The following is a 72,089-nucleotide window of genomic DNA, read 5'->3' on the forward strand; positions in this document are numbered from 1 at the left end:
AATAGCTTCTTTTAACCGGATACAGCCATCCTCCAGAACACTTGAATCTTCTTTTTAAACTCCTTCTCACCTTAATTTATATCTCAATACTCACCGTTTACTGCCGCTATCGCGTCCCTTCTCGCAAACGCTGTTGTTTCGGTAGAAAGGTTTTTAAACTAAGGATGTAGAATATGGTGTATAATAGACAGAAAAGATACATTCATAGTTGAATGTTCAAAAGAACAAGAATAAGCAAATGAAGGTTCTTGAATAGGTAGTCTCATATCGAGAGATGATAGAATAGCGTTAAATAACTTGGAGAGGCGCAACTGTCATAACAGAAAGTAATACCATTAATACTGATGGAGAACAAGGCGCAAATCGAATCTGGGAGAAGATGACGATCCTTAAACGGAAGGTTCCAAAAGATCAGTTGATGCAGGGAAATCATGATCTGCCATTGCCATTGCCTGGATATCACGTCGCTAGTCAAGAATCCCGAATCGCAACACGAACCGTGCCGGAGACCTACTATACAGTCACACTCAACCTCACAATGACCTATCTTTCTATTTCCTATTCCTAATCCTAACCCTCTACCCAATCCCGACAATCTAGGCTTGTTTCAGTGACTTATAACCTGTAGCTCTGATACCAACCTGTGGCGCCCTCCAAACCCGGGTCAGAAGTTTGGGGTCCACAACACAAACACAATATATCAACCTGTATAAGAAATATTATTTATAATGACCCTGCTTCACAAAACCACGGATCGCAACAGGTTAAAGTATGAAAACAAGCCACAACCTTAATTATTACATCGTACCAAATCCCAACTAATTTAACTTACAATTGATAATAAAATCATTATTACAATCTTGCTATCTCACTACTGCCATAAGCTCCTGCTAGCTCGATCAATCATAATCTGGAATCCTAGCTCGAACATTGAACTGGGAAACCTTGCTATCAACCATATCCTTCTTAACTGTAGAATATATAAAAAGATTCGCAAGAGTGAGCTAACTAGCTCAGCAAGTCATATTATCAATAACTGAGGTTAGACAATAATAAATGAGATGATTCAAAGGAATCAAGTTTCTTGTTAAACAATCAATAGAATTGGATTATTCATTTTAAGTTTTTAAACCAAGGTTAGGCTGCTGATCAGTCACGCACTAACCCCGAGCAAAGCACGCATCACTGCTCTAACTACTGGATCCAAGGCACACATTGGCCTAACTTGACCATCGATATGATCTGACCACGAATCTGGTCCATACAAAGAAAACTATCCAATTCTAAAGCATTTCAATATGATAAACAATAGAGTTCAATAAAACCAGATCATAATCAATAACCATAAAACATTTGTAAAAGAGCATGGTAAAAGTTCATAGTTACCAAAAAGGGTATGTCAAAATACATAAAAGAAGTGGCCTCCAGCCGGTAGGATAATCGGGTATTAGATGAATAGTGTTTTTCCAAAGTTTTAGTGCTTTGATATCACAAGGTATGGTTAAGTATAAAAGTTTTTGTATATATAAACAATTTTGTTCCAGTGTTTGGTATATGATGGATATATATTTGTGGAGTAGTATCGTATTTGTATGGTTTAATATTTGGTAAATCCACAAGAAATGGTTCATAAAGAATAAGGCTTACGGCTCAAAGATCAAATGATGTGGCTCAGGTTCAAGGCTGGAGGATTCAAAGTATTTCCAATATAAAAGAGAGCTATTTTGAATATTAACAATAGGTCACAAGAGAATTTAGAAATATTTGCAATAAATCTCGAGAAAGGTTTAGAAGTACTTGCCTTATCATAATTGATTCCAACCTCACTTGTACGTGTCTACGACTCTATTCAACCATCATTCATCTGTTTCTCCTATGCCTTGCTTCTAATCTCTGCTCATTTGCTGTATTTTCTACATGTCAATTCTATTTTCTGATCACCTGCTTCTCTTTCTTACGCCTTGCTTACTCTGCTAGGCATCATAAGTATCTATCAATATTCCACTCATACGATTCTGTTCAACACATACTTCTATCTACCCTTCGTTTCACCCAAATCCGATTAACGGATTGAAAGTTATGCCATAAACAGTAATCATCGAATATATAAACCGACAGTCAATCAACAAGTCACACATAATAAATCACGTAATCAATGACATATCATTTATAAAGACATTTCGGGTCATAAATAGGCTTCCTAGTATTTAAAATGATTTTTAAAACATTTTTCGGAATTAAAACGGGTCGTTGGATCAATTTCGGAATAATAAACAGGGTTCGGTTGGCCAATTCTGGCTCCGAAACAATTTTAGAATAATTATCGAGCCTTGAAAATAATTTAGAATAATATTTTAAAGCTCGAAACTATTTTTCGAAATTTTTAAATCATTTTTAAATAATTAAATCTAATTAAATAATTAATTAAAAATCAATTAATAATTAATTAAATCAATTAATCAATTAATTTTCGAATTAATTGACTAATTAATCAATTAAAAATTAACTAAAATTAATTAACTAATTAATTCAGATTTATTTGTGAATTAAAAATAATTTTCGGAATTAAAATAATAATTTTTAGAATTTTCAGAAATTAAAAACGGATTTTTATAATAAAAATAAATAGGAAATATGATTTTTAAACATTTTTAAAACAGGAATCCAATTTTTGCAAAGTCTGGAAACTTCAGGGACTAAACTTCATCATCTACAAAACTACAGGGACTAAACTGCAATTTTGCAGTCCAGTCGCCGGAAAACACAGGGGTGGCCGGAGAACACGATTCCGGCCTCCTCACCTTGCCACAAGCTCCAGATCACATCTACGGATTACCAGGAACATAACCATGCAATCAAATCGATCTAACAATCCCTGAGTTGGCCGGAATTTGGCCGTGAAGTTTGCCAGTTTCCGGCGAACTTCGGAAATATTCAAAACACAACTCCCTTCTCTACAGACCTCGTTGATTCATGAAATTTATACGACTGGATTGCAAATTTTACAGGGAACACAACCCACTATAACACAACATCAATCTATCACAGAATAAGAAACCCCCAAATTTCAATTAAGAACATTCATACGGGTTATAAACCCTAATTTTGAAATTCGAAAATCAAACTCAAATTTGAACATGTTATTGAACTCCAAATCAGACGTATAACATATGAAAATCATCAGGAAAACAAGCTCTACAATATGCAATCATCAAATCATACAATCATTCGAACAAAAATTCATATTTTTAATAAAATAAATTCGAAAATAAATAAATTTTTAGAAAAATAACCTTGATTTCTGCAGTGAAACAAAGCTCAGAATCTGATAGAACACTTCAAATCCTTCGTTTTGGTTACTCAAGCTTTGAAAACAGAGATCGGTAACGCCTTCGTTTTGCTGTTTGATTCTTAGAACAGTTTTAGAAAATTAGGGCTTTTCTCTGAAAATTATATAATTAACTATCTGCAAATGATTTTTGATACGAAATAAAATACGGTAAAAGGCTATTTATAATTACGGAGAATTAGTATCCCGTTGGATCATTCCGGATATTTAACGGTACGTTTATTTATAAAAACTGATCCAAACGGTATCGGCTTTCGGGATAATTATCCAAATCAGTACAATTTGTACTGCGGTCTTGGTCTCAGCGCCTGGTTACACGTACTACGAGGTGATAATTGGGATAGTTTAATAAAAAGCTCCCGTTTATCGAAAATACGGGTTTTATTGATTTACCGAAACGAATATTGTATCGAAAATGTTGCGCCGGGACCCGCGCAGGACAAACCGTACGCCGGATCGAAAAAGTCGAAACATGGAAAATGCTCGGAATATTGCAATTAGGTTAGGAAGGAGTTCTCGAAAGAGTTTCGGGTTCCAAAAACGTAACAACGGTTGACGTCGGTTGGTTCGCGTTTTTATAAAAATAGATTTTAATTACCCCGAAAAAGATTTTAGAAATTTTATATGATTCTTATAAATCCATAAACCAACATAAAAATAATTAGGAAGATATGACAATTATCTATATTTTATTTTGGACATATAAAAATTAAAATACTCAATTAGTATTATTTTTGAATATCCAAGTACAGATAACACTTAACAATTAGCTCACAGAATAGATACTGAACACACATACTAATTATTTATTAGCAAAAATAATTATACGATATATCCCGGATATTACAGGAGTGATTGTTTCACCATGGATGTTTATGAAGGGGTCAGGCACAACAGGTTCAGGAATATAAGGTAGTGGTTTGGATTTTGATTGGGTTTCTTCAGTTTCATCTACCATCTTCCTTTTTGCATTGGCCTTCTTTCTGTACCCTTTCTGCCATTCCTTTCTTTCCTTACTTCTTTCTTCCACATCATCACTAAGCATGTCCCCCATACCTACATCTTCACCCTTGTCTTCAATTTCTTTCTTTTCTTCAGCTTGACTTGACTTTAGCTGTTTTTCAAGCTTTGCTTGTGCTCTTTTGTCAGCCTTTAGCTTTTTAGCTTCCTCCTTTAACCTTATGGCTTCTTCCCTCTTGGCTATTGAGAATTTGGGATGTCCTTGTATCACACAAATACTCTTTCCCTCTCTAAAGATAATAGCCATGTTCATCCTTTCAACCACATCCTTGGTCTCCTTGTGCTTCATGATATTATTACCCAAAACCTTGTCTTTATCAGGCTTTGGAAGAGGAAAGTCCACTTCTTTTAACTGAGCAAGGCTTAAAGGGTTCATTGTAGAGTCCTTATTGGATCTGTTGTTGGGCTTGAGAACCATAGGTTTCAAATACTTGGAAGAAGTCTCTCCAACCTTATTCCTCCTTACTGGCTTGAGCTCCATAATGATTTGCTCCACCTTTATGCTATGTTTCACATATTGTGATTTAGAAGTTGTAGAACCAAAGATTTGTTGCATCCTTTCATCAATTTTCTTTCTTTGCTCTTTGACTTTCATCTCAGCTGCTGCTATCTGGATTAGATCAATTCCATCAAGCTTTCCTTTGATTTGAAGAGTTGGAGAAGTGGTGATGGCAGGAACTAGCACTTTAGATATTTGAACTGTTGTTGATGACTCTCCTTCCCCTTCCCTTTTATTCTCCCCCTTTTTGTTATCATCAAGGATATGGGTCAAGCCTTGTGCTTTTGCCAGCTGCAATAGTAGATTTGTCTGAGATTGCTGATTTTGAAGAATGGTGACCACAGAGTCTTCAATGACTTGAACTCTTGTTTCCAACTTGGCCAGCCTCTTGTCAGCATCAGATTCTCTCCTCAATCTCAGCAACAAATCTTGCATTGTACCATAAGGCATAACTGAATCCAACTTCTCAGAATTGTAGGATTTCAGATCAGCAACATCCTTTTTGAGATCATCCACACTTAAATTCTGTCTGATATGCTGCAACTGCAAGAGATGCAGAGAGTCTAGATGAGCTTGAAGAATAACCTTTGTACCAGCATCTGTAGTCTCCTGAAGGGCCTTTTGAATAGCCATTACTTGCTTGACCAAAGCTACACCAAACTGTCCTAGTGTAGATTTCTTTGTCCATGCCCATTCAGGTAAATCTGGAACAGAACTTGGGCCTGTATCTCCCCCTAAGTTCATGCTCCCATCCAAAGAATTAGAGTCATCATCATTAGAATTTACTTCAAATTCTTCAGATGGCTCACCAGCTTAAGAAGGCATCCTATTAACAGCAGCTTTATCTCTTTGAAGAGATTATGAAGTGTGCACTATGTTCAAAGTCTGCTCTGCCTCCACATTGCCCTGAGCAGCCAACAGTTGATAGGCTGAAATAGGATGAGTAAAAGTGTCAGCATCCAATGAAATGTTATCAATTTCAGCTTTGTAATGTTGCTGAAATTGTCTTCCCTTTTCAGCATCATCCACAATCATTGACTCACTAGCAATGGCTGGATCCACCCTTATAGCTTCTGTACTTGCTTTTCTCTCATTTTCTCTATATTCTTGCATCAGGGGCTCCCCATGGCTCACACACACCCTCACACCCTCACCCTCACCTACTAAGGTGGCACTCCCCTCACTTACTTTTGCCATGCTGGAAGAAATAGCATGCATATTTTGACTCTCAACCTCTCCTTTTGCCTGGGAGCAACCCAGCCTCTCACTCAAATTATCACTCCCTTCCCTCAATCCTAGAAGTGATTGTACAGTAACCATGTCTTCTACACTTGGAATTGATTCAGTTATATGTGTAGAGACCATCAACGGATAGGGAGTATCCGTTGAAGTGGAAACTGATGATATCAACGGATAACTGCTGTTAAGCTTATCCGTCGAAGAACAACCACTTGTCAACGGATGAGAGATATCCGTTGAAGAAGGAAAAGATGTAGATTTTGAAAGTGACATAATTGTTGAATCTGTGTGAATTGATTTTAAGTGAGGTGACACAGATTCTTCAACTAAGTCTGAAAGAATTGGCTGATGATCCAACAAATCATCTAACAGATGATGATCACCAGGATTTGAGTGGGGCTCCTCCATGAGTTTTAAAGAGGGAGAATCAGGAATTGATGTGAATATCATATCCACATCCAGAGAGGGTGATGGAGAATTTGGTGATTGATGTGTGTCTATTATGAGAGAATGGGGCTGTGACTCCACATTTGCTGGAGCCACATCAAGCTGATTTTGAGAAGGCAAAGATACAGGTGAATGTATCTGTGCAGTGTGTGCCCCCTGTGCGGAAACTAGGGGTTTAGCCTTCTTTCTTCTTGAAAAGGCTTTGATAGATGAATGTGTGGCTTCAGTGTCCCTCCCTCTTTTGTTCTGTGTCCTTGGTTGGGGACTATTTTCAATAGCTGCATCCATTTGGGAGGATGCAACTAGGGATGTGTTTAACTCCTTTTGAACCACCACAGTCTTTTGAGAAACTGTGGCTTCGCTGGCTAGGGTACCACTCACCTCTCCCACCTTATCCTGGGGGGTTTCTTGATGTTCACCCCTCCCCTCACCACTCACACCCTGTTCACTCCCTTCAGGGTTTATGGTAGTTGTTACAACTGTTGTCTTTTGAGAGGCAACAGAGGTGGTTTTCTTTGACTTGTGTTTTGGAATTTTAGTTTTGGTGGCTTTGATAGGAATCTGTTGGGACAAAGACACAGATTCCATTGCTACACTAGAAGGCAAAGAAACAATGGGGGTGGAAGATGTAGGAGTTGCAGAAGTATTTACCTCACTTACCTGAGGTGCATTCATTATTGGTAAATATACCAATGGCACCTGGCTGTTGAGGTTAATTCTCAAAAGGTCTGCAAGAACCCTTTTCTCTTGTGCCCATCATTTGAGTTTATTGCTCTCATTAGTTATGACCAAACCTTCAGCAATATGGTTAGCCAATAATATAAAGAATCTAGCATAGTAGATGTTATGAGGTCTATTAGCTTTGTTACCTAACCTGGAACCTAATTCTAGCATGACATAGTTGCTAAAATTAAAGTACCTATCAGAAACTAGCATATAGAGCATATTGACAAGAGATGAAGTTATGGCATCAAAATTGCTAATCTTCCCAGAGAAAACCTTGATAAAGGCATCTCCAAGAAAACTCCATTCTTTCCTAAGGCCCTTTCTTCTAATGCTCCCTAAACTAGCAGAATCAAAAGAATAGCCTATGGAATCTAACATAGCAGATACATCATTATCAGTGTGTGGTGTCATGGCATTATTATTAGGTAACTTAAAGCATGACTGTATATCATCACAGTTAATACAGTAATCCTTACCTTTGAGAGAGAAAGCAATGGTCATATCTGTGGAGTTGAACTCTGCAGTTGTCCAAATCTCCTCAATTACCTCACAATAGATAGTTGGGGCTTCCAGTATTGCATAGCTTAGTTTGTAGTTCTTGATGAAGTCCATCATCTTGTGATAATCTGAATGGGCTTCATTCTTTTGCACCAAGGCTACGAAATTGTTCTTTTCATAAACAAAGCCATACTGTGACATAATCTTGACTACTGGTGCCATTGTTGTGAGTAGAGATTGCAGAGAAAAGATTGAGAGTTTTGGGAGAGAAAGAGAGTAAAAATTGCAAGAAAGCGTAAAGTGAAAATAAGAATTCAATGGGCTTTTATACTTTCTCGAATTAAAACGTAAATAAAATGATTAAATGATACTTTTAAATAAATTACAACCGTTTGAAAATAAAGAAAACTGTAGAAATTCTGAAAACTGCCTTTAATACATATACATACAACAGTGTATATATGTATCAACGGTTAAGTAAACAAATCAACGGCTGTGACTCACTTAAAGTAACTGATGTGACACTTCAACGGATGAGGTAAATAGTTATTCGTCGAAGGTTAACACTGTTTTATCCGTTGAAGGATAAAATTACCAGAAATGTATTTGTCTTTCAACGGATAATGAACATTCATTGATAGAACAATTTTGCCTTTTAACGGATAGGGAATATCCATTGATAGAATAATCTTTACTTAAAGCCAATTTTGTTCTTGCCACAAATTCATTTCAGGCTTCAAAGCAGATTATAATGAGGACATAAATTTATGAATAATTAAGCATACCTAGCTCACTTACTAATCTTATGAATGTTGATTCATCAAGTGGCTTGGTAAATATGTCTGCAATCTGCTTTTCACTTGGATCAAAATGAAGTTCCACTGTACCTTTCATCACATATTCCCTTATGAAGTGGTACTTGATGTCAATGTGCTTGGTTCTTGAGTGCTGCACTGGATTTTCAGTAATGGCAATGGAACTTGTGTTGTCACAGAATATAGGAATTTTGTCAATAGTTAGTCCATAGTCAAATAGTTGATTTCTCATCCACGGTATCTGTGCACAGCAACTACCAGCAGTAATGTACTTGCTAGCAATGGCTGGATCCACCCTTATAGCTTCTGTACTTGCTTTTCTCTCATTTTCTCTATATTCTTGCATCAGGGGCTCCCCCTGGCTCACACACACCCTCACACCCTCACCCTCACCTACTAAGGTGGCACTCCCCTCACTTACTTTTGCCATGCTGGAAGAAATAGCATGCATATTTTGACTCTCAACCTCTCCTTTTGCCTGGGAGCAACCCAGCCTCTCACTCAAATTATCACTCCCTTCCCTCAATCCTAGAAGTGATTGTACAGTAACCATGTCTTCTACACTTGGAATTGATTCAGTTATATGTGTAGAGACCATCAACGGATAGGGAGTATCCGTTGAAGTGGAAACTGATGATATCAACGGATAACTGCTGTTAAGCTTATCCGTCGAAGAACAACCACTTGTCAACGGATGGGAGATATCCGTTGAAGAAGGAAAAGATGTAGATTTTGAAAGTGACATAATTGTTGAATCTGTGTGAATTGATTTTAAGTGAGGTGACACAGATTCTTCAACTAAGTCTGAAAGAATTGGCTGATGATCCAACAAATCATCTAACAGATGATGATCACCAGGATTTGAGTGGGGCTCCTCCATGAGTTTTAAAGAGGGAGAATCAGGAATTGATGTGAATATCATATCCACATCCAGAGAGGGTGATGGAGAATTTGGTGATTGATGTGTGTCTATTATGAGAGAATGGGGCTGTGACTCCACATTTCCTGGAGCCACATCAAGCTGATTTTGAGAAGGCAAAGATACAGGTGAATGTATCTGTGCAGTGTGTGCCCCCTGTGCGGAAACTAGGGGTTTAGCCTTCTTTCTTCTTGAAAAGGCTTTGATAGATGAATGTGTGGCTTCAGTGTCCCTCCCTCTTTTGTTCTGTGTCCTTGGTTGGGGACTATTTTCAATAGCTGCATCCATTTGGGAGGATGCAACTAGGGATGTGTTTAACTCCTTTTGAACCACCACAGTCTTTTGAGAAACTGTGGCTTGGCTGGCTAGGGTACCACTCACCTCTCCCACCTTATCCTGGGGGGTTTCTTGATGTTCACCCCTCCCCTCACCACTCACACCCTGTTCACTCCCTTCAGGGTTTATGGTAGTTGTTACAACTGTTGTCTTTTGAGAGGCAACAGAGGTGGTTTTCTTTGACTTGTGTTTTGGAATTTTAGTTTTGGTGGCTTTGATAGGAATCTGTTGGGACAAAGACACAGATTCCATTGCTACACTAGAAGGCAAAGAAACAATGGGGGTGAAAGATGTAGGAGTTGCAGAAGTATTTACCTCACTTACCTGAGGTGCATTCATTATTGGTAAATATACCAATGGCACCTGGCTGTTGAGGTTAATTCTCAAAAGGTCTGCAAGAACCCTTTTCTCTTATGCCCATCATTTGAGTTTATTGCTCTCATTAGTTATGACCAAACCTTCAGCAATATGGTTAGCCAATAACATAAAGAATCTAGCATAGTAGATGTTATGAGGTCTATTAGCTTTGTTACCTAACCTGGAACCTAATTCTAGCATGACATAGTTGCTAAAATTAAAGTACCTATCAGAAACTAGCATATAGAGCATATTGACAAGAGATGAAGTTATGGCATCAAAATTGCTAATCTTCCCAGAGAAAACCTTGATAAAGGCATCTCCAAGAAAACTCCATTCTTTCCTAAGGCCCTTTCTTCTAATGCTCCCTAAACTAGCAGAATCAAAAGAATAGCCTATGGAATCTAACATAGCAGATACATCATTATCAGTGTGTGGTGTCATGGCATTATTATTAGGTAACTTAAAGCATGACTGTATATCATCACAGTTAATACAGTAATCCTTACCTTTGAGAGAGAAAGCAATGGTCATATCTGTGGAGTTGAACTCTGCAGTTGTCCAAATCTCCTCAATTACCTCACAATAGATAGTTGGGGCTTCCAGTATTGCATAGCTTAGTTTGTAGTTCTTGATGAAGTCCATCATCTTGTGATAATCTGAATGGGCTTCATTCTTTTGCACCAAGGCTACGAAATTGTTCTTTTCATAAACAAAGCCAGACTGTGACATAATCTTGACTACTGGTGCCATTGTTGTGAGTAGAGATTGCAGAGAAAAGATTGAGAGTTTTGGGAGAGAAAGAGAGTAAAAATTGCAAGAAAGCGTAAAGTGAAAATAAGAATTCAATGGGCTTTTATACTTTCTCGAATTAAAACGTAAATAAAATGATTAAATGATACTTTTAAATAAATTACAACCGTTTGAAAATAAAGAAAACTGTAGAAATTCTTAAAACTGCCTTTAATACATATACATACAACAGTGTATATATGTATCAACGGTTAAGTAAACAAATCAACGGCTGTGACTCACTTAAAGTAACTGATGTGACACTTCAACGGATGAGGTAAATAGTTATTCGTTGAAGGTTAACACTGTTTTATCCGTTGAAGGATAAAATTACCAGAAATGTATTTGTCTTTCAACGGATAATGAACATCCGTTGATAGAACAATTTTGCCTTTTAACGGATAGGGAATATCCATTGATAGAATAATCTTTACTTAAAGCCAATTTTGTTCTTGCCACAAATTCATTTCAGGCTTCAAAGCAGATTGTAATGAGGACATAAATTTATGAATAATTAAGCATACCTAGCTCACTTACTAATCTTATGAATGTTGATTCATCAAGTGGCTTGGTAAATATGTCTGCAATCTGCTTTTCACTTGGATCAAAATGAAGTTCCACTGTACCTTTCATCACATATTCCCTTATGAAGTGGTACTTGATGTCAATGTGCTTGGTTCTTGAGTGCTGCACTGGATTTTCAGTAATGGCAATGGAACTTGTGTTGTCACAGAATATAGGAATTTTGTCAATAGTTAGTCCATAGTCAAATAGTTGATTTCTCATCCACGGTATCTGTGCACAGCAACTACCAGCAGTAATGTACTCAGCTTCAGCTGTTGATGTTGAAGCAGAATTTTGCTTCTTGCTGAACCATGACACAAGCTTATTCCCTAGAAATTGACAGGTGCCAGTTGTGCTTTTCCTGTCTATTTTGCAAACTGCATAATCTGCATCTGAGTAGCCAATTAGATCAAAACCAGACTCTCTAGGGGTACCAAATTCCTAGATTTAGAGTCCCTTTGAGATATCTGAAAATCCTTTTAATAGCCACTAAGTGAGACTCTTTAGGGTCAGCTTGAAATCTAGCACAAAGACATGTAGAAAACATTATATCAGGTCTACTAGCAGTTAAATATAAAAGTGAACCAACCATGCCTCTATAACTTGAAATGTCTACAGACTTTTCAGCCTTGTTTAATTCAAGCTTAGTGGCAGTGGTCATGGGAGTTTTTGCAGATGAACAATCCATTAAGTCAAACTTCTTTAAAAGATCATAAATATATTTGGTTTGACTAATGAAAATTCCACCACTAACTTGTTTAACTTGTAAACCAAGAAAATAAGTTAGCTCTCCCATCATGCTCATTTCATATTTACTTTGCATTAACATAGCAAACTTTTTACAAAGCTTATCATCTGTAGAACCAAATATAATATCATCTACATAAATTTGAACAAGTATTGTAGAGCCATTAACATTTCTAAAGAAAAGAGTTTTGTCAACAGTACCTCTTGTGAAGTGATTATCTAGAAGAAATTTTGACAAAGTCTCATACCAGGCTCTAGGTGCTTGCTTTAGTCCATAGAGTGCTTTCAACAGATAATACACATAGTCTGGAAAATTTGGATCTTCAAATCCTGGAGGTTGGCTTACATAAACTTCTTCCTCCAATTCCCCATTCAGAAATGCACTCTTGACATCCATTTGATAGACCTTGAAATTGGCATGGGCTGCATAGGCTAGAAAGATTCTGATGGCTTCAAGTCTGGCAACTGGAGCAAATGTCTCATCAAAATCTATTCTCTCTTGTTGAGAATAGCCTTTAGCAACCAATCTGGCTTTATTCCTTATGACAATGCCATTTTCATCCATCACTACGCCATAGATGGCCTACCGCAACCCCCTCCCTAAAGAATGTTACGTAATATGTTACCTTAGATAGGGTAGTTATGAGCTAATTTTACACTATGTTTTTTATGTTACCTTAGCCAAAGACAAGGTGTTGCATTAGCTGCAAAGTGTTACAGCTTCCAAGATATTTGTCAAAGTGTTATCTTAGAGTATTAAAATATAAATACTCTATATTTTCTTAAGCGATTAAATATTAATTTTAATTCATTATAAAAAATTTAAAGTGATATTAAAATTTAAATAATGAGATATATGATACATGGATATTTTATTCAGAATTTTTTTAAAAAAAATCAAAATAATCATTTCAAAAGTAATAATCATTTAAATATATATATATATATAATAATATAATACTGGAAATTTAAGAATTTTTAAAAGTGAAAAATATATATAATTATTGCTCTTTCTTAAAATAACTTAAATTATAATATTAATAATAATAATATATCAAAAATTGTATGTAAATTTGTAGTCACTAAAATTTTAAAAGCCCCCAATTTTTTTAAACAGCCGCCAAAATTTTGGTCTAAACTACTCAAACTATAGAAGTATGGAAGTGTCTGAACTCTCTCCTCTCTCACAGACTATTTCTCCCAACTCTGGGGCTTTTCTCCCTTTCAATCAAATCTTCTATTTTCTCTTAAATACTCATTTTCTCTTAAATTTTCGAACTCTTCTGTTAATCTTCACTCACTCTTCTATTTTTGTTTTCAATTGGTTTCAATTGGGACTTTTCATTCCCAAATTCAATTAGGGTTTGTAGTTTGTGGTAAAATTAGGGATTTACATTAATAGATCGTAGAAGTTTCGGAACTCATGGGAAAGCTCTGAAGAAAGCCTCCACTCATTCTTCTTGTGCTGGTGAAAGTGAATAAGGAGAGGGCGGTGAATGCTGGTGTTGTGAAGTTGTTGGTTGAGATGGTGGGGGAACAAGGGAGTGGAATGGCAGAGAAGGCAATGGTGGTTTTGAGTAGTTTGGCGGGGACGGAGGGTGGGAAGAGTGAGATTGTGGAGGTAGGTGGGATTCCAGCTTTTTTGGAAGCGATTGAGGATGGTTCGATGAAAGAGAAGGAGTTTGCTGTTCTTAGTTGCTTTAGTTGTGTAGTGATAATGCTTCAGTTGCTAAGCATAAGGTGTGCATATTTTTTTTTGTTTGTTACTTTCTGTGTATATATGTATTGTATTGAACATGATTCAGTTTAGTCATTATATTTGTTTAGAGTGGTATTTACATGTGTATTTGTTGCTCGATCTACATGAAGTAAACACATGTTAATCTCCATAAATTGACATTATCTCTTTTTATTATAACAAATCACAAAAATAACAAAATGCCCTGGAAGAATTTGAAAGTGTCTCACCAAAATTATTGTGAACGCCCCCAAGAAGTCGGGTGTTGTCCCTTGTACGGGTGTTCTGCCATCGATGTGAGACATTATGAACTTAAATATTGCTCAAAGAGGATCAGAAATATGAACTTAAATACTGCTCAAAGAGGACCAGGAATATGTTGGGATATCCATTATTTGGATGGTGTTATTAGATCTTTTAAACATAGCAAGTAGGGCACCAGGGGAAGAAGGAAGAAAGTCATTCTTGGTGTGACTCTAGAGGGTTCGAAACCATAAAAACAAACTCTATACGAAAAATAAGGTAAGGATTTCTACATCAGGAAGAGCTTCGTCCAAACTGGAAAAGAATTTCTCCCCATTTTACTTTCTCCATGAGCGGCATCACTAAATTACCATGCTTTCATAGTGCTGTTTTTCTTTCTTTACTTGCTGATTCTAATCATCGATTTGTGTTTATATACTATATTCACAGTGCAGGTAACTAAAGCAGCAAATTTAACTGAAAATGCAAAACATCAGAAACGCAGTACCAGGCTCTTTGCTCCGACGTTGCAGATGGTGGTTCCAGGTTGTTATATTTGCGGTCTTTTTTCTCTCTTCTCAGTCAATCGCCATACTGGCTACACTAGGAAAATATACTTTGACAAAGGTGGAAATAGCAAGTGGATGGCTAAATTGGTTCTCAATGCATGTTTTCCTGTACTCCTACCTTCATTTTTTTTCTTGCCATCGAAAATTGATTCACCAGCAAGAAGCAACCCTCCCAACTAGTCCTTGCATCAATTTACATCTCCCTAGGTGTATTTTTGGTCGCAGACAGCATGTTGTATGCAATTGGACTCTTACACCTTCCTGTTTCAACATTCACTCTCATATGTGGAAGCCAATTAGCCTTCAATGCATTGTTTTCCTTTCTCCTAAATTCCCAAAACTTCACTCCTTTTATAATTTACTCTTTAGTCTTATTAACCATTTCATCAATACTCCTGAATATTATTGAATATTATTCTCATATTATGATCTGGCCATGGAAAAAGCATTATTCAATTATTCTTCACTCTTTTTTTTAATCATAAGCCCATGTTTTAACATTCTCATATATTTCTTAATTTATTCCCAGAAGCTACTTCAAGCAATGAAAGAATGAGAAGAATGACTACATTCGTGTCTAACCACACATCCCATTCTTGGAGCAAGCACAAGGTTTTGGTTTGGCTGGTAAGCACACATCTATGTAAATGTATTAAGAATGAACTTGATTTTGTCTGCTAAGATGATGCACACTATCAACATATAGAATTTATTAATGTTTTGATTGTGTTTAGTATATATATTAGTAAAGTCAGCACAATCATGCCCATGAGTTATCTAGTAGACCAGGTGGCAATCATTGCTTCTAATTTCTTTCAGCTGCTTATTTTCACTCTCATGAGTAGCATTGTCTACCACGAGAATTTGTGTATTCAATTTTTATGCAAGCTTTTGGATAACTGGTATGACAAATAATTCTGAATTCATAACAACATGATACCTGAATTCATAACAACATGTCTTCTGAGTAGATAAATACTTCTATTATTTAGTAAACATTATACTGGCATAGCTTGCTTTTCAAAATTATCTGGAAATGGAGGTCATATGGTGTTATTTCTTCCCTGACATACATTATTCATTACAAGCAAGTCTGGTATCTCTTTATTGTAAATACTTTAATATTTCTTTAGTGCATTTTTGTACAGAATGGTGTCGTGGCAGAGCAGCAACAAGATTCTACAAAAATGGGTTAAATGGAAGCCTGACTTGTTAGCACAACTGAAGAATCTGATACATGTGCTCTCTCTTTTCCGTGTTACTAAAGATAGCTGCCAGATTAGTTAAGTTAATTGTGATTCTCGTAAATTAGACTTGTAATGTTTGTATTTAGTAGATTAAGAAGTTTGGGATGTATTAGAAATAGTACATTTAAATTGTACATCGGTTTTATGAAATGGTATTGTTGGATGGATCGTTGGGTTAATGAATTTGTTTTTGGGATTGCATAAATATCAACAAAAAAATTTCATTTTTTTATTAGCAAAGTGTTACATTAGATTTATAAAATGTTACAATAACAAAAAATGGGACCCATATTCCACGTAATAACTGTGGGCCCAATGTGGGTCCCACTTTTTTAAAAACACTTTAGAACTCTAGGGTAACATAAAAAACAAGTTACAACTGATCTCTCTTTATGATGCATTAGCAAGCTAAGGCAACATATAAACAAGTTAAAACATGATGTTGCCTTAGGAACCAAAGATGTTACCTTACACCCCTAAGGCAATATGGAAAAACCTATCTTTAAGATAATGTTACCTTAGCTTAAAAGTGGGGCAAGAGCAACATATTTACCCCCTAATGCAACATTTTTTTGGTATTACAGTAGGCATTTTATGGTGTAGTGCATCTTGTTTCTGAATACCCATTTTGTGTCAATAGAACTCTTGTTCTTTGGCTTGGGTACCAGCTTCCATACTTTGTTCCTTTCAAATTGGTTTAGCTCCTCTTGCATTGCTAAAATCCAATCTGGATCCAATAGAGCTTCTTCCACTCTCTTAGGCTCCTCCTGTGATAGAAAGCTACTATACAGACATTCATCTTGAGTAGCCCTTCTAGTTTGCACTTTAGATGTAGCATCACCAATGATTAGTTCAAAAGGGTGATTCTTGGTCCATTTCCTTTGAGGTGGTAGATTAGCTCTAGATGAGGTTGCCTCAGTATTGTCATGATGTGAGATAGAATGTTGATTGGTTGACACTCCCCCTGAGTTGCTGATCCTTTAAAAGGAATTGGGAGTTCTATCAACTGATGAAGTGAAATGATTATTCGTTGACAGAATATGATCAACGGATGCTTCATTATGAATTTCAACGGATGATGCACTTTGTCTTTCAACGGATGCTGCATTGCTTCTATCAACGGAAGCTGAATTATGACTTTCAACGGATACAGCATTTTGTGCATTATTCAAAGGCAGATTTTGAATTCTTTTCGAGGTGCCTTCTCCATCATTCTCATCTTCACTATCATCACAATATATCTCAATGTTGTCAAATTTGAGTCCTTCATGATGTCCCTCATCTGTTAGTCCATCAATCTTTTTATCATCAAACACAACATGCACAGATTCCATGACAATGTTGTTTCTTAGATTGTAGACTCTATATGATTTTCCAGCAGAATAACCAACAAATATTCCTTCATCAGCCTTTGCATCAAACTTTCCTTTGTGATCAGGTTGATTCCTTAGAATGTAACATTTGCAACCAAAGACATGCAGAAAGTTTAAAGTTGGTTTTCTTCTCTTGAACAATTGATAGGGAGTCATGCCTTTTGCCTGATTAATTAGAGAAATATTCTGAGTGTAACATGCACAGTTAACAGCCTCAGCCTAAAAGTATGTTGGGAGTTTTGACTCTTCAAGCATTGTTCTTGCAGCTTCAATTAGTGATCTGTTCTTCCTTTCCACCACACCATTTTGTTGTGGAGTCCTTGGAGCTGAGAACTCATGCATGATCCCATTTTCTTCACAGAACAACTTCATGGTTGTATTCTTGAACTCAGTTCCATTGTCACTCCTGATATTCCTTACTTTGAAATCTGGATGATTGTTGACTTGCTTGATATGATTGATAATGATTTCACTAGCTTCATCCTTTGATCCAAGGAAATAAACCCATGAAAACTTTGAGAAATCATCTACAATCACTAGGCAATATCTTTTCCTTGAAATTGACAATACATTGACTGGTCCAAAAAGATCCATGTGTAGCAGTTGTAAAAAATTCATCAATTGCAGGTTCAAGCTTTTTACTGAATGATGCTTTCTTTTGCTTTCCTTTCTGACAAGCATCACACAGTCCATCCCTTGTGAATTCCACTAGAGAAATTCCTCTAACTAAGTCCTTTTTGACTAGATCATTCATTGTCTTGAAATTCAAATAGGATAGCTTCTTGTGCCATAGCTAACTTTCATCTGGACTTGCTTTGCTGAGAAGACAAGTAATTGATTCTGAATATGTAGAGTTGAAGTCAGCTAAGTACACATTCCCTTTTCTAACTCCAGTTAGAACCACTTTGTTGTCCTTCTTACTTGTGACAACACAGGCTTCCGAATTGAAGGAAACAGTATTCCCTCTGTCACATAGTTGACTGATGCTCAATAGATTGTGTTTGAGACCATCAACTAATGCAACTTCATCAATGATGACATTTTCTTTTGAAATCAAGCCATATCCCATAGTGAACCCTTTGCTGTCATCTCCAAAGGTTATGCTAGGGCCAGCTCTCTCTTTGAACTCTGTGAGCAGGGTGAAATCTCATGTCATGTGTCTTGAACAGCCACTGTCCAAGTACCATAGATTCCTTCTTTTTCCCTGCACACAACAAAATCAATCAAGTTGATTTTGGTACCCAAGTTTCCTTGGGTCCAGCCTTGTTAGTCTTTTTCCTAGACTTCATTCCTCCTGTATCTTTTGACTTAGGTACCTTTGGGTCAACCTTGGTCTCAGATGTAGTTGGTTGAAGTGTAGGGTTAGTCATAGAATCATTTAGCACATTTGATTGAATTTGATAAGGCATGGATTGTGCAAACATATTATTCCACATAGGCATGTTGTATGGCATCTGAGGCACACTGAATGCAGTAAAATAAGGATTATTAACATATGGCATGTTTGCAAAATGTGCATGAGGATTCTGATGAGACATAACAGGCATAGCATGCAGAGGTGACATAGACATGTTAGGCATGGAGGGAGTTAAAGGCATGGGAGCATTCTTAACAGATTTGCAGTTATCAGATAGATGATTAACACTTTTACAATGCACACAGCTTTTTCTAGGAGCATACTTATCAGGTGTGTAATTGTTGTGTTTGTTAATCCCTACCTTCCCATTTCTATTAGATTTTCTTTTAGTTTCCTTTTTATCCTCAACCAATTTAAGCCTATTTTTCAGCTGATCCAAAGTCATGTGTCCTATATTCACCTTACTGGCATCTTTGGATGTGCTAGCTCCTTCTTTGACAAAGTTCTTGAAAGTTGAACCATCCTTCTTATTGAGATTATTCTTTTTAGAATCACTTGCCTGTTTTAATTGATGAGCTTTCAACGGATGCTCTTTTTCTTCCTTCAATGGATAACTTTCATCATCCGTTGATTCCACATCCGTTGACAATCCATCAATTAATTCTAACTCCTTTTTGTTTTTCTTTCAGGCATTCTCACAGAATGATTCAATTCCCTGAACCTTGACAATCTGAGCACTAACATCCCTAGATGTTTTCCAGGCCTTGATTACCTCTTGCTCACTTTCTAACTGTTTAGAAAGAATTTCTACTTTCTTAACAGCTTCTTCTAGTTCACTCTCAACAGTCAAGCATTTAATTTTAATCTCCTCAAGCTCAATTACCTGATCCTCTAACACAACATTCCTATCACTTAAAAACACATTATTCTCTTTGATTCTTATGTTTTCTTTAGCTAGTGATTTAAGGTAAAAACGCAAATGATATAATTTATTGGACATATCATTTATGGCTTCATTGCATTCAATCTTAAAAAGTTGAGAGAGATCAGTAGTAATTACCTGGTTGCTTGATGAACTAGTTTCATTTTCATCAGAATTAGCCATCAAGCCTAGGTTGACATATTCCATATCTTCATCTTCATTGACTCCATCTGCTGCCCAATCATCTTGAGTCAGAAAAGCTCTTTCCTTTTGTTTGAGCAAATCAAAATACTTCTTTTTGTAATCAACTTGCTCAAATTTCTTCTTATCAGAGGTTGGCTTCCTGCACTCATTTGTAAAGTGTCCACTAATGCCACAGTTATAACATTTGAACTTAGATTTGTCCACCATGTTTTTGTTTGGCTTAGTGAATTTTGTATTTTTCCTGAATTTCATCTTTGCAAACCTCCTGGACAGAAAGGCCAGATGTTCATCAACATCATCAAAGTCATCTTGACTGGAATTGTCTTCATCCTCAGCTACTTGCTCCTTTCCCTTGCTTGATTCTGATTTGCTTGTGCCAATTTTGAGACTTGGCATTGTCTTTTCCTCATTCCTGGCTTCAATCTTCTCATTGTCAGCTACAAGTACAACTGATCCTCCTTTTCTCTTTCCCTTTTCCAACAGTTCATCTTGCTCCATCTCAAGTTCATATGTCTTCAAATTTCCATAGAATCTTTCAAGTGTGAAGTCCTTATAATCTTGAGAATTTCTTAGAGAAACAGTCATAGGCTTCCATTCCTTTGGTAGAGACCTCATAAATTTTAAATTGGAGTCCTTGACTTGGTACACTCTGCCATACAGCTTCAATCCATTCAACAGTTTCTGAAATCTGTTGAAGGTATCATTCAATGATTCTCCTTCTTCAAAATGAAAATATTCATACTGTTGAATGAGAAGCTGCATTTTGTTTTCTCTAACTTGCTCAGTACCTTCACAAATAAGTTGCACAGTATCCCAAATTTCCTTAGCAGTTTGGCTGTTAATGACATTATCAAACATATCTTGATCTAGGCCATTAAACAGAATGTTCATGGCTTTCTTGTCCTTGTGAACCTCTTCAATATCTTCAACAGTCCATTCTGCTTTTGGCTTGAGAATAGACTGTCCAACAGCAACTGTTGTAGTAGCAGCTGTGGCCACCTTGTGAGGGATGTGAGGACCATTTTCAATGCAGTTGATGTAGCTTTCATCTTGAGAGAGAAGATGTAAATGCATCTTCACTTTCCAGTGCTGATAGTTATCTCTTTCCGGGATTGGAATCTTTACACCAATATCCTTCTTACTCATGATGTTAGCAGAATAGATCTTTAAACTCTTTGTATGTTAAGAGCTCGCTCTGATACCAATTATTATTTCCAATGAACTAACAATGAGATTTACAGAAGGGGTGTTGAATTTAAATCTCAAAACTTTTTCAAGATTTGAGCAGTTTCTAGGCTTATGTGTTTTGATGATCAAATGTGTGAATTGCTTTCAGCTAATGCAGACAGATATATATTCAAACACAAATGTAAAGAACACAACAGACTTAAAAACTTTTCTGGTGGATTTGTTGTTCCACCAGAGATGTGTTATTTCAGAAAATCTGTGATTCAAAGAATTAAATCACAGCTGCGTCCTAGTACAAACTAGATGATTTTCTCTCTGGATTTTTCTAAACAGCTCTGGAAAATTCACCATCTAATTACTAGCTGCTACTTGGTTTATATATCACCAAGTTTACAAGTGAAGGCAAAACTATAAAATACAATTAAAAGATTCTTCACATGTTTCTTCTTCATTTCTCTATCCAATGCAATTTAGGTTTAGCTATGAATCTTTGAATACTTCCTTGTTTGCACCAGAATGGAAATGCTGCATTTTCTTGATTCCTCCTAGAGGTTGCCACATTCCAGTTTGTCTCTATCAACCCATGTGCCTCTGTCAGCTTATGAATTATCACTATCAACTGCTATTGAACTAAGCATCCGTTGAAGCTTTCATCCGTTGATGCTTTATCCGTTGAAGCTTTATTAGTTGAAGCTTTATCCATTGATGCATTAGCAGTTGAAGCTTTATCCATTGAAGCACTCATCCGTTGATGGATGTTATCCGTTAAAGCTTTAGAGACATCCGTTGAAGCTTTGTTTCTCATCCGTTGAAGGCCTTTAATATCAGTTGATAGTACTTCACTTATACAAAATTACAAGGCATGAAATATTTACAATTAGCCCTCCTATTTGCATATCCACTAGTAGTCAACATGACTGATAATTTCCCACAACATCTAAGAATTACAACTTAAATACAGAGAATGAAATGTGCTACAATACTAAACTTATTTCTAAGTAAAGCTACTCCTTCAACGGATAGCCAAAATGGTCTTATCCGTTGAGGCTACAAACACTAGATTTCTACTTAAGTGTTTTGTTTAACTTATCATCAAACTAATACACATATTCCTAACAAGTAGGTTTACCGTATTCTTCTTGATTCCCTGGACTACCAGAAGGGAATCCATTTCCAGCATAATAATCTGATCGTGAAGCTATTGTTCTTTAACCCAAGACAGAGCCTCCCTAGTTCCAATAACTTCTGCTTCAATGACAGACGCAGGAGCACTCAACCGCAGAGTTTTGCCAGCTCGAAAATGACCGTGATGATCTCTCAAAACCATGCCTATGGAAAACGTATCAGCATCTGGACTAAAAGAAGCATCAACATTCACCTTATACGTGCCTGACTCCGGTGGTCTCCACTTATTAGTCGCTGCCCTTGTCTCCTGACGACTGGTTTGAGCTATTTCACCATTCTTCTGTCTCGCCTCTTTCCATTCAGCAATATGCATAAAGCTACTATCCATAACAATCGCAGCTGTAACTTCCTTACCTTCCCATACTTTTTTATTTCTCCAAAACCATAATCTCCAAAGGACCGTGCACAGCTTGACTATCTCCTCCACACTGCTCTCATTCAACTTACTCAAAAGCCATTCATAAGCATATTCTACTGTTCCCATATCGTATAGAAGACCAACATGTCTCCAGCAATCCACAACAAAACAACAGTAAAAAAAATGTGTAGAAGATGCTCTACATCTACATTACACATGAGACATATTATAGGGACATGAATACCTCTTGCACTTAATCTCCTGCGCATTGGAATAGTATTTCGGCAAAATCTCCATACAAAGATTTTCAGTTTATGAGGAACTGGTAAATGCCAGATTTTAGCCCATCCTTGCCCATGTTGAACATTACCATTTGTATCACTATCACCCTGCCAAAATCTGTACCCTTCCTTCGCAGAATAAGTACCTGTACTTGATCTAGCCCACACGAGCTTATCCTGAACGTCCCGTTGAATAGGAATTTTTAAAATCGCCTAAGCATCTTCCGCTACAAAACTCTCATTGACCATGGGGACATTCCACTGTTTAACATTAGGTAGAATGTAAGTTGAAACTACTTTATCCCTACCCTCATACATATGACTATTCTCAACTTCAAAATCTTTATTCGAGCGGATCCATTTATCAGATGTTGCCTGAATGTTTCTCCCGTTGCCAACAACCCATCTATAACCCGACCTCAACATTTCCATAGCTGTCAAGATCCTTTGCCAGATAAAACTAGGGTTGCGTCCTTTTTTTGCCCTAAGAATATGTGTATTTGGAAAGTATTTCGCCTTGAAGACACGAGAAACCAACGACTGAGGATTGTTAGTAAAATTCTAAATATGTTTTCTGAGGAGGGCAATGTTAAAACCATATAAGTTTCTAAAGCCAAGACCCCCTGGTTTTGGCCATGCACATGTTCGACGAAGACAACCAATTTAACCCTCTACCCCCTCCTGCACTTGAACGCCACCAAAATTTATTAAATATAGTTTCAATCTCCTGACAAAGAGTCTTAGGTAACAAGAAACATGACATGGTATAAGCTGGGATTGCTTGAGTGACATTCCGAACTAAAATCGTTTTACCAGCACGCGATAACAGTTTATTCTGCCATCCTTGAATGCGTTTACCCACCCTTTCTTTTAAGTAGCCAAAAATCCGTTTCATTGATCTCCCTATCAGAGATGGTAAGCCAAGATAATTGCTGCTGGTAATATCGTTAAACACACCAAGAATACTAGAAATTTCAGCTTGTTTATCACGTCGACCATTAGCACTGAAGTATATGCCAGATTTCTGGTAGTTAACTGACTGTCTAGAACTGCTTGCATAAGCCGTTAAGATAGACTTGACACTGGTTGCCGCTTTCGGGGTACCTCTAAAGAATAAAAAACTATCGTCGGCAACCAGAAGGTGGGTAATAGTGGGTGTTGATGGGCTGAGCTTACAACCATGTAAGTTACCAGCTAAAGATGCTTGATTGAGTGCATTAGATAGACCTTCCACACATAACAAAAACAGATAAGGGGATAGGGGATCCCCTTGTCGAAGCCTCCTTTTCAGAATAATCGTGCCAACTAGCGTATCATTCAAACAGAAGTTATAAGATACTGTCTTATCGCAGGACATCATCCAGTCTACCCACTTCGAACAAAATTTCATAGCTCTCAGTCTCTATTTCAAGAACTGCCAACTAACACGATCATACGCTTTACTGATATCAAGTTTGAGGGCTACTTTACCTTCGCTTCCTCTATTCTTCAGCCTCATGTGATGTACGACTTCGAAAGCTACCAGAATGTTATCCGTGATGCTTCTTCCATGGATAAACGCTGATTGATTCTCATAAATCACTCTAGGTAGGATGATCTTGAGTCGATTGGCAAGAACCTTGGCCACAATTTTGTACAGAACATTACACAACGCTATAGGCCTAAGATCTCTCATTCTAGAAGCATTCTCTTTCTTCGGGATAAGAACCACATTAGTGTTGTTGAGATCTGCAGGGAAAGAAATAGGCTCCAACCAGCCCTTACAGTATTCAAAGACCTCGTGCCCCATTACCGACCAAAAGTTCTGAAAAAACGCTGGGTTTAACCCATCTGGCCCCGATGCTTTGTCGGGGTGCATTTGTTTAACTGTTTCCGAGAACTCCTCGAATGACAGTTCCTCGATTAACTTCAAGTTTTGCTCAGTAGTAACCTTCTAAGGGCAGGGAACATACTCGATCTCTTGTTGAGTAGTGTCACTAGTAAATAAATCAGTAAAATATTTATGGACAATGTTACACATACCCTCCTAGCTATGAACACGGACATCATTGTCATCAAGCAAGTAGTTGATTCGATTTGCCTTCTTCCTGGTAGTTGCAGTAAAAAGCAAGTTTTGCTCACTCACTCACCTCTCACCAACACTCCCTAACTCTCACCCATCTCACTCTCCCTAACTCTCACCCATCTCACTCTCCCTAACTCTCACCTCACCTCAGCCGCACTCTCACGTCAGCCACACTCTCACCTCAGCCTCACCTCAGCCGCTCTCATTTCGGTGGATTCAACAGCAATTAGGTGGTTCTCAGCAACATTTTGGTGGTTCGGGTTCTCTGCAACGGAGTTAGGGTGTGCAATTAGGGTTTCAGAATTTTAGGGTTTCGGTTGGAGCTAGCAATTAGGGTTCAGAGCTGCTTTGTGGTTTCGATTTTGGACCAAGGTAACCTCTAATTGAACTTTATTTTTGATTTTATGTATTTATCCCTGCTTATTTAATATGTTTAATATGTGTCTGTGTTTAATATGTTGTAAATTGAAGTAAAAAATTTAATAAAAATGAAAGCATGGATAAAAATGGGGAATGAGATGTAGGAAATTATTAGTTTATCTAGTATCACTGCAGTATAGTGCACAGAGAGGATTACACAGGCTTTTTTAGGTAGACTTATAATCTTTTAACTTCGCAGGCTATATTATACAGTGTACTAATGGAAGATGATTATAGTAGCTGGATAGGATTTCCAAAATCTAGTAAAGAATATGTACGAGGGATAAAGGCATTTTTTGAAAATTCATTTCCAATTCATGCTAAAGGAGAAGAAATGAAGTGCCCCTGCAAAGTATGTGTCAACCGTTATTGGCACACTCAAACAGTTATCTATGATCATCTCATATGTAGTGGCCCTTCTCCACTACATATGAAATGGATTTGCGAGGTATCACATACCAAAGTAGACGGTAGTACTGACTTCATGGATTCGGGGACAGGGATGGATTTCGAAGATAATTTAGGTGAAATGTTCAATTGTACGGGTAAAAAGTTTCGAGATTTAGAAAATGACTATGAAAGTCTAACAAATGCAGAGGCTAGAAAGTTTTATGGCCATGTTAGGGAGGGTAAACAACCACTATACCCCGGATCCACTAAATTCTCTCGGTTAAGTTTCCTGATCAAACTTTATCATTTAAAGTGTGCTCATGGAATTTCCGAGTCTGCCTTTGGGGAATTGCTGGAGTTAATAAGAGACGCCTTTCCTGATGCCCAAATACCTTTGTCTTTGAATGCTGCAAAAAATATGATCAAGGATTTAGGATTACACTATGAAAAAATACATGCATGCCGAAATAATTGCATGTTGTACTGGGGAGAAAATAAAGACAAAGAAAAATGCGACAATTGTGGTGTTTCTAGGTGGGTGTTACCGGAAAAAAAAGGCAATGATGCTAGTGATCCGGGGCAGGTTATACACAAAGTGCCAGCTAATGTGATGAGGTACTTCCCTCTAAAGCCGAGATTGCAGAGGCTATACATGTGCAAGGAATATTCGAAACTAATGAAATGGCACGATGTGGGACGTCAACAGGATGGAAAAGTAAGACATCCGGCTGATACAGAGGCTTGGAAGACGATAGATGCTGATTATCCTGATTTTTCATTAGAAAATCGGAATGTTAGTTTAGGAGTAGCCTCAGATGGATTCAACCCCTATCATTCAATGAACCTAAGTCACAGTACCTAGCCAATTGTATTGGTCAATTACAACCTCCCACCTTGGCTATGCATGAAATAAGAAAATCTAATTCTTTCGACACTAATATCTGGTCCAGATTCACCAAAGAATAGTATTGATGTGTTCATGCAACCTTTAATTGTCGAGTTAAAAGAATAATGGGAGGTCGGCGTTAATACTTATGATGCCTTGGCTGATGAAGATTTTAATTTACGTGCTAGAGTGCTATGGACTATTAGCGATTTCCTGAGATATGCTATATTGTCCGGCTGGAGCACAAAAGGCAAACTAGGGTACTCCAAAGAAATTATTGCTTGATTTAAGAGCTCGATCAACAACAGTTATTGAGAAATCCAAAAAAAAAGACAAAGCCTCTCCGGATGATGATGATTATAATCCGGAAAGTGAGGACGAACATGATAGTGATGATTCATCTGAGGTATGGATTTCTTTTACAGTCTTCATTACTTTGGCCTTCCTTCCTTGTTTCTCAAGAGTGTAAATTATGTTTTTTTATTAGTTTAAGACCTGATATTTTGTTTATCACTATATCAACTTTCCTATGTATTTTGTTTTTATTTTATACTCCTAATTGCTTTGGCCTCACATTATATTTGCAATCCTAATAATTGTAGAGAACGAAGAATGGGAAGAAAAAGAACCATGTCCCCCTTGGACCAAGAACTCGTTCGCGAGCTAATGTCACCGCTGCAACAGAGAATGAACCATCGCAAGCTGGTAAAACATCTGACAAGGAAATGACCAGTAAATCTAAGCTCCTGAAACCAACATGTAGTAAAATCTTAAAATCCGCGAGCAATTCAGAATCACGTGGGTCTGTATCTGCTTATTTAGCAATGCGGGAACGTCAAAAGCAGGGCATTCTTCCTCCAACAACCGAGAATGTGCACGCTTCTAATTCGGAAAATGTTTTTGAGGAAGAAACTGAAGCAGGTACTTTTACTTTATAAATATAACTACGCATGAATTATGCACACTAATTTTTTATTGATGGAGAGGCAGTAATAATTTAATTAATTATTAAATTCGCAGTCACCTTTTTTTGTGTGTGCATGTACTATGAAGTACCAAAGCCCAAAAAATGGAGAGGAAGGACAAAACTGCTAACTGTTCACGCAAGGACACGTGATGAAAGACCGGTGATTTTTTTGAACAAACAAAATGTACCTGTTTCAAGAGACAGAAAAGTTACGAGAGAGCTGAGTAATTTTCTCGGAACAGTTGCAAAGGACAATGTCTCTCTTACTTATGTCAACTGGCGTCTGGTTCCTGAATAATTGAAGAAGAAAATGTGGGACTATACTCGGGTAAATTCTATTACCTAAACCTCAGTTTCATTTATTTTTCAATTAACCCCTTCATTTTATTGATCTTGAGTTTATTATATATTAGGACCATTATATTATTCCGAATGAAGCTCAGTCCTGAGTTTATGAGACAATTAATAGATGCTGGAGGACTTACAAGTCTCGGATGAAGGCAAAGCATTACACACATCATACCACTGATGATGAAAGGCTTGAACATAGGCCCAAGGAGATTCCGCTCGAGGATTTTAAATTGCAGATAAAGTATTGGGGAGATGAGTCGGTGAAGGTGCCTTTGTGCTTCTTTTTAATATGATTTTAATGATTTTAAAGATTCTCAAACTGGATTGTGCAATTTTTTTTACAGGAATTAGCACATGATAACAAAGTAATCCGCGCTTCGGTAACTGACCCACACAATCAGGGTGCCAAAAGTAGTGCAGAAGTTGGAGAGGAGTTGGTATGATTCCTAAATTAACTAGTACATTTATGAATATTTCCCCTTTTATTTTGATATTATAATTACGGCCCCATGGTTAAGTTAAATTGGATTAAATTTTGATTATAGGATAAATTTATAATTTAATTAGATGGGGACATGTTCTTAAATCCAATTTTAAAATGGGACATGTTAGAACCCCCCTTTTTTTAAATAATGTATCTGTCCTTGTCGATATCATTATTATAACCAGCAATTATTTAGTTGTTTGATTAGTTATGATATTCAGATTATTACAAACCAATCCGCATTTATATAACTTTAAATAATTCACTGTGAACAACCCGAAAAAACTAATAAAATAGAGCTCGCAGACACAATAATTTAGTTGTTCATGTCAAGTGCCATCAAACATTTTTATGCTTTAATTCTTCAGAAATCAGATGCATGTCTATTTTTTGCTGGTATTTGCTTGAATTTAGATATTCAATTTCAGAACTGCATTAATATTGCCTTCATTGAATTCCTGTACACACTTGGATTGTGTCTACTGAATAGTAATGACTACCTAGTTGTTTGTTCATAAATCCTTTGATTGAATGTTAGTGCTTAGGCATTTTTTAAATAGTTGATGTGTAATTTTTCTTAAGTAAATCAATAGTTATGTGGTAACTTTGAGCTAGATAACCTTGTCTTTTTCTTTTGTGCTCTATAACAGAAAAAGACTGATCCTAATCTCGCCTCGCCATCACAAGCTGAAATTTATTTGGAATCTCATGAACAAGATGGCCGAACATACAAGACTACGGCTGCTCCGTAAAAAAGAAACGTAAGGACTTTACTTTTTTTATGGAGGTTAAATGCTGCACGGTAGTTCAATTTGTCTATTTCTTTAAAATTAAGAGATAAAAAATGCTTTGCCAAGTATGTTTTGTTGGTTTAATTTATTTGGTAAAACAAATAACATAAGAGACTTAGCGGAAATAAAAGGCTGTTAAGTATTAGTATAGGCCACCTTAATGCAAACCTTGTTAGTAGTTGTGTAGTTGTGTAGCACAATTCTATGGTAAAATTGATTAATATTTAACAACATTTTTCTTGTAGAGAAAGAACAAGAAAGCGATGGAATCGGATTCGGCTCCTGCAGACACTTATTTGGAAGATTTGACTGCAAAGATCAGGGGAGAACTTGAGGCTGAACTGGAAGAAAAGGTTTCCAAGAAAGTGCATGATAACTTGTCAGTTATTCTCAAAAAGATCGCAGCAGCTAATCCTGGCTTGAATCTGGACATTGGAGAAGTTGATGCTAATATTTCAAGCGAGGATGATGAAAATGGTACACCAATGACTGTCGGGACTGCCGGGACTTCCAAGACTGCCCGGACTTCTTCTTAGATATTTCTCTTTACAAGCATTAGCTTGAGTTAATAGTTTGGACAGTTATGTTATTTAGACTTTTGAATTGTTGGTTTATAACTTTTGGTACTCACTGTAATTGGTGGTGGATGGTGTTTATTTGGTTTGGTTGGAGTTGAAATTTGGGGATTGTTTGGTGTTCTTGTTAGTATGATTTTGGTGGAGTGATGTAGTGAATCGTACTATAATTTTGGCGAAGTGGTTATTATGTTGGCGGAGTTGGTGTTCTGAATGCTGTAAGACTAGTTTGTTGGGGAAATATGTTTTGGTATGGTTGAATTGTTATTTTGCTAATGGCAGTAATGTGTTTATCAAAACTACATTTCGAAATGTTATCTATTAGTGTTACAATAGCTATATTTATCACTGTTACAAAATCTAAATTTGTGTTTCTTTTGCCAAAATACAGTGTTACATTAGATTTGTTTACTGTTACGTCAGTAATAAAAGTGGGCCCACATGTGGGTCCCACATGGCAGTGGGACCCACTTGATGACGTTACAATGGGCCCCACTTGATGACGTGGCAGTGGGCCACACTTGATGACGTGGAAGCGGGCCCCATATGATGACGTGGTAGTGGGTCCCACTGATTAGCCAATCCATATAGCAGTCCACGTGGCAGTCCACGTGGCATTGCTCGCCACGTGTCAGTGGGTCCCTCTATATGACGTGGCTGCCTACGTGGCAATCCAGTCAAGTGGGTCCCACATGATTTTTTCAAATGCTAAGGTAACACTGAATTGCCGTTATGTTTGATTTATCTAGTGTTACTCTATCTCCTTAAGGTAATGTTTTTATTTGTGTTACGGTTGATAATCAAAACATTACATTAGATAGCAATGGCAACATTTGTGGATGAAATGGTTATTTGGTGTTACAATAGGCCTATTGTAACATAAAACGGGCCTAAGGTGACGTAAAATGAGTGTCTTATTAGCCCATCTATGGCGTAGTGTTGGTATTCTCATCCCCATCAACAAGCCAAAACAATTTCGCTCTTTGCTTCCAGTAAGTTTCTTCCTGGCACAGTAAAGTATTTAGACTTTCCTTAGCAGCAAGATACTCTTTAATGCTGTCTTCATCATTCATACCTGCTAGTCTTGCCATTACACCTTTGTATTCCTGCATTTTCTCCCTAAATTTATGGAAGAAAGATCTGCCCCACCGGGCCATAAAGGAAGATACCTCAATGAGTTTAGGAAGTAAATGAAAGGGTGGTAGATTTTTCCACACAGCAGTCACCTCAGCAATAAACCTAGGCTCTTTGAGCCAGACATTTTCAAATCGGAATCTGATTTTTTTTAGAGAATTCGAGTTTAAGAAACTCCAATAGAATCGGGTTGTGGTCTGAAACGGGCGTATGCAACAGCTTGAGATTACACAATAGAAATTTAACCCACCAGTTTGCATTAGCAAAGGCTCTATCTAGCCTTTCCCGCACCCAAGTATCTCGACCTCTACTTTTCTCCCATGTGAACTTACCCCCACTAAGGTCTAATGTTGACAAATGATAATCGTTAATAGTTTCGAAAAACCCATCCAGCAGGTTCTGCGGGTGAGGAATTGTAACTTTCTTATCAGACGGGTACATAAGATCGTTGAAATCCCCAAGTATGCACCATGGAAACGAGGATAAACCAGCCAATCTATGAATCAAAGCCCAGGACTCCTTCCTCCTACTTCTCTCAGGAAAACCATAAAAGCAAGACATGCGCCAGACCACGACATTACTTTCCGACACAACTATATCAATGTGATTTTGAGAATAGCCAGTTACTTCACGAGAGAACATATTCTTCCACAAAATTGCCAGCCCTCCACTACAGCCAACTCTATCTACAGAAAAACAATGGTCATACCCAAACTTGATTCGAAGTTCTTCAATCTTATTAGCAAAAGATATTGTTTCCATCAAAAAAATAAAACTAGGTTAACTCCTTAACCAGGTCCCTAAGAGCGCGAACTGTTCGAGGTGACCCAAGTCCTCGACAGTTCCAGCTTAAGCAATTCATTGGGACTGGCTAGCTTGCTGAGCAAGCTTAGCCAAAGAATTAGATGAGGATTCTGTGTAATCACGACTAGAAAACCCAGAATTTATAGTAACCTTATTTACTTCATTACTCCTTACTGAAGTCTCCCTATTGTCACTTCTCTGGCTTTTTCTTTCCTCGAATAGAAGCCCACTAAACTCTTCAGCATCAGGCCCAATGGGCTTATCAGTTGGTAATGTTCCCGCTTCAGTATTTGAAAACCTTTTTATCCACATGTCTGTTTCCTGATTTTCTGAGTTATCCCCTATTTTACCGCCACCTTTCAATGTGGAGCGTATTGGGTGCGAACTTTCCGGGATATTTCCTACCCATGATTGGTGCTGGTAGTTATCCTTACCATCTTTGTTCCTCCAATCACCATCATGCTCATCGCGCAACCATTTACTTTTGACGCCACCGGCAGCCCTACACGGCGGGGCACGGAGCTAGGAGCCCCAATCTCTTACCACCTCTTTATCAGTGATTTCTAATTTCTTTTTACAGAATCTCTTCATGTGGGAAAGAAGTCCACATATGAAGTAGAAATCCCCAAGTTTTTCATACTTGCATTGAACCACCGCCTCTGTTTTATCTCTTTTAACAATCTTCTTCTTTCTCTTCAATTGTTTCCTAATATTAACTCGAATTTTCAAACGCATGAACTCCCTCCAAATACTAGAATTATTACTTGCATCATACTGGATAAATGTCCCAAAAAAATTCCCTAGTTACTTCCCCACAGCTTCCGACATGAGACCTACTGGAAGATCATGTATTTGGATCCAGATTTCCACCTCCATCAATGAGACTTTCGTGGGATCCTCTCCTGGTTTAATAGAATTTAAGACAAGAATAGCCCCATCAAACGACCACGGTCCACCATTCAACACCCATTTCATATCATTATCTTGATAAAATTGAAACAGAAATAACCCAGGTTTGAGATCTCTAATGGTTATCCCCATGGCAGGCCTCCAGATGTCTGCCATCTTTGTCTTCATGGCTCTAACATTTATATTCTTCTCCGTTAGAAATCTTCCCACAAGACACATCTCGAACCTACCATTGTCCTCCTCGATTCCTTCCTAAAAAATTAGCTCTTTATTTTTTTGTTCATGATTCTCAACTGTTGGCGTTGTTTGAAGTTCAACTGTGTGGTTTTATAGGTTTCGTACGATTTTTGTGGTTGTTTCGATTTGCTGTAGTTGTTTTGCGTTTGAAGCATGCATAGATCCATTTTTTGTACGATTTGAATGTGGTAAAAAATGGGTTTTGTAGTGTAAATTGCTTTTCGAGCCCAGGGTCTGTTCTTGATATATGTTTTTGGTTGTAGATGTATATATATGGTGTAGATCTTGCTTTGGATTTGTAAATCGTGTATAACTGTTTCTGATTTTGTCTCGTTTTTTTTGTTTTGTTTTTGTGTTTGGGTTCGAGGCATGGCATTGACTCCGGGGTACATATGTATGTATATATATAGTATATGCTAGGTAGTCACTTTAAGAACACTGCTAACCTTAGAATCCGGTATCCGGAGCGACCCGACGGTTTAGTTGAATTATTGTCAGCCTACCCCTCATCGTCTTCTTCCAGTAGTAGCTCTTCAGAGATGCCTCCCCGAGCTGAACCACCTGCCCAAGTGTTTGCCCAAACTTTAGTTTTAGGACCCGGGGGCACTTTATCGAATCCGGATGGGTCTTGGGAAGACGTAGACAGTATTTTGTTTAGTGTCGGGTAAACCCTAAGCCTTTAGGCTTTTACTATAGAGATCTATCCGAGGTGTATGGGGGCCAGGAAGGGTTAGATGGTAGGGAGCCATATGATCAGGCTGATATGGATAGGAAGTTTTTTACCGCCCCGGGGACCCGATATGAGTGTGGGGAGGTTCACGAGGAAAGTCAAAATAGGTATACAGACGCCGAGGTGGATAGCGCCCTTAGGCTTGCTTTTAATCTTGAGGACAAATATGAGTGGAGATGGCCCGAGGAGCACGAAAGGGTGTACCACAGAAAAGCGGGGGGTTATGTAGGGATACCCCTAGAACATCTCCGGGGCATGTGCCTCAGATTACACCAATTCATGAAGTCTTTATGCCGGGATGTGTACGGGATTCCCTTCACCCAATTAACCCCGAATTCGGTGAAGTGGATAAGTTGGTTTTTAGCCTGTTGTCATGCCAAAAACTACCTTCCCACCTTCAAGCTTTTCCACCATATCTTTAAGATCAAGAGATCCACATCCGTTCCTATATACGAGTTTTTATTCCGGATCGAGGATTGTGGGTATCCGATCGATAAGATGGTGCTTCCAGTTAGCATGTTGACCTCACTTAAGGGCTGACACCGAGAGTTTTTTTTATCCGGGGTGGGGATCTGGAGTTCATGCCGCTCTATAAACTTGAAATTAAAACAGATAAATTTCTGGTCCAGCGGATCGGGCAAGCAGCTCTCGCGATGGTTTATGCCTTCTGTGAGGCACTCGGGATGCAGTGGACCCGGGATACCTTTAATAATAATGAAAATATGCATGCTGCCGACTCTAAGTCTTTTGCCTTAGTATTATTTTGTTGCTCTAACTTTTTACTATTTGTTTGTATCCGGGGTTAAAGTTTTGTTGTTTCATTTTCAGGTATTCCAAAGTTAATTCCCTATCCACCGAACATGTCTGCCCAACTCAAGGATTTGTCAGCCAAGTTGCGAAGGATTGGAGGAGTGACCAGCTTGGATGCCGGGAAAAAGAAAGTTGGTGATGGCGAAGAGGTGACCCGGAAGGCTGCACCGACTCGGCCGGGGAGGTCAACTATTGTTATCAATGAACCCCGGGCTGAGGACGTGCAATAGATGGAGATGACGAGGGTTTCGATGCCCCAGAAGAGGAAGCACGCCCCTGTGGGATCCGGGGAAAAAGATGGAGATGGGTCTAAGGGCCAAGTTTCCAAGAAGGCCTCTACTTAATTGGCCCCAGATACCCCGGAAACTCTGAAGGCCTTGCTGGCCAGCTTTACTCCGGAGACTCGCCGGAAAGAGCTCTTTGAAAACTATGCCAGCACTGCTGAAAGGAAGAAGTACCGGAAGGAACCTCTTGAGGACTTCCAGGTTGGACTTCAGGATGAGATGAATGCTGTAAGTTTTTTCCTTATTATGTTTTGTACTTGTCTTTTTTTTATATTATATCGTCTAACTCCGATATGTAATTATTTCAGGCTAACTCCCGGGTTGCTGGATTGGTTTGCATAACCCGGAGCTTGAAGGCAAAGGCTGATGCTGCCAAAGTTCAGAAGAATGAGGCCGAGAACCTGTCCTGAGAGCTCAAGGCATTAAAGGAAGCCAGTGCAAAGGAGGTTGCAGCTCATAAGAAGATTCGGGATGAAATTCGGGAGAGGCTGGACCGTGCCGAGGCTTCAGTTCGGGAAATGAGGGCGGAGAATAAGAAACTGAAAGATGATTTGGCCGCCCGGCCCACTCCTGAAGAAGTCCTGGCCGGGTTCCGGGGTACTCCGGCGTACTTTGAGGAGTTGAACGACAAGGCCCTGGAGAAGATCCAAATTTGCTGGAGGGTTGCTTCCAAGTACCTTGGCGAAAATACTCAGGGTACGATCGATGTCTTCCTTGAGAAGTATATCGAGGAGGAGACCCGGATGGAGCAAGAGGCTAAAGCTGTCCTAGCAAGGGAGTCTGGAGCCGAAACTTCCAGAAATGCCCCTCCTCTTCCCGAATCGTCCCTCGCTGAGCAGCCTCCTCTTCCTCAAGATGATCCGGAGCAATCTCCTTCCCCTCCCGCCGAACCGGCCGTAGAAGAATGAAGACTTTGCCATTTTTGGCATGTAATTTCCTTTTATTTTTTTAGTTTATGCAATTCCGAACTGAGCCTTTTGGCTTTTTTAACTTGTTTGTAATCAAGATATTGCGGTTTGCCTCCCGGGTTGTGATTCCCCGAGGTAGTTTAGTGTACTTTGTTTTCCTTCTCTCTTTTTACGTGTCATTTTGATTTGCATATGAGAATTTCTAACTTAGAACTTTAGAAATAGTTAGAAATTTTTCTAAGAACACATGGGCTGTATTTTTGCAGATCCCGGGATGGGGTAAATTTCTAAATAATAGAAATTTTTCTAACCACACATGGACTGTGTTTTTATAGACCCCGGGATGGGGTAAATTTCTAATTTATAGAAATTTTTCCAAACACACATGGGCTGTGTTTTTGCAGACCCCGGGATGGGGTAAATTTCTAAAAACACACATGGACTGTGTTTTTGTAGACCCAGGGATGGGGTAAATTTCTAAATTATTTTAAGTACACATGGGCTGTGTTTTTGCAGACCCCAGGATGGGGTAAATTTCTAAATTATAGATTTTTTTAAACACACATGGGCTGTGTTTTTGCAGACCCCGACATGGGGTAAATTTCTAAATTATAGAAATTTTTTTAAGTACACTTGGGCTGTATTTTTGCAGACCCCGAGATGGGTTAAATTTATAAATTATAGAAATTTCTCTTAACACACATGGGCTGTGTTTTTGCAGACCCCGTGATGGAGTAAATTTCTAAATTATAGAAGTTTTTCTAAACAAACATGGGCTGTGTTTTTGCAGACCCTGGGATGGGGTAAATTTCTAAATTATAGAAATTTTTCTAAGTACACATGGGTTGTGTTTTTGCAGACCCCAGGATGGGATAAATTTCTAAATTATAGAAATTTTTCTAAACACACATGGGCTGTGTTTTTGCAGACCCCGGGATGGGGTAAATTTCTAAATTATAGAAAATTTTCTAAGTACACATGGACTCTGTTTTTGCAGACCCCGGGATGGGGTAAATTTCTAAATTATAGAAAATTTTCTAAGTACACATGGGCTGTATTTTTACAGACCCCGGGATGGGGTAAATTTCTAAATTATAGAAAGTTTTCTAAACAAACATGGGGTGTCTTTTTGCAGACCCCGGGACGGGTAAATTTCTAAATTATAGAAATTTTTCTAAACACACATGGGCTGTGTTTTTGCAGACCCCGGGATGGGGTAAATTTCTAATTTATAGAAATTTTTCTAAACACACATGGGCTGTGTTTTTGCAGACCCTTTTTCTAAGTACACATGGGCTGTGTTTTTGCAGATAGAAATCTTTTTAAACACACATGGGCTGTATTTTTGCAGACCCCGGGATGGGGTAAATTTCTAAATTATAGAAATTTTTCTAAGTACACATGGGCTGTGTTTTTGCAGACCCCGGTATGGGTTAAAATTTTAAATTATAGAAATTTTTTCTTAACACACATGGGCTGTGTTTTTGCAGACCCCGTGATGGGGTAAATTTCTAAATTATAGAATTTTTTCTAAACACAAAGGGGGCTGTGTTTTTGCAGACCCCTGGATGGGGTAAATTTCTAAATTATAGAAATTTTTTTAAGTACACATGGGTTGTGTTTTTGCAGACCCCGGGATGGGGTAAATTTCTAAAGCATAGAAATTTTTCTAAACACACATGGGCTGTGTTTTTGCAGACCCCGGGATGGGGTAAATTTCTAAATTATAAAAATTTTCTAAGTATACATGGGTTGTGTTTTTTGTAGACCCCGGGATGGGGTAAATTTCTAAATTATAGAAATTTTTCTAAACACACATGAGCTGTGTTTTTGCAGACCCCGGGATGGGGTAAATTTCTAATTTATAGAATTTTTCTAAGTACACATGGGCTGTGTTTTTGCAGACCTCGGGATGGGATACATTTCTAAATTATAGAAATTTTTCTAAACAAACATGGGCTGTGTTTTTGCAGACCCCGGGACGAGTAAATTTCTAAATTATAGAAATTTTTCTAAACACACATGGGCTGTTGTTTTGCAGACCCCGCGATGGGGTAAATTTCTAAGTTATAGAAATTTTTCTAAACACACATGGGCTGTGTTTTTGCAGACCCCGGGATGGGGTAAATTTTTAAATTATAGAAATTTTTCTAAGTACATATGGGCTGTGTTTTTGCAGACCCCGGGATGGGGTAAATTTCTAACTTATAGAAATTTTTCTAAGTAATATGATGACAGTAAATAAATAAAATAATGAAATTGATTCAAGCCATGGGACGTTTAAAGTGGTGTTCATCATTTAAATTGAAAGTAAAAATTATATTCTGGGGTGAATGAAAATAGTGTTTACATCAAGATATCACGACATTAATTTAGAGATGTTCCCAGAATGTGCACCTTTTTCTTACCGATAGAACTTTCTTAACTGGGCTCCGTGCCAGGTGTTTGGGACCTCGGTTCTGCTGAGGTAGTTCAACTTGTAAGTTCCTGATCGGAGCACTTCCTTGATTATGTAGGGGCCTTCTTAGTTCGGCTACAACTTTCCTTGGTTTGTTGGGTCTGAGGCCTCGGTTTCCCGGAGCACTAGATCTCCCGCCGTATATTCCCTTATCTTGGCCTTTTTTATTAAATAAAGTTTTGTCTTTTCCTTGTAGCTCTCCATTTTTTCACAACCCGGTCTCTTACTTCATACAAGAGTTCTAAGTTGGTTCTGAGGCCTTCAATATTGGAGACCTCATCAAAGTTGACCACTCTGTGGGAGGGGGATCCGGTTTCTACTTGTAGTCGGGCCTCAGTGCCGTAGGCGAGCTTGAATGGAGTCTCATCGGTTCCAGTCCGGGAGGTGGTTCTGTAGGACCATAAGACCTTTGGGAGCTCGTCTGGCCAGTTCTTGTTAGACTCTTCCAACCTCTTTTCCAAACCTCGGAGTATGGTCCTGTTGGTGACCTCTACTTGTCCATTTCCCTGTGGATGGGCTACATATGCTTTCTTATGCTTTATCCCGAGCTCTTTCAGATGTGCTTTGAAATCTGAGCCAACAAACTGCGGCCCGTTATCCGAGATCAAAATCATTGGAATCCCGAATCTCATCACAATTGAATCCATGAATTTGATGGAGTCTTGCTGATTGATGGTTCTCATGGCCTTGGCCTCTGCCCACTTAGTCATATAATCAATTACCATCAACACATAATGCAAATTTCCTTTTGCTTGGGGGAACGAACCCATGATGTCGATTCCCCAAACAGCGAATGAGACCGGGGATAGAACTGACCCCGGGAGGCTTGGACTTTGCTTCTGCATATTGCTGAACTTTTGGCACTTGCTGCATTTCTTCACATATGTAATTGCATATGCGTGGATAGTGGGCCAATAGTAGCCTTGTCTGATGACTTTGTAGGCTAGTGCTTTAGCCGTAAGTGATCCCCGCAGATTCCTTCATGCACCTCTCGGAGACAGTAATCCGCCTCACCCGGATCAACACATTTTAGAGTTGGCGCAGAGAAGGTTCACCTGTATAGCTGATTATCTTCCATAAAGATTCGGGCAGCCTTATACTTGAGGTAGCGTGCCTTGTTCTGGTCCTCTGGTAGGGTTACATCTTTCAGATAAGCTATGTAAGGAGTCATCCAGTTATCCGGGCTGCTAATGCACATGTTTTTGGGCCGTTCTTGCTGGGCGCCCCGAGCTCCTCGAAATAGACTGAACTGCTTAGATCTGAAGTATTATGAACGAGCTTGGATAGCTCATCTACTTTGGAGTTTTCTTCTCTGTTTATCTGCAGAATGGTTGAGTCCGGGATGGTTTCCAGGATAACTCTCACCATTGCCTGATATTGAGCCAGCTTGGGATCCTTCACAATATATTCTCCTTTGGTTTGCCTTACCACAATTTGGGAATCACTATAGATGATTAAGCATTTTACCCCAAGGGATTTGGCTAACCTGAGTCCAGAGAGGGGTGCTTCATATTCAGCTTGGTTGTTGGTTGCTCTAAAAGCGAAGGTTATGGATTGCTGAATTGTGAATCCATATGGGATGGAAAGGATCAAGCCGGCTCCGGACCTTTTAGCTGTCGCCGAGCCGTCAACATACAATGTCCATGAAATATCGCTGCTAGTCTCCTTTTCTTCTCCAGATTGAATTGCTGGTACCTCTGGGACTTCGGAGAAGGTGCATTCCATGACAAATTCGGCCAACGCCTGGGCTTTTATGGTCTTCCTTGGAACAAATTTGATGTTGAATTGGCTCAATTTGATTTCCCAATTGACCAACCTCCCGGAGGCATCTGGCTTGTGAATAATTTTCCGAAGTGGTTGATTAGTAATCACCTTGATTTCCCGGCCTTGGAAATATTGCCTTAGCTTCCTGCTTGAGTGTACAAGAGCTAAGGCAAATTATTCTAAGTTTGGGTACCGGGTTTCAGCGTCCTTGAGGACTTGACTTACATAGTATACCGGGCTCTGTGAACCATTTTCTTCCCGTATGAGAGCAGAAGAGACCGCTCTTTCCCTGGCTGTAATGTAGAGATAAAGAGGCTCCCCGTGCATGGCTTTTGAATGAATAGGCGGGTGTTGTTTGACCTCCTCAAATGCATCCTGGCATTCCGGCGTCCAATCGACTAGCTTCTTATTCTGGGCTCCTTTTAACAACTCAAAGAAAGGCAAGCACCTTTCTGCCAGTTTTGGGATAAATCTGCGAAGGGATGCCAAACATCCTGCCAGTTTCTGAATGTCTTTCTGAGTTCGGGGAATCGCCATCTCCATAATAGCTTTGATCTTCTCCGGGTTGGCTTCTATTCCCCGTTCACTAACCAGAAAACCGAGAAATTTCCCAGAGGAGACTCCGAAAGCACATTTTTCTGGGTTCAGCTTCATGTTGTACTTCCTCAAGTTGTCGAAACATTCCTTGAGGTCTTTGATGTGATCTGGGATCGTGACTGACTTGGAAATCATATCATCGACCTAAGACTCCATATTTCTTCCCATTTGGCTTTTGAAGATGGTGTTCATCATTTTTTGATATGTTGCCCCGGCATTGATTAATCTGAATGGCATCATGACAAAGGCGTACACAGCCCGGTGTGTAATGAATGTATTCTTCTCGATATCTGCCAGATTTCTTTTGACTTAGTTGTATCCAAAGAAAGCATCCATGAAACTTAGCATAACATGACCCAAAGTCGCATCTATCAACTGGTCAATTTTGGGTAGGGGGTAGGAGTCTTTAGGGCATGCTGAGTTGAGACTTGTGCAATCAACACACATTCACCACTTTCCATTTGGGTTTCTTGACTAACACAATATTTGCAAGCCAATCTGGATACTTAATTTCACAGATGATATCTGCCTTCAACAACTTTTCAACTTCTTGATCGATCGCTTGTTGTCTTTCCGGGGTGAAGTTTCTTCGCTTTTTCTTTATGGGCCTTTGTCTCGGATCTACGTCCAAGCTGTGCATCTCCATATATTCATCAATCCCCGGCATGTCTTCCGGGGACCAGGCGAATATATCAGCATATGCTTTCAATAGGTTAGCAAGCTCTTTCTGGAAGGTGGTTTCCAGGCCCTTGCCGACTTTAATCTTCCGGGTGGGGTTCCCGGGTTCTAGCTCTACTTCTGTTGTCTGTTGGGTAGGTTCGACTTTTGTCTTTTCTTTGGTTTCTATAAACTTCTGAATCCGGGCATCTGCATTGGTTATACTATACCCCGAATCCTCTATCATATTTACGTCTAGTCTGGGCCTCTTACTGAGGTGTTCACGATGCTTTTTTCTGCTTTGCCCCTTGGGTAGGGTCATTATCCACTTTCTGTTCTCTGATTATGTTTCTGCTATAACCAAAGCTTGGCCATAACATCTCCCTGCCATTTCTCTATCTCCTTTTAGCTCTCCAATACCTCCCGGGGTTGGGAATTTGAGCTTCAAGTGAATTGTAGAGGGAATTACTCTGAGTTTGGTGAATGTAGGTCTTCCAAGGATCATGTTGTATAATGAGGTTGCGCTTATCACATAGAACTTCATTATATGAGAGACCTGCAAGGGTGCAGTCCCAAAGATAATGGGCAGATAAATGATACCCCAGATGGGAATCATTGTATTCCCAAATCCATACAAGGGGTCTTCGAGACGGGGGTCCATTCGGAGGTGGCCGAGGTCCATCCTTTTGAGTGTGTGCTCGAATACAATATTAGCAGAGGAACCATTATCAACTACAATTCTCTTTACCTCGTTATTTATTACATCCAGGGTTACCACCAGGGCCAGGTTGTGGTCCGGATTGAGTCCTTCATAATCATAATAGGAGAAGTGGATTGGCTCATCTTCAAAAGGCTGGATCATCATCACATCATTATCCGGGTCCGGGCTCCGGGGCAGAGAAGCCGTGCCTCTGAAGACAACATTTACCACATTTTTGCCGCTTTCCGGGGCCCTGTCTTGGTCATTCAGCCTCCTTTGAAGATACTGGTTCATGTTTCCTTTCTTGATCTGATCTTCTATGAACATCTTGAGAGAGAAACAATTTTCTGTTGTATGCCCATGATCTTCATGATATCCGCAATGTTTGTCCCGAGCTCTGTTCTCAGGAGGCGCAAGTAAAGGCTTTGGGGGATAATAGAACGGTTTACCTTTAACCTCGCGCAAGATGTCGGCCCGGGGTCGATTGAGGGGTGTCCACTCTGGTTTTGGTTTGGGTTCTCTCTTAGCCTTGGGCTTTCTTTCATTCTTTCTTGGTTCAGCGTAACTCTCTCGGGGTGGGGTCCCCCGAGATTGTTGAATATAATTGGCCTGTCTATCCAGTTTGTATATATTATCTTTCCGGGATAACGAGCGATGTTTCGGAGACTCGTCATCATCACGTATTCTTCTGTTCATTTTCATTGACTTGAGAAAATCATTTTCTTTTATGAACTTTGATGCCAAGGCATAAGCAGATGCCAGGCTCTGGTGTGACGACTGAGAATTTTGCGACGTAATTAAGTCAATAAAGTATGATTTATGAGAAGTGATTATAAAATATGTGATTAAGTGATGATTAACTGTCTTTATTGTATATTAGTATCTGGGAGCGTAGGTAGACGCGTTATAATTTAAAGAGTCAGCTTAGGAGTTAAGCTGTGTTGTCGGGCCGTCAGGTAGAACGGAACCCGTCCTAAAAAAGGAGTAAAGTATTTAAAATGTGAAATATGTGAAATGAATGTTTAAGTGAAGTATTCCGTTCTAGTGATGTGTCGGTCGATAATGATATTGTAAAGCGTAATTGAAACACTGAGCATCGGGCCGTCAGGCAGAACGTGACCCGATACGCGAAAAGAGGAGTAATGATAAAAAGGGAAATTTTTATAATCAGACATGAGTTGTGATGTGTCAGTATATGTGCTTGCTTGTTTGTATGCGTGATTACGTGATCTGTTAATATTTTATGGATTTAAGGGAATTTTTTGATTTAAATAAGGTTTATTTAACCTTCGCACATTATTATAAAATTATCTAGAGTAAGGTAAAGGCATGAAATTTGTTTTGTTATCTTCGAAATAGTCCTAGAGACTTTTTAAAAATGATAGACGGATTTATTTTGTGATCGTTGCATTTTAAATTGATTTTTATGTGATAAAATGCTATTATTAGCACAAACTTGTAAAAATCATATAAAATCAACCGTACGCTCAAAAGTCTATTATGAGTAATGGTCGGAAAGCTAATTTCGAGACCTACGTCTTAAAATTGTCATTCGTAAAAATTTTCAACTTTATGAGAGGGATATATTTAATATTCAATTTCTATTTTTTTGGAATAAAAAGAGAGAGTAAATCAAATCAAGAGGGGAATTAGTAAATGACTAAATTACCCCTGCCCCTATCATATATAAGCTCTTTCCCCCCTTCCTTCTTTCTTTTCCGCGGCTCCCTCTCTCTCTTTCTTTCTCTCTCTCTCTCTCTCTCTCTCTCTCTCTCTCTCTCTCTCTCTTTTTCTCTTTCACTCTCGAAGTCTCTCTTTCTCTTTTTCCTCTCGGTACATCTCTCTTCTTCACTTGATTTTTATGGATCCTTCCATAGAACTTCATCCTTGTTCCATATATAAGCTTTGATTCACTTGCATGTGTGGTTTGGTACTTGCATGTGGATGTGTGTGTGTGTGTGTAAGTTCGATTTTGCCGAGTTCTTATTTCATAAAATCAAGATGATGTGAATTTGTGATGATTATGTCTTTCATGTGTTTGTTGCTGTGATTTTTAGAAGTAATCGGGGGTTTTGTGGTTGGACACCCTCGAATGAGGGCACCACCGTTAAGCTACCGCCACCGGTGATGAACTCCGGTGAACCGGTGGTGAGTGATGATATAATTACTGAACTCTAATACACCTAAAACTTATTTTTGAAAGTTGCATGTGTTATTTCTTAAAAAACCTGAATGGTTCTTCTTTGTTAAGTTGGTTTTATGATGAAAATAAGTTGTTGATTGATTGATTGTAAAGGTTCTTGAATAAATGGGTTGAGATGTAGTAAAGAACTCTAAATGATGCATGCATGTCTTGGTTGTTAGAAATTTCGGGTGTTCTTGATTAATCTTAAGGGATTAAAGTCGATTTGTGTGTTTCTTTTGAAAAATCCGAATGGATCTTATGGTAAAGGAAGATTTACCATAAGATTTTGTGGTTGGTATTTGCAAGAAAGCCGAATAGGGCATATAAACTTAGAATTAAAACTTGATTTATAGTAATCAAAGAATAATTGGGTGTGTATATATGAATACCTATGGATTTGACCGTTTGATTGTGATATGTGGTTCGAATTAAGGAATAAAAGAAAAGAGAATTAAGTTGATTGATTTTAAAAGCTATAAGTGATAGTTATGGTCGTAAAGATTTAGCTATGAATAAATCATGAACTCGTATGAGTTATAATTGTATGATTTGAAGAATAGTCGAGATTAAAGCGAGTATAAGTTGATTATTGAGTATATAAAGATATAAAGGCTATGAGAAAAGAATGTGTTATGTGCTATGTGTATGTGTTTATAAACTATACTCGTATAGTTCGAGTCAAGAGTATAGTCGAGCTATCGTATTGAGTGACGTTCTGGAAACGAGAGTTGAGAATCTAATTAAGGTTTTGGTTTTGATTGTAGATTCGGAGCGTGAGGGCATTCAGGCTAGGAAAGGGAAAGGTTTACTAGGTGGCAGTAGTTCAACCTTCAGGAAAGCGAATTCAGGCAAGTAACTCTAATTACTTGTGTAAATGCTAATAGAGAGGATATTATTCATGCCATGTAGAGTATTGAACTGTTAAAGTAATGAACCCCTGTTATTAATTTGAGATACCCTGTCTTTGATCTTGTGAACTTGTTATTGATAAGCTTATTGATCCAACCCCTTTGGTAACTCTTTTTCCTAGTCTACTTATTTGATATACCATGAACTATTATAAACCTTATAAGTACCTTTACGAATCCCTTGTAATGATGCTTCATTCCTTGTTTACCCTATTCCCTATTGATCCTTGAAACGGTTGTGGTTTCCCTAACTTGAGTACCATGTTACCATTGATCAAGATCCCTAGAATTGAACCTTGCTTATTCCTGATTCATTCCCTGAACTTTGAATTCTTGAAATTGAATTTAAGAAAGAGTTTCGACTTGAAAGAGTCTGAATGATTTCATATTCTTCGTAATGATAAAATCAATTTAGAAAACCTACCTTTTTCTAACTCAAAGTTTTCCAAACGAATTCCTGATGGATTGGATTGGGACGTAAGAGGCTAGTGGGACTAGTCCAGTCATAGTAAGAGGCTAGCGGAGGTAGTCTAGTTTAAGGCTGAAATTATGCCATTGGCACCTTAAAGACCAGATGGAGGTCGGTACGGGCTGATCACCCGTATTATTATTATGAAATGAAAGATAAAGTGGTCCAATCAAGGGTTCTATATTGATTTTAAAAAGGAATTGAAACTTCCTACTCAGTAATTGATTCTTTGAAAATGAAAGTGGTTTATATTGCTTTGAAAATAGTTGATTGTGATATTGTGAAGCTTATAGCTCGTGAACCCTGATTTTTTTTAATCCTATTGATCATATAATTGATTTCTTATAATGAAAAGATTGTCGCTTTCCATTCGAAAGATCATATGTGATCCTGTTATTGATTTGTGATGAATGTCGGCTTTCACCCTACCTTGAGCCTTGTTCCTTGAAAGCCCAAAATTCTTCTTCATAACCCTCTTTTTTTTCATAACCTAAAAATAGAAATCTACCACCTAGAATTGATAAATTAGAATGCCCTAAGGTCAATAAAGTATATTATGGATTTTATTTCGTAGAACTGCTGCTTAGTTACTTGCTGAGTTTTATACTCATATATTTTGTTTTAATCTAACCATGACAGTTAAGCAAGAAGATGGCCAAGCTTAGGTGCACTGCTCGTAAGAGCTACCTGGTGGTCCCTATCGTGTTGAGGGCTTCTGGTTGCCAGAGCAGGTAGTAAAGTTTTTGAGTGAGCAAGCGCTTAGCCAGAGAGTTATAAAGATACAATGGGTTATCTGTCGGTTCCAAGCCGGGATCGACTATGTATATTTGATTTTATTTTGGGGTTGTAAGTTATATATTATGGTTGGTAGTTGTAATCTTGTCTCATACTTTATCCTGTTTAATCCTGTTAGTAGCTAATCGGGGTTTATGATTATTTAATTAGTAGATTAAAGGTGTGTGGGTCCTCATTTCCTAACCTCGAGATTGAGGGTGTCACAAGTTGGTATCAGAGCTACAGGATTTAGTCCCTGAGACAAGTTAGGATTAAAAAGGGTATTTTGGGTATATATTTATTTATCGCGAGAGAGTTCGACTCATATAGAGTTGAGTTAGACTATTAGGTATAGTCAAAGAAAAGTGTGCATTAGCTAAGTGGCAACTAGAGTTAGGGTGTGAGTTAGCTGGAAGCTTTATTTAACCCTAACGTTGTTTCTTGGTTGCTGTTTTGTGTTTTCTCTCAGGATCCCAGTAGTGGTAGTGATTCCACTTCAGAGATTAGTTTGACTGGTACCCTAGTGGACCCCATTCCACCCTCTCCAGAGGAGCCTGTTTATGTTAGTTCAGATCCAGAGGCGGATCCTTCTGAGAGTAGTGAGATCCCTATGCAGATTTCATCCTTGAGGCCAGATTTAGAGACCCTACCTTTGAGCCAGAGTCCGAGATGCCTAAGATTGTGCCTGTCAGTGTTGGTGGCAAGTTAGCCCAGGACCGAGACTTTGTTTACTCCCGTATTCTTGAGTTGGGAGCTTTGGTGGATAGGCTAGCTCGAGAGACTAGGTAGATCACTTCAGTTATGGATGATGAGTGGCGAGTCCGGATTAAGATGGTTAACCAAGTTGCCCGTAGGAGACTAGACGAGGGACCATCCACTAGTGATGCTGATGCTGAGGCCCGGAGGGTGCATAAGATCATTTGCTGGATGCTGGTTGTGTTGAGAGAGATTCTGGATGATTAATTGTTAGGCGGGACTGTTGGTTGAGCCCGTAGTTATTGTTTTTCAGCGCCGGTAGGCTTTGGGATACTTGGTCAGATGTCGGGATCCCTTTTTCATTTATTGTATTATATTTCAGAACTTTGTAGTAGTAGTTATTTGAAGTTAGGGGTAGATAGGGGGATATTTTCCAGTTTTTCCTCTGTTTAACCCTTTTATTGTACCTTATTCTTGAACTTGTGATAACCAGACTTTTATTTATGTACCCTTTATTTGATAAATCCATTATATATCTTGCTTTCTATCGTGCACCCTAAAGATTTGCATAAACTGTTCTGAATACCATGTTTTCATACAACCGTGTTTAAAATTTCGTAATACCCTATCCGGTGCCATGAGAAAAACACTGATATGAGAATTATGTAGTAATAGGATTGCATGTGCAAAATTGGGTAAAGCTTAAAACCCGCAAAAGAGATTCCATAATAAAATGTTGTTATATATGCCATGCTATCGTATTGATAAATAATTGCTCAATCAGGTTTGTAAGAAATGACCAACTCACCAGATCACCAAGAAGAAGAAATTCCAACCCAAGACCCAGAAGTAAACCCAGAAACCACCATGATGAGCAGACTTGCTCAGCTTTTGCAACAACCCGTGGCCCCTAATAAAATGCCAGAACTAAATGCATAACATAAAGATAAAAAGCTAAATTTTCATGAAAATAGAATCTTAGCTTACACAGGGAAAGAACATGCAAAGAGAAGACAAATGAAACAATCAGGAACTTACCAAATGCCTTCTATAAGTTTAGCCAAAAAAGTCATTGACAACTGCCTTGCCATTCCTTGACTCAAGTCATAGACGTTCAAGCATACCTTGTGACCTTCCTGAAACCAAGAAGCAACTATAATTAAATGCTGAACATGTACAAATTAGTGACAACAATTTGTTAACAAAAACATACAGGGAAATTCATACAATTAGATATCCAACACAGTTCCCCTTGACATAATTAGCTATATACCACTGATATAAAAAAATACTAGTAAACTATTAGTTATTTTAAAAAAAAAATATATATACTGGAATTAGCTACCAACATGCTCATTATCACAAGAAAGAATTGAATATCATGTAATCAGTAGACATGATTACACAATTTACAAAAATTAAAAAAACAAACAAAAATATAAATGAACAACCAAAAACACCCAAATTACCTAAAGTTTTAAATCTTTTTCTCAGATTAGGTCCTGTATACAACAAGAAGAAAAGTATAAGCAACAAGTTTAGACACTAAATTAATAAAAAAAAAATAAGGGTTTCGAATTAGAAAAAACCCCAATTTACAAAATTAGGGTTTTGAATTCTAAAATCCTCAACATTTAAAACTGGTGTTCGCAGAGAAGACCAGTTCGATTCAAGTAGATACAACACTTACCGAAGTAGATAGGTTAACTGAAAGAGGCTTAACGGAGAGATTGAGAGCGGAGAGAGGTTCAGAGAGAGAGAAAGGTTCCAGTTCGAGAGAGAGAGAGAGAGAGAGAGAGAGAGAGAGAGAGAGAGAGAGAGATTGTGACGGTGAGATGATGGCCGGAGTTCAGAGAGATTGTGAGGGGAGAGAGGTTCGATCGAGAGAGAGAGAGAGAGTTTCAAGAGAGAGAGATGTTTGATTTTGTTGTGTCTAAAGATTGATTTGGGGGGAACCAAAATTTGGTTAAGGGGGGAGAATTTTGGGATTGGGGGGAATGTAGAACTAAAAACTGAATGAAATTTTCACTAACGGGGGAAAGAAAAGGTGGGCGTAAATTTTTATTTTTTTGGTGAATTTTAGACATCGGTTTAATTATAACCGATGTCTACAAAGAACAAAGACATCACAAAAACACGGGGTGATGTCAATATTTTTTTTAACATCAGAGGCAAAGTTAACCGATGTCTAATTTGTGATGTCTATTGACATTATTCTTGTAGTGTAAAGTTGGAAACTTCAAACACTTTCAATCTGTTCATCCCCCAGAATTCTTAGGATTGCCAGACCCGATTAAAGCACAGTCGTGGTTAAGAGAAATGGAAAAAGCATTTGAATTAGCAGAAGTTAAGGATGACAAGAAAGCCCAGTATGCGAGTTATTACCTTAAAGATGAAGCGAGCTTCTGGTGGGAATCTTCGAAGGCGTTGTTGGAAGGAAAGGACTTATCATGGGAGAAGTTCACTGAAATGTTTCTGGAGAAATATTTGCCAAGTTATATGCAAGATCAGTTGGAGATGAAATTTCTGGACCTTAGACAAGAAGATATGTCGGTAGCGGAGTATGAAGTGAAATTTTCGGAGCTGTCTAGATTCGTACCTGAGTATGTAAATATAGAGGCAAAGAAGGCTAAGAGGTTCCAGCAGGGACTTAAGCCATGGATTAGAAGTCAAGTGGTGTTGTTAGAGATCAAAAATTATGCCGCCTTAGTACAGAAGGCAATGATAGTAGAAGGAGAGCATGAAGCTGCAAAGAGGGAAAATGAAAGAAGAAAAAGGAAGTTTGAAAGCTCGGAGCAAGAGCAAGGAAGTTCAAAGTTTAAAGGAAAGTTTGGAAGGAATGGTGGAGGTCAACACCAAAAGTTTCAGAAGTTTAAACCCGGTAACGGAGCCCAGAAGAACCATTTCCAGAAAGCAGGACAACCGGGAAAGGATAACAGACCTCAGATTCAAGAATGCAAGGTTTGTGGGAAGAGACACCCGAGAAGGTATAATAAGTTGGACATAACCTGTTTCAAGTGCAACCAGAAAGGGCATTACTCTTCATAGTGCCCAAATGGAGCAAGGAAGCCTGACTTGGCTTGTTTCAAATGTGGAAAGGTGGGCCATATGGCCATAAAATGCAAGGAGCCTATTCAGAAGGCCAATGTTCTTAGGATTGCTGGACCGCCGTCTCTCCCAGCACCGTCAGCTCAACCCAGAGCTAGGACCTTTAATATGAAAATGAAAGATGCTGTGCAAGATGTGGACGTGGTGGCAGTTATGCTCGTTATAAACTCAGTAGAAGTAAAAGTATTGATGGATTCTGGAACAACTAGATATTTTATTTCTGAAAGTATTCATAATAAGCTAAATTGTGTTGCGTACCCTCTGGAACCTAATTTGATTATAGAGGTAGCAAATCAAGAGAAAGTTATTGTTAATAAGGTTTGTCCTGATTGTGATGTGGTTATAGAAGGTTGGCACTTTTCTGCTGACCTAATTCCTTTAAAGTTAGGAGAATTCGAGGTTATACTAGTAATGGATTGGTTGTCAAACCATGAGGCACATATAGAGTGTAAAAGTAAGAAGGTGAAGTTAAGAACCAAGGATGGTGAGGAAGTGATATTCAAAGGGAAAAGACAAGAGAAGAAATTTCTAACGGCTATCGAGACGAGAAGATTATTACGTCAAGGATGCGAAGTTTATTTAGCTCATGTTAAAGACGTGGAAAAAGAATCCGTAAGGATTGAAGATATTCCAATAGTAAGAGATTTTCCTGATGTATTTCCTGATGAATTGCCTGGACTACCTCCAGATAGAGAGATCGAGTTTACGATTGATTTGGCTCCTGGAACGGAATCAGTATCGAAAGCTCCCTATCGTATGGCGCCAGTCGAGATGAAGGAATTGGCAGCACAGTTGCAAGAATTGTTGGATAAAGGAGTAATTCGACCGAGTGTATCCCCGTGGGGTGCACCAATATTGTTTGTAAAGAAGAAGGATGGAAGTTTGAGGTTGTGCATTGATTATCGTGAATTGAATAAGTTGACGATTAAGAATAAGTACCCTCTACCACGAATCGATGACTTGTTTGATCAGTTAAAAGGAGCTTCGTGTTTTTCCAAGATTGATTTAAGATCTGGGTATCATCAATTAAAGATTAAAGCAGAAGACATACCCAAGACAGTGTTTCGAACGAGATATGGGCACTACGAGTTTTTGGTAATGGTGTTTGGTTTGACGAACGCGCCAACCGCATTTATGGATGTTATGAACAGAGTGTTCAAGCAATATTTGGATAAGTTCGTTATTGTGTTTATTGACGATATATTGATATATTCCAAGACGGAAGAAGATCATAAGGGGCATTTGAGGATTTCCTTGGAAATTCTGAGGAAAGAAAGGCTGTACGCTAAGTTTTCGAAATGTGAATTTTAGCTAAAGGAAGTACAATTTCTGGGTCATGTAGTTAATAAAGAGGGAATCAAAGTAGACCCAGCCAAGATAGAAGCTGTGATGAATTGGGAAAGACCCAAGACTCCTACGGAAGTCAGAAGTTTTCTGGGATTAGCCGGATACTACAGAAGGTTTGTGCAAGATTTCTCTAAAATTGCTGTTCCATTAACGAAATTGAAAAGGAAGAACGAGAAGTTTGTGTGGACGGAAAAGTGCGAGGAAAGCTTTCAAGAGTTAAAGAAGAGGTTGGTAACCGCCCCAGTGTTGGTGTTACCTGATGAAAAAGGAGAATTTGTAATATTCAGTGATGCTTCGTATAAAGGACTTGTATGCGTGTTAATGCAATATGGGATGGTGATAGCATATGCGTCAAGGCAACTCAAGCCACAAGAACAAAAGTATCCCACGCATGATTTAGAATTGGCAGCAATTGTGTTTGCCCTTAAGATTTGGAGACATTATTTATACGGGGAAAGATGCGAGATTTTTACAGATCATAAGAGTTTAAAGTATGTATTTACTCAAAAGGAATTAAATATGAGACAAAGAAGATGGTTAGAGTTGATCAAAGATTATGATTGTGCAATAAACTATCATCCTGGAAAGGCAAATGTGGTAGCAGACGCTCTAAGTCGCAAAGAAAGATTGAATATGTTGACGTCGTCGAAAGAATTGATTAAGGATTTGGAAAGGATGGAAATAGAAGTGCAGACTCCAGAATTTGGAGGTGAAGCAATATATGCGATGTCATTTCAACCTGAAATTTTGGAAAAGATTCGATGCTGTCAAGAGAAAGTGATGGATCGCGAAAATGATAAGTTATCAGGAGAAGAAATTAAAGCCCAAAAGGATGAGAAAGGAATATATCGTGTTAACTCACGTATTTGGATACCTAATATTGTGGAGCTAAAGCACGAGATTTTGCAAGAAGCGTATAACTTGAGATTTTCAATTCACCCTGGAAGTACGAAAATGTACCAGAATTTAAAAGAGAGTTATTGGTGGCCAAACATGAAAAAGGAAATTGCGGAATTGTTAAGTAAGTGTTATACGTGTCAAAGAGTAAAAGTGGAACATCAAAGGCCAAGTGGATTGCTTCAACCACTGGACATACTAGAATGGAAATGGGAACATATCACGATGGATTTCGTGGTAGGATTACCTAAAACCAAGTCTAATCATGATGCGATTTGGGTAGTAATCGATCGATTGACGAAATCAGCACATTTCTTTCCTATAAATGAAAGGTTTTCGTTGGAAAAAATGGTCAAATTATATCTGGATGAGATTGTGATGCATCACGGAGTACCTGTATCTATCGTGTCTGATAGAGATCCCATGTTTAACTTGAGATTTTGGAGACAATTTCATGATCATTTGGGAACTAAGCTAAAAATGAGTACGGCATACCATCCGCGGACTAACGGACAAAGTGAAAGAATAATATAGACAATTGAGGATATGTTGCGAACTTGTGTAATAGATTTCAAAAGAAATTGGGACGATCATTTGCCGTTAATTGAGTTTTCCTACAACAACAGTTATCACGCGAGTATTGGCATGCTGCCTTATGAAGCGTTGTATGGAAGAAAAAGTAGATCCCCTACGTATTGGGACGAAGTTAGTGAGCGCAAATTAATTGGCCCAGAGCTAGTTCAACAAACGATAGAAAAGGTGGAAATGATTCGGAAAAGATTAATTGCCGCTCAAGATCGACAAACGAAGTATGCAAATCGAGAACGAACAGATGTGCAATTCGAACCTGGAGACAAAGTCTTGTTAAAGATATCTCCTTGGAAAGGTTTAACCAGATTCGAAAAGAAAGGGAAGTTGAGTCCTAGGTATATTGGACCATTCGAAGTATTACAACGAGTTGGAAAAGTGGCATATGAATTGGCGCTACCTCCGCAAATGCAACACCTACACAATGTATTTCATGTATCTCTTCTAAATAAGTATAATGCTGATGCGAGCCATGTGATCAAATTGGAACCAGTGAAAATTCAACCAGATTTGTCTTTTGTAGAACAACCAGTTCGAATCTTAGATCGAAAAGAGAGGACACTTAGAAATAAAGTTGAACCTCTAGTTAGAGTATTGTGGAGAAATCCATTAATGGAAGAATCAACTTGGGAATTAGAGAGTGAAATATAAGAAAAGTATCCCCATCTATTTGCTTAGACTAGATTCTGGGGACAGAATCCTTTAAGGAGGGTAGATTGTGATGACTGAGAATTTTGTGACGTAATTAAGTCAATAAAGTATGATTTATGAGAAGTGATTATAAAATATATGATTAAGTGATGATTAACTGTATTTATTATATATTAGTATCTGGGAGCTTAGGTAGACGCGTTCCAATTTAAAGAGTCAGTTTAGGAGTTAAGTTGTGTTGTCGGGCCGTCGGGTAGAACAAACCCGTCCTAAAAAGGGAGTAAAGTATTTAAAATGTGAAATATGTGTTATTATGTGAAATGAATGTTTAAGTGAAGTATTGCGTTCTAGTGACGTGTCGGTCGATAATGATATTGTAAAGCGAAATTGAAACGCTGAGCGTCGGGCCGTCAGGCAGAACGTGACCCAATACGCGAAAAGAGGAGTAATGATAAAAAGGGAAATTTTTATGATCAGACATGAGTTGTGATGTGTCAGTATATGTGCTTGCTTGTCTGTATGCGTGATTACGTGATCTGTTAATATTTTATGGATATAAGGGAATTATTTGATTTAAATAAGGTTTATTTAACCTTCGCACATTTTTATAAAATTATCTGAGTAAGGTAAAGGCATGAGATTTGTTTTGTTATCTTCGAAATAGTCCTAGAGACTTTCTAAAAATGATAGATGGATTTATTTTGTGATCGTTGCATTTTAAATTAATTTTATGGTGATAAAATGCTATTATTAGCACAAACTTGTAAAAAATCATATAAAATCAACCGTACGCTCAAAAGTCTATTATGAGTAATGGTCGGAAAGCTAATTTTGAGAACTACGTCTTAAAATTGTCATTCGTAAAAAATTTCAACTTTGTGAGAGGGATATATTTAATATTCAATTTCTATTTTTTTGGAGTAAAAAGAGAGAGTAAATCAAATCAAGAGGGAAATTAGTAAATGACTAAATTACCCCTGCCCTATCATATATAAGCTCATTTCCCCCCCTTCCTTCTTTCTTTTCTGCGGATCCCTCTCTCTCTTTCTTTCTCACTCTCTCTCGATCACTCTCTCTCTCTCTCTCTCCCACTCTCGAAGTCTCTCTTTCTCCTTTTCCTCTCAGTACATCTCTCTTCTTCACTTGATTTTTATGGATCCTTCCATAGAACTTCATCCTTGTTCCATATATAAGCTTTGATTCACTTGCATGTGTGCTTTGGTACTTGCATGCAGATGTGTGTGTGTGTAGGTTCGGTTTTGCCGAGTTCTTATTTCATAGATTCAAGATGATGTGGATTTATGATGATTATGTCTTGCATGTGTTTGTTGCTGTGATTTTTAGAAGTAATCGGGGGTTTTGTGGTTGGACACCCTCGAATGAGGGCACCACCGTGAAGCCACCGCCACCGATGATGAACTCCGGTGAACCGATGGTGAGTGATGATGTAATTATGTGCTAATTGAATTAGTTACTAGCAAGAATTGACATGGAAATTTGGATGCATGTTAAAATATAGCTTTGCATGTAAATGTCAAGTTCAAAGTAAGTTAAAAAAGGGATGAGTGTTGGAGTAATCTCAATTTTTATGCAATTCTGATGCTTGCATGTCAATGATTGATCCTTGAATTGTGTTTTGTGGATATAACCAAATGAAGTATAGGAATAAAAGGGATTGATTTAATGCTAAGTGAATGCATGTGTAATTTTTAGAGATTATGTGATCTATATGAATGTTTGGGTTCAAATTTTTTTAATAAAGAAAAGGATGTTAGTTTAAATGATGGATGATGCTAGAACTAAAGTTGCATGATATGATTCTTGAGAAATTTTATTGTATATATATGGTTAGGGTTCGAATTTTTGATGTTAAAGAAAGGGAAATGATTCTTTTTAAAGGTTTTTGATTGTGCTATATGTTTATATGAGCTAAGGTGGAAATTGATTGATTTTGTGGTTGGTATTTGCAAGAAGGCCGAATAGGCCATATAAACTTATAATTAAAACTTGATTTATAGTAATCAAAGAATAATTGGGTGTGTATATGTGAATACCTATGGATTTGACCGTTTGATTGTGATATGTGGTTTGAATTAAGGAATAAAAGAAAAGAGAATTAAGTTGATTGATTTTAAAAGCTATAAGTGATAGTTATGGTCGTAATGATTTAGCAATGAATGAATCGCGAACTCATATGAGTTATAATTTTATGATTTGAAGAACAGTCGAGATTAAAGCGAGTATAAGTTGATTATTGAGTATATAAAGATATAAAGGCTATGAGAAAAGAATGTGTTATGTGCTATGTGCATGTGTGTATAAACTATACTCGTATAGTTCGAGTCAAGAGTATAGTCGAGCTATCGTATTGAGTGAACGTTCTGGAAACGAGAGTTGAGAATCTAATTAAGGTTTTGGTTTTGATTGTAGATTCGGAGTGTGAGGGCATTCAGGCTAGGAAAGGGAATGGTTTACTAGGTGGCAGTAGTTCAAACTTCAGGAAAGCGAATTCAGGCAAGTAACTTTAATTACTTGTGTAAATGGTAATAGAGAGGATATTGTTCATGCCATGTAGAGTATTGAATTGTTAAAGTAATGAACCCCTGTTATTGATTTGAGATACCCTGTCTTTGATCTTGTGAACTTGTTATTGATAAGCTTATTGATCCAACCCCTTTGGTAACTCTTTTTCCTGTTCTACTTATTTGATATACCATGAACTGTTATAAACCTTATAAGTACCTTTACGAACCCCTTGTAATGATGCTTCATTCCTTGTTTACCCTATTCCCTACTGATCCTTGAAACGGTTGTAGTTTCCCTAACTTGAGTACCATGTTTGTAATATCCCATATATTTTCAAATATTATTATTATTATTTGGAATTGTTTATGTGATTTTATGTAAATTTTTGGTGAATTATCTGAAAAGTAGAATAGATATCTGAATGTTATATGTGACATTATTTGAATATTTGAATTTTTATATGTCCAGAATAAAATATAGATAATTGTGGTATTTTTCTGGTAATTTTTGGAGTGTTATATGAATTTATAATGATTTATGAATTATTAATTATTTTCAGAATAATTATAAAATTATTTTATAAAGCCGGGAATCTTCCAAACTTCAACCGTTTTGCGTTTTTACAACCCGAAACTCTTCCGAAAACTCCTTCCTAACCTAATCTGGTAATTCCGGACATTTTCCGTGTTTTGACTTTTTCGATCCGGATTACGGTTTGACCCGTGCGCGGCCCGGCGCAATATTTTCGATACGATAGTTATTTCGGTAATCAATAAAACCCGTAATCTCGAAAGACGGGATATTTTTACGTTATGTTCGTATATGGTGTTTTATAAAAAGCCCGGTTTTGATAATTATCCAATTTTGGTATCGAATCGGATCGTTATTGCAGTTACTTAGCGGCTAAGCAACTAATTTAATGATCCAAAATGATCCAAAACGATCCAGAACGATCCAATATTCCATAAATATAAATAGCCTATTTCTTATTTCGTTTATTCCGTTTATTCATTTGCAACCAGTTAAAACACCGTAAATACAGAGAAAAACCCGAGAAAACCGATACGTTCCCGAGAATCAAACACACGAACGAAGGCGTTATCGAACTCCGATTCGGGCGTGCAGCATATCAAAACGAAGCTCTCGAAATCTTCTTTCTGAATCAATCATCAGTTTCTGCCCAGAAATCACCGTAAATTTCTTATTTAATTATTTATATTCGAATTATTTGATAATTAAAATATGAATTTTTGTTCTTGATGTTTTTGATATGATTTGATGGCATAATCGTGTAGATTATTTCTTCCTGGTCAATTTGATATATTATATGTTAAATTTGGAGTTCAATAACATGGGTAAATTTGAGTTTGATTCTCGGTTTACTGAAATTAGGGTTTAAATTGTATGAATGTTCTTCATTCAAATTTGGGGTTTTTATTTCTGTTAAACCTGGGTTGGATTGAATGATTTCAGTAGTTTACTCGTGCCTCAAGCTTTAGTTTCGTACAAGGATCCTTGAGAATGGTTTCGAATTTGCTGTATTGGTCCATCGCCGGAAAACTCGAACTCCGGTTCGATGTTGATCGGAGAAGGATCCTGAGGGACGATGCCTTCGTATTTCCATCGGTTCTGAGTGGTGTTTTTGTTGTTAGTGTTATTTAGATGAGAAGGAAGATCCACCAACGTGTCTGTAGCCGTAATTGGGTTCGCCGGGAATTCCCCTCGCCGGAATCTGCAGAATTATCCGGCGGGTCGGGGTCATTCTTGGTGACCCGATTAACCCGATTACCGACCCGTTTTTTTTTTAATCAAAACCCGGTTTTAATCTTATAAACCCAGTTGCAAAAACCTGATATCTGTTTCTGGGAATTTCTATTTAAAAATAAATCAAAATTCAGTTTTAGTTTTAAAAATTATATTCTTTTATTTTAAAAATCATTATTTTAATTTCTGAAAAATTGATTTTAATTCAAAAATAAATCCAAATTATTTAATTAATTAATTTTAGTGAATAATTAATTATTTAATTAGTCAATTAATTTAAATGTTAATTGATTAATTAATTTAATTAGTTATTAATTAATTTTAATTGATTATTTAATTAGATTTAATTATTTAAAATTGATTTAAAAATTCCGAAAAATAGTTTCGAGCTTTAAAATATTATTTTAAATTATTTTCCAAACTCGATAATTTTTACAAAATTATTTTTGAGTGTTCGAGCCTTATTATTTAATTATTAAATGATTCGGAGACCCGTTTTATTCCGAAAAATGTTCAAAAATTTATAATAAATCAACCGTTTGTCCGTTTAATACGAAACGAACGCGTACAGATTCAGAAAAATATTGTGCTTTTAATAAAAATACTTTTGAGACCTAATTTCCTTTGTATTGCAATGTCATTTGATTTGTGTATCAGTTTAAGTCGGTATTTGATCGGTAAATACTAATATTGACCTAATTTTCATTCTGAATACACTGAGACGTACCTTTTAATGATTTGACTTATGTGTTACATAAAATATGTGAGTACGTGTTATATGAATACCATGATTATGTGATACGTGATATACATGTTGTCTGTTACAGTTTTAAAATGCCATGCTAGTTATAAACGATCGGGTAGATGTCAAGACGTATAGTTACGTCGATTGAGTTTAGTTCTGTCAATTAAGATAGTCCTTTTGTTTATAGAATCAAGTAGCAAGGAGTGCAATCAAGTGTTAGACGAAGATAGTAGCCATCAGTTAGAAGCAGAGTTAAAGTAAGAGGTTATTGAGCATACCAGGCAAGTACCCCTAACTTCACTTATTGTTCAAGTGACGTTTATTTTGAATTATATTATGCAAGTACCTTTATTTTCATTTATCATTCAATTGATATTGACTCCGAACTTTATTCTTTCGATTCCCATACTATTCTAAGTTCAGAATAGTTAAACGTTTTATGTATTTCGCTATAAATCACTCTATACAGTGGAACATTGAATTGAGATTAGCAAATAACTAATTATTCTAGTTATTTCGCCATCAGTTGTTTAGACAACTCCGGACCATGTGACATGGGGAGTTGAATAGATAAGGATGTCATTGATTCGACTCCTTTAATCAAAAATTGTTTCGTGAATTGATTCTTGGTTAGCATAAGGGGCCGAGGCACCGGTCCAGCGTGAGTTATTATACGAAAGTGTAATATCTTGCTAGGCGAATATATGCCTTCTTCATGGATATCCAATAGGTACGGTATGGCTGCGGGATATCGATACCTATATTTACGGTATGGCTGCGGGATACCGGTGTTGTTTCATGACTGATCATCAGGAACAGCATAGTGCATAATTATGTTTTATTAAACTGTCGCTTAAACTTTAAAGTTTATATCAGCTTCTGATTTTACTCAGATATTGTTATTGTTGTTTATTTACAAACTTTATACTGCTTGCTGAGCATTTCTTTCGCTCATACTTGTTTATTATTCTAATATTTCAGCTAAGCCAGAGCAGGCCTGAGTCCCAAGTTTGACCAGAAGTCGAGTGCTTGTAAATAGTGGTGTGTATTCCAGGTAGACTGTTTTGGGACGCTTGGATAGTCTAGAGGTTTGTAATAAAATTTGAATAATCTGTAAAACTAATTAGACTTATGGTTGTAATAACACTTGATTTGTAGTAGTGCCTGTTCCATACTATAACCTGTGATCGATCCAGTGCAGGTAAAGGGGTCGTATTTATTATATTATTCCGCTGTGATTATTTTATTTTGGTTTATTGGCGAGTGACCCCAAATCTAGACCCCGGGTTTGGAGGGCGTCACAGGTTGGTATCAGAGCTACAGGTTATGGTCACTGAAACAGGCGTAGGATTGTCATAGATGAGTCATAGGAAGATCACATAAGATAGGCGCGTGTAGTTTAGCTTTTATAGGATTAAATTTAGGATATTGGGCTGGGTTATAGTTAAGTTGTTAGGTTTCCTGTTTTGCGTTTAGCCTTAGGCCTTGTGTCATTGCCCTGCTATTTTGTTGGTTTAGTTAAGATTTCGAGCAAGGATTTAAAAGGTTTGGATAATTCGGAGTAAATTTTCTTTATGTTATTATTCTCGAGATAATAAGCAGGATTATGTGATAATCATGTCGCTTGTGTTAATATGGTAGCAAGTTTATGATATTTTGAGAAGAGATAGTGTTTGCGAACTTTAATATGCTAAGGAATTGCTACATATTTGACACAATGCTTGACATATTATTATATATGTTGCTTGTTCTCTTACCAGAATAATGGCTCCAAAGAGAAGGAATAATTCAGGAGAGGGTAGTACCGAAAGCCGTACAGATCCAGCGATTATCCAGATGCTGGGACTGATGCAGCAGCAGATGTTACATCTTACGCAGCAGCAACAACAGCAACAACAGCAGCGAGCAGCACCATCTGTAGTGACTTTTAAGCAGTTTCAAGCAGTGAAGCCACCTGAGTTCAAGGGAAGTGCTGATCCTGTGGAAGCCAATGCATGGCTCAAGGAAATGGAAAAGGCTTTTGAATTGGTCGGAGCAGGAACTGAGCAGAAGACCAAGTTTGCAAGTTACTTTTTGAAGGGCGAGGCGAACTATTGGTGGGAATCCACGCGAGCATTGGAAGGAGGTGAGTTTATAACTTGGGAGAGATTCACAGAGTTGTTCCTGGAGAAATATTTCCCGAGGTATATGAAGAATCAAATGGAGATTAAGTTCTTGAACCTGACCCAGGGTGATCTTACTGTGGCTGAGTACGAGGCTAAGTTTACTGAGTTAGCAAGGTTCGTGCCAGACCAGGTTGATACAGATGAAAAGAAAGCCAGAAGATTTGAACAGGGATTGAAGTTTTGGATTCAGAACAGAGTGGCCATGTTTGAGTTGACTTCATATATGGCAGTGGTTCAGAAGGCAATGGTGATTGAGAGTAGGAGTGATATGTCACAGAAAGGAAAGGATGGGAAGAAAAGGAAAATAGAAACCTCAGAGGGAGGTCAGCAGTCAAGTAATTTTCAGGGCCGTTTCAACAAAAGGCCAGGATTCCAGGGTAATAGGAATGTGGGATTCAAGAGACCACAATCAGGAAATGGAGGACCAGTCAACCGTTTTCAGAATTCAAATCAGCAGAGGTCCAATCGTCCACCAATGCCAGATTGCAAGTTTTGTGGCAGGAAACATTCTGGGATTTGTAAAGCTAATTCTGTGTGCTACAAGTGCAATATGAAGGGACATCATGCATATGAGTGCCGCAATCAGATGCAAGAAGTTACGTGTTTCCGATGTGGGAAGACAGGACATTATGCCAACAACTGTAAAGAACAAGTACAAAGTGTAAATGTTCCAAGGATTGCAGGACCATCATCTCAAGGTATGCCAAGAATTGAAGGACCACCAGTCAAGAACCAGCCGAAAGCCAGAACATTCAATATGACTATGCAGGATGCTGTTCAGAGTTCTGACGTGGTTGCAGGTACGCTTCCAGTCAACTCCATAGATGCTAAAGTTTTATTTGATTCTGGAGCTACAAGATCATTTATTTCTCAAAGTTTTGTCGATAAACTGCATTGTGAAGTTAAATTGTTAGAACAAGCATTAATGATAGAGTTAGCTAATAAGGATCAAGTTTCCGTCGACCGAGTGTGCCCGAAGTGCGATATTAAGATAGGAGGACATCATTTCTATGCTGACTTAATACCTTTTAAGTTGGGAGAATTTGATGTTATTTTAGGAATGGATTGGTTGTCAGAAAATAACGCTCAGATTGATTGTAAGAATAGGAAAGTGAGACTTCAGACCTTGGATAGTAAGAAGAAGGTAATATTTCGAGGAAATAGGCAAGAGAAGAAGTTCTTAGCGATCGCTCAAGTGAAAAAGTTATTGCGTCAGAATTGCGAAGCATATTTGGCCCATGTGATAGACACCAGTAAAGAAGTTCCAGCACTAGAAGCGATTCCAGTTGTCAATGAATTTTCAGATGTTTTCCCAGATGATCTACCAGGATTACCTCCCGACAGAGAAATTGAATTTGCGATTGATCTAGCACCTGGAACAGAACCAGTTTCTAAAGCCCCGTACCGGATGGCACCAGTGGAAATGAAAGAATTGGCATCTCAGCTGCAAGATCTTTTGGAGAAAGGAGTTATAAGACCCAGTGTATCCCCATGGGGCGCACCAGTACTGTTTGTCAAAAAGAAGGATGGGAGTATGCGACTGTGTATCGACTATCGAGAACTGAATAAGCTAACCATTAAGAACAAGTATCCGTTACCAAGGATCGATGATTTGTTTGACCAATTGAGAGGCGCTGTATGGTTTTCTAAGATTGATTTAAGATCCGGATATCATCAACTAAAGATCAAGCCTGCAGACATTCCGAAGACCGCATTTAGAACCAGATATGGGCATTATGAGTTTCTAGTGATGGCATTTGGATTAACCAACGCACCAGCAGCTTTCATGGATTTGATGAATCGAGTATTTAAGAAGTATTTGGATAAATTCGTGATTGTGTTCATAGATGACATCTTGATCTATTCCAAAACAGAAGAGGAGCATGTAGAACATTTGAGGATAGTTCTGGAGATACTGCGACAGGAGAAGTTATACGCAAAGTTTTCCAAGTGTGAATTTTGGTTAAAAGAAGTACGATTTCTTGGGCACGTGATTAGCAATAAAGGAGTGGAAGTGGATCCAGCAAAGATTGAAGCCGTAATCAACTGGGAGAGGCCAAAAACACCAACGGAAGTAAGAAGTTTTATGGGATTGGCAGGTTACTACAGAAGATTTGTGCAAGATTTTGCAAAGATAGCTACGCCATTGACAAAGCTTACCAGGAAGAATCAGAAATTTGAATGGGATGAGAAGTGCGAAGAAAGTTTCCAGGAATTAAAGAATAGATTAGTATCTTCTCCAGTACTAGTCTTGCCAGATGAACAAGGAAATTTTGTGATCTACAGTGACGCGTCGTACAAAGGATTAGGATGTGTTCTGATGCAGCATGACAAGGTGATAGCTTACGCTTCAAGACAGTTGAAACCACACGAAGAGAAGTATCCAACGCATGATCTGGAATTGGCAGCTATAGTATTTGCATTGAAGATTTGGAGGCATTATCTTTATGGGGAAAAGTGCGAGATCTACACGGACCACAAGAGTTTGAAATATATCTTTACCCAGAAGGAATTGAACATGAGGCAGAGGAGATGGCTAGAACTAATCAAGGATTACGACTGTACTATTAACTATCATCCAGGCAAAGCAAATGTGGTGGCCGACGCGCTGAGCAGAAAAGAAAGATTGAACATGATAACTTCATCCGAGGAATTAATCAGGGAATTTGAGAAGCTGGAAATAGAGATTAGTATTCCAAGTATGTCTACAGAGGTATTGTGTGCAATGTCTTTTCAACCAGAATTATTAGAGAAAATAAGAAGATGTCAGGAAGAAGTAATGAGCCATGAACGAGACAGTTTGACAGGAGAAGAAATAGGGAGTCAAAAGGATGATAAAGGGATATTAAGATTTTCTTCCAGAATATGGATACCCAATGTAGCCGAGCTGAAAGATGAAATTCTTCGAGATGCTCACAACTCTAGATATTCAATTCATCCCGGGAGTACGAAGATGTACAGAGACTTAAGAGAAAACTTTTGGTGGCCAAGCATGAAGAAGGAAATTGCAGAATGGGTAAGTAAGTGTTACACTTGCCAGCGAGTCAAAGCGGAACATCAAAGGCCCAGTGGACTGATACAACCATTGGACATTCCAGAATGGAAATGGGAGCATATAGCGATGGATTTCGTAGTTGGATTACCGAGGACCAGGGCGAATCATGATGCTATTTGGGTTATTATCGACAGATTGACGAAGTCAGCGCATTTTCTTCCTATCAACGAGAGATTCTCAATGGATAAATTGGTACGGTTATATCTTAAAGAAATTGTGACAAGACACGGAGTTCCAGTATCCATAGTTTCAGACAGAGATCCTCGATTTAACTCAAGATTTTGGAGAAGTTTTCAAGATTGTCTCGGAACGAAGCTGAACATGAGTACCGCGTATCATCCGCAGACAGACGGTCAAAGTGAAAGAACGATTCAGACTATTGAAGATATGCTAAGGGTATGTGCACTAGATTTTGAAGGTAGTTGGGACGAGCATTTGCCATTAGTTGAATTCTCCTACAACAACAGCTATCATGCCAGTATTGGAATGCCACCTTACGAAGCTTTGTACGGTAGAAGATGCAGATCTCCAATATGTTGGGAAGAAGTTGGTGAAAGAAAGATTTTGGGTCCAGAATTGATCCAACAGACGAAGGAGAAAATAGAACTCATTCGGAAAAGATTAACAGCAGCTCAAGATCGTCAACGCAAATATGCTGATCCTACCAGAAAAGATATGGAATTTGAAGTTGGAGAGGCAGTGTTATTAAAAGTTTCACCTTGGAAAAGTTTATCAAGATTTGGAAAGAAAGGAAAGCTGAGTCCGCGTTATGTTGGCCCTTTTGAGATTTTGAAGCGTGTGGGAAAGGTTGCTTACGAATTAGCGTTACCCCCTCACATGCAACATATTCACAACGTGTTCCACGTGTCAATGTTGAAGCATTATTTGCCTGATTCGAATCATGTAATAGAATACGAGCCAATCGAGATCCAACCAGATTTATCTTTTGTTGAGCAACCAGTGCAGATTTTAGATAAGAAAGAAAGAGTACTTAGGAATAAGTCTGTATCTTTAGTGCGAGTCTTGTGGAGGAATCCCAAGGTTGAAGAGTCGACTTGGGAGTTGGAAAGCGAAATGCAATCCAAGTATCCTCATTTGTTTTCCTAGGCTGATTCTGAGGACAGAATCCTGTTAAGGGGGGTAGATTGTAATATCCCATATATTTTCAAATATTATTATTATTATTTGGAATTGTTTATGTGATTTTATGTAAATTTTTGGTGAATTATCTGAAAAGTAGAATAGATATCTGAATGTTATATGTGACATTATTTGAATATTTGAATTTTTATATGTCCAGAATAAAATATAGATAATTGTGGTATTTTTCTGGTAATTTTTGGAGTGTTATATGAATTTATAATGATTTATGAATTATTAATTATTTTCAGAATAATTATAAAATTATTTTATAAAGCCGGGAATCTTCCAAACTTCAACCGTTTTGCGTTTTTACAACCCGAAACTCTTCCGAAAACTCCTTCCTAACCTAATCTGGTAATTCCGGACATTTTCCGTGTTTTGACTTTTTCGATCCGGATTACGGTTTGACCCGTGCGCGGCCCGGCGCAATATTTTCGATACGATAGTTATTTCGGTAATCAATAAAACCCGTAATCTCGAAAGACGGGATATTTTTACGTTATGTTCGTATATGGTGTTTTATAAAAAGCCCGGTTTTGATAATTATCCAATTTTGGTATCGAATCGGATCGTTATTGCAGTTACTTAGCGGCTAAGCAACTAATTTAATGATCCAAAATGATCCAAAACGATCCAGAACGATCCAATATTCCATAAATATAAATAGCCTATTTCTTATTTCGTTTATTCCGTTTATTCATTTGCAACCAGTTAAAACACCGTAAATACAGAGAAAAACCCGAGAAAACCGATACGTTCCCGAGAATCAAACACACGAACGAAGGCGTTATCGAACTCCGATTCGGGCGTGCAGCATATCAAAACGAAGCTCTCGAAATCTTCTTTCTGAATCAATCATCAGTTTCTGCCCAGAAATCACCGTAAATTTCTTATTTAATTATTTATATTCGAATTATTTGATAATTAAAATATGAATTTTTGTTCTTGATGTTTTTGATATGATTTGATGGCATAATCGTGTAGATTATTTCTTCCTGGTCAATTTGATATATTATATGTTAAATTTGGAGTTCAATAACATGGGTAAATTTGAGTTTGATTCTCGGTTTACTGAAATTAGGGTTTAAATTGTATGAATGTTCTTCATTCAAATTTGGGGTTTTTATTTCTGTTAAACCTGGGTTGGATTGAATGATTTCAGTAGTTTACTCGTGCCTCAAGCTTTAGTTTCGTACAAGGATCCTTGAGAATGGTTTCGAATTTGCTGTATTGGTCCATCGCCGGAAAACTCGAACTCCGGTTCGATGTTGATCGGAGAAGGATCCTGAGGGACGATGCCTTCGTATTTCCATCGGTTCTGAGTGGTGTTTTTGTTGTTAGTGTTATTTAGATGAGAAGGAAGATCCACCAACGTGTCTGTAGCCGTAATTGGGTTCGCCGGGAATTCCCCTCGCCGGAATCTGCAGAATTATCCGGCGGGTCGGGGTCATTCTTGGTGACCCGATTAACCCGATTACCGACCCGTTTTTTTTTAATCAAAACCCGGTTTTAATCTTATAAACCCAGTTGCAAAAACCTGATATCTGTTTCTGGGAATTTCTATTTAAAAATAAATCAAAATTCAGTTTTAGTTTTAAAAATTATATTCTTTTATTTTAAAAATCATTATTTTAATTTCTGAAAAATTGATTTTAATTCAAAAATAAATCCAAATTATTTAATTAATTAATTTTAGTGAATAATTAATTATTTAATTAGTCAATTAATTTAAATGTTAATTGATTAATTAATTTAATTAGTTATTAATTAATTTTAATTGATTATTTAATTAGATTTAATTATTTAAAATTGATTTAAAAATTCCGAAAAATAGTTTCGAGCTTTAAAATATTATTTTAAATTATTTTCCAAACTCGATAATTTTTACAAAATTATTTTTGAGTGTTCGAGCCTTATTATTTAATTATTAAATGATTCGGAGACCCGTTTTATTCCGAAAAATGTTCAAAAATTTATAATAAATCAACCGTTTGTCCGTTTAATACGAAACGAACGCGTACAGATTCAGAAAAATATTGCGCTTTTAATAAAAATACTTTTGAGACCTAATTTCCTTTGTATTGCAATGTCATTTGATTTGTGTATCAGTTTAAGTCGGTATTTGATCGGTAAATACTAATATTGACCTAATTTTCATTCTGAATACACTGAGACGTACCTTTTAATGATTTGACTTATGTGTTACATAAAATATGTGAGTACGTGTTATATGAATACCATGATTATGTGATACGTGATATACATGTTGTCTGTTACAGTTTTAAAATGCCATGCTAGTTATAAACGATCGGGTAGATGTCAAGACGTATAGTTACGTCGATTGAGTTTAGTTCTGTCAATTAAGATAGTCCTTTTGTTTATAGAATCAAGTAGCAAGGAGTGCAATCAAGTGTTAGACGAAGATAGTAGCCATCAGTTAGAAGCAGAGTTAAAGTAAGAGGTTATTGAGCATACCAGGCAAGTACCCCTAACTTCACTTATTGTTCAAGTGACGTTTATTTTGAATTATATTATGCAAGTACCTTTATTTTCATTTATCATTCAATTGATATTGACTCCGAACTTTATTCTTTCGATTCCCATACTATTCTAAGTTCAGAATAGTTAAACGTTTTATGTATTTCGCTATAAATCACTCTATACAGTGGAACATTGAATTGAGATTAGCAAATAACTAATTATTCTAGTTATTTCGCCATCAGTTGTTTAGACAACTCCGGACCATGTGACATGGGGAGTTGAATAGATAAGGATGTCATTGATTCGACTCCTTTAATCAAAAATTGTTTCGTGAATTGATTCTTGGTTAGCATAAGGGGCCGAGGCACCGGTCCAGCGTGAGTTATTATACGAAAGTGTAATATCTTGCTAGGCGAATATATGCCTTCTTCATGGATATCCAATAGGTACGGTATGGCTGCGGGATATCGATACCTATATTTACGGTATGGCTGCGGGATACCGGTGTTGTTTCATGACTGATCATCAGGAACAGCATAGTGCATAATTATGTTTTATTAAACTGTCGCTTAAACTTTAAAGTTTATATCAGCTTCTGATTTTACTCAGATATTGTTATTGTTGTTTATTTACAAACTTTATACTGCTTGCTGAGCATTTCTTTCGCTCATACTTGTTTATTATTCTAATATTTCAGCTAAGCCAGAGCAGGCCTGAGTCCCAAGTTTGACCAGAAGTCGAGTGCTTGTAAATAGTGGTGTGTATTCCAGGTAGACTGTTTTGGGACGCTTGGATAGTCTAGAGGTTTGTAATAAAATTTGAATAATCTGTAAAACTAATTAGACTTATGGTTGTAATAACACTTGATTTGTAGTAGTGCCTGTTCCATACTATAACCTGTGATCGATCCAGTGCAGGTAAAGGGGTCGTATTTATTATATTATTCCGCTGTGATTATTTTATTTTGGTTTATTGGCGAGTGACCCCAAATCTAGACCCCGGGTTTGGAGGGCGTCACAATGTTACCATTGATCAAGATCCCTAGAATTGAACCTTGCTTATTCCTGATTCATTCCCTTAACTTTGAATTCTTGAAATTGAATTTAAGAAAGAGTTTCGACTTGAAAGAGTCTGAATGATTTCATATTCTTGGTAATGATAAAATGAATTTAGAAAACCAACCTTTTTCTAACTCAAGGTTTTCCAAACGAATTCCTGATGGATTGGATTGGGACGTAAGAGGCTAGTGGGACTAGTCCAGTCATAGTAAGAGGCTAGCGGGGGTAGTCCAGTTTAAGGCTGAAGTTATGCCATTGGTACCTTAAAGACCGGATGGAGGTCGGTACGAGCTGATCACCCGTATTATTATTATGAAATGAAAGATAAAGTGGTCCAATCAAGGGTTCTATATTGATTTTAAAAAGGAATTGAAACTTCCTACTCAGTAATTGATTTTTTGAAAATGAAAGTGGTTTATATTGCTTTGAAAAGAGTTGATTGTGATATTGTGAAGCTTATAGCTCGTGAACCCTGATTGTTTTAATCCTGTTGATCATATAATTGATTCCTTATAATGAAAAGATTGTCGCTTTCCATTCGAAAGATCATATGTGATCCTGTTATTGATTTGTGATGAATGTCGGCTTTCACCCTACCTTGAGCCTTGTTCCTTGAAAGCCGAAAAATCTTCTTCATAACCCCTCTTTTTTTTCATAACCTAAAAATAGAAATCCGCCACCTAGAATTGATAAAGTAGAATGCCCTGAGATCAGTAAAGTATATTATGAATTTTATATCGTAGAACTGATGCTTTGTTACTTGCTGAGTTTTATACTCATATATTTTGTTTTAATCTAACCATGACAGTTAAGCAAGAAGATGGCCAGGTTTAGGTGCACCGCTCGTAAGAGCGTACCTGGTGGTCCCTATCGTGTTGAGGGCTTCTAGTTGCCAGAGCAGGTAGTAAATTTTTTGAGTGAGCAAGCGCTTAGCCAGAGAGTTGTAAAGATACAATGGGTTATCTATCGGTTCCAAGCCGGGATCAACTATGTATATTTGATTTTATTTTGGGGTTGTAAGTTATATATTATGGTTGGTAGTTGTAATCTTGTCTCATACTTTATCCTGTTTGATCCTGTTAGTAGCTAATCGGGGTTTATGATTATTTAATTAGTAGATTAAAGGTGTGTGAGTCCTCATTTCCTAACCCCGAGATTGAGGGCGTCACATCTGGGGTTCTCTGTGAATCAGATCTTTGACATATCCTTCGCAGGATATTAGATGCAAGTTCCTCCGAAATATGTTTACTGCTTCCTTTTCTTCCAGGTTGGAGAGTTGGTTGACTGCTTCCTGGAATCTTTTGATGAATTTGTGAATGGACTCCTTACTCCTTTGCTGGATTGTCTCCAAGTAGCACATTTGTAGCTCGTTCATCCGGTTGGCCCTGAACCTTTTCAAGAATATCTCACAAAATTCTTTCCAGAAATCCACACTCCGGGATGGAATTCGGCTGAACCATTTTTGAGCTCCCCCTTTGAGTGTTGATGCGAAGAAGCGGCACCTGGTGAGGTCATTGTAATCATAAATATTGGAGATTTGTTCGAAGTAGTTTAAATGCTCTTCGGGGTCATCCAGCCATCAAAGGAGTCGAAATTGAAGTGTTTGAGCTCTGATTCTTTAGGAGTAGATTCTAACTTTCTGGTAAATGGGGTCGCCGCCGCACCAACTTTCATGTCGCCTTCTAACTTTCTTTTAAGGTCAGGAAGAGCTCAGGCCATTTGTTACTGTTTGGATTCTTTTTCCGGCTCTGAATTCGAGGAAACATGAATTCAGTGGGATTTCCTTTTCAACTTTGCTTCCTCATCCAGAATTTTATTCTCAATGATTTCTTTGGCCATGGCTTCTTCTTCTTTCCGGATTCTTTCCCGGAGGGTAGCTCTTTTGATTTCATCCCGTGCATCCTCTGGGGGTTTCTTCTGGTTCTTTGCAATTTGGTCCAGGACGGATTCCCGTCATTCTCCGGAACGCTCCTCTTGATCCTCAGGCCGGGACCTGGGTCCGGTGTTATGCTTTTCTTTCCACAGGTTCATTGCAGCTTGTATCTGATCTGGGGTCATGTCATCCCAAGGGTTGGCCGAAGTTTCGGCATACTTGTGAGCAACTTTCTCGATGGTTACCTTATGATCACCTGGTTGTAGAATTTGAGAGGGAGTCTGGGTTATGGGGGGACCTTCGTCCACATCGTCCATCTCCCCGTCCCTGGGTTGGGGCGGAAGAGGCAGAAAAGAGGTGGAAACAGCCGCCTTGCTCTTTTGTGACGTAATGGTTGTTTAACGATATCGTAAACTTATATTAATATAACTCACAATTTCAAATAGTAATACAGATATTTCAGATCTAAAGTACGTTGTAATCAACTACTAAGAGCTCCAGAACTATTACAACGTTACGACTAGAGTGGCTAAACAAGATCCACTAACGGTACATAAAACAAGCAGGGTAAAAAGTAGATCTGAAAAATTGGGACTGAGGTACTTAATGGAGTGCACTGAGTTCCTGGGTAGAAAAAGAGCAGCATGTACGAACACCACAAGGTCGGAGGTTCGACCCCCCTCCTTCTAGCGCCAATGATAATCCCAGATCACCCTGGGGTCTTCTCCTTGCTGGGCCCGGACTCAAACTCTGTTTGGACTGAAACAGTGGCAGCGTGCAATGTAGTTGTAGGGTGGAACCTACAAAACAGAACCGGAGGGGGGTGGCGTCCCCGCGGCACCTCCGGCGTGAGAATGAGAAAGGGTTTTGAAGGAGAAAGGGGTAAAACAGGAATTATGCAAGTATATAGTGGTGTGTGTGTGTATATGTGTGTATATGAGAGATGAAGTAACCCCTAACCTTCCTTTTATTCTGCGTTTTATAGGCCTTCCACTAGGGTTTAGGGGTTTTTACCTTTCGATCTGGACCGTAGGTGCGTCTTTTGGACTGTAGGGCGTGTGGACACCTGTGATGAGCCGATGTACTTCTGGATCCGGACCGTAGAAATATTCTGGATCCGGGCTGCCTGGACGGTGGTAATCATAAGGTTTTTGTAGCAATTCAAATGATTATTAGGATCCGTAGTGCCATCGAAGGATTCCTGACCACTGATCTTCACACCACTGATCTGCCTGTGTTAACTTCCAACGGCGTTTCAGTCATCATCTCTTCTAACCTGGCCAATCGATCTCCTGTTTCATCATGCTCCATGGGTTGGGGAATTTGAGCAATTTGTTGAATGTTTATAGGATAAGTTATTCTCTGGGGGCTAGGAGACCTAAACCTTCTTCTCCGACCATTAACTGTATTTCTCCCTTTATAAGGTCTTTAGTCACGAGACCTTTCTCGCGTAAAATTGCGAGAAAACACAGATCCATGGGAGCCAGCAGATGATTGTGTTGGGTGTCTATGAACATTTTAGCCAGAGTTGTAACTGAGAGTTTGCCTTTCTCCATTGGATGAACTGTAAATGTGATAAAAATCACTTTATTGAGAAAACTAAATAGATACAGAATTCTCTCTTTCCTGGGAATGATACTGAGGAGCATACTAGTGTTCATACTGAGGGATGTATTGGTGGAGGTAGTTGGCAGCATCTGGGCTGTCAAATTATCCATTTGCTCCTGCATATATCTTTGTTGTTCTCGAAGATTGGAAAATT

At 38.0% G+C, this 72,089-nt stretch overlaps 2 protein-coding genes across 2 annotated transcripts; both read right to left on the reverse strand.

The window, feature by feature from the left end:
* Window positions 1–22,347: 22,347 nt before the first annotated feature.
* On the reverse strand, window positions 22,348–23,065 carry LOC141665017 (uncharacterized). Its single transcript, XM_074470973.1, has 2 exons — window positions 23,016–23,065; window positions 22,348–22,897 (listed from the first exon to the last, which is right to left on the reverse strand). The coding sequence occupies exons 1-2, from the start codon at window positions 23,063–23,065 to the stop codon at window positions 22,348–22,350; spliced, it is 600 nt and encodes a 199-aa protein (XP_074327074.1).
* Window positions 23,066–41,537: 18,472 nt separating this feature from the next.
* Window positions 41,538–42,590, reverse strand: LOC141665018 (uncharacterized). The gene has a single exon (XM_074470974.1). It carries the CDS (start codon window positions 42,588–42,590, stop codon window positions 41,538–41,540), a length of 1,053 nt encoding a protein of 350 aa, XP_074327075.1.
* Between the last annotated feature and the right edge of the window lie 29,499 nt (window positions 42,591–72,089).

Source organism: Apium graveolens, chromosome 6 (genome assembly GCF_009905375.1).
Source record: "Apium graveolens cultivar Ventura chromosome 6, ASM990537v1, whole genome shotgun sequence".
NCBI classification, from domain to species: Eukaryota; Viridiplantae; Streptophyta; class Magnoliopsida; order Apiales; family Apiaceae; genus Apium; species Apium graveolens.

Coding starts and splice junctions, on each gene's coding strand:
- LOC141665018 (XM_074470974.1), bottom strand. CDS start 42,590: ATGAACAGAAGAATACGTGATGATGACGAGTCTCCGAAACATCGCTCG.
- LOC141665017 (XM_074470973.1), bottom strand. CDS start 23,065: ATGGTAATGTTCAACATGGGCAAGGATGGGCTAAAATCTGGCATTTAC. Junction 22,898..23,015: donor CTAAAATCTGGCATTTACCA/GTTCCTCATAAA, acceptor TGTGTAATGTAG/ATGTAGAGCATCTTCTACAC.